General features: G+C 49.7%; 2 protein-coding genes and 1 long non-coding RNA gene across 3 annotated transcripts; 1 reads left to right on the top strand and 2 right to left on the bottom strand.

Annotated features, from left to right (window-relative positions):
* The first annotated feature begins 14,014 nt into the window (after positions 1-14,014).
* On the top strand, positions 14,015-20,314 carry LOC133054428 (uncharacterized). The gene is made up of 3 exons (XR_009692444.1): positions 14,015-14,421; positions 14,783-14,973; positions 20,175-20,314. It is a non-coding gene; the product is annotated as an uncharacterized LOC133054428 (long non-coding RNA).
* Positions 20,315-21,905: 1,591 nt separating this feature from the next.
* On the bottom strand, positions 21,906-63,000 carry LOC133054425 (uncharacterized). Its single transcript, XM_061139395.1, has 3 exons — positions 37,470-63,000; positions 28,946-36,724; positions 21,906-28,200 (listed from the first exon to the last, which is right to left on the bottom strand). Exon 1 carries the CDS (start codon positions 39,146-39,148, stop codon positions 37,688-37,690), a length of 1,461 nt encoding a protein of 486 aa, XP_060995378.1. The 5' UTR covers positions 39,149-63,000; the 3' UTR covers positions 21,906-28,200; positions 28,946-36,724; positions 37,470-37,687.
* LOC133054427 (protein NYNRIN-like) lies at positions 51,379-63,000 on the bottom strand. Its single transcript, XM_061139396.1, has one exon. The coding sequence runs from the start codon at positions 56,174-56,176 to the stop codon at positions 54,203-54,205; it is 1,974 nt and encodes a 657-aa protein (XP_060995379.1). The 5' UTR covers positions 56,177-63,000; the 3' UTR covers positions 51,379-54,202.
* Positions 63,001-70,628: the final 7,628 nt, after the last annotated feature.

Below are 70,628 nucleotides of genomic sequence, written 5' to 3'. Positions count from 1 at the left end.
AATATCTTTGTTCTCTCAGGGTAGGTGTTCTAAAAAAATGAAGTGTGTTATCAAGTCACTCTCTCCAACAGCACATGCAAAAAAAAAAAAAAAACAAAAAACCTTTTCTGAAATTTCAAGAGTTTCATCTCAACCATTTTCTCCAAAGTCTAAAGAATCTTGTGACTACATAGTGTTAAACTATTTTGTCCTTATTGATAGGTTTAAACGTATGGCTCGACCAGTCTTCCAAAATGTGTCCTAGGAGGTTATCAGAGGGAATCAAAGGAGCATTTCTCCTTTCTGATCAGACACACATAAACCAAATGCAAACCAGACCTCATTACCTGGTGGAAGTCTTATACCAGGGGAAAGACCAGAAAGCATAAAGCTCAGAGTGGCTGCTTCCAATTCCTGTCAAGTCTTTGCTAGACAAGCAGCCGAGGGTTTGGGGCGGACACGTGAGGCCCCTGTTAAAGCTCTGGTATTGGCAGAGCTGCCTGAGCCAACACTAGACTCTCCAAAGTACACTGAAGCCCACAACCACCTAGCCAAAGCACAAGGGGCCATCACACCTGAAAAGGGATGGTGGGAATTGCCAAGTGGCAAATTATTGGTGCCGGAGGAGCTGGCACCCACCCTGGTAAGCCAAACACACCAAGCGACCCATCTAGGCCATGATAAACTGGAAGAGCTCATTTGAAAATATTTCTTGGTTCCCCGCCTCTCTTCCCTATGCAGGACAAAATCTCAGAATTGCACTGCCTGCTCACAGGTCCATGCTGCCTCTCAGCACAGACAGAAACCTCCAGGGATTCAACTAAAAGGCACGCTGCCCTTTGAACACCCGGAAGTGGACTTCACTGAAATGAATCCTCACCGACACTACCGTTACCTGCTGGTCATGGTGTGTGCATTCTCAGGATGGGTAGAAGATTTTCCTACCCGGACTGGAAGAGCATCAAGAGTCGCCCGGTGCCTGCTTAGGAAGACAGTTCCCAGATTTGGATTTCCTACCAGCATTGGATCGGACCATGGCCCGTCTTTCAGAGCTGATTTAGTATAACCAGCGAGCAAAACTTGAAACATCAAGTGGAAATTACATACAGCATATAGGCCCCAGAGTTCTGAGATGGTGGAATGAACCAACTGGACACATACAGAGACGCTCTCCCAGTGGATCTCAGAGACTGACTGCTCCTGGGGGGACTTGTCTCCGACGACTCTGCTCAGACTCAGGATGACCCCGTGATCCCATGGCTCTTCTCCGGACAAAATTGTGCATGGGAGGTCGCCTCCCAGAATGAAACAGGTATCAACAAATTTGCCTCAGGTAAGGGGAGATGAGATTTCACAGCAGATGGAACAACTGGGCAAGGTCATAAATCAGGGAATGAAGTTTGTACAAGAAAGGGTGCCGTTCCCCCTTGGGGAGCAGATTCATGAATGTGTGCCCGGGGATCAGGAGTGTTCAAGCACTGGAAACATGACTCGTTGGCCCCACACTGGAAGGGTCCGTGTACTGTTGTTCTAACCAGCCCGACTGCAGTTGAAGTTGCAGATGTCACTCCCTGGATCCATCACATGAGATGATGTGCACATCAGAATAGAGCATATCACACAGACCTGGAGGACACCGAGGGGACAACCCAAAGGACCCCACTGATCCCCGGGAAACCAAGATCATCTTAAAGAAGAAAAAGAGAGGAAGCTCTACAGGCAACTGCTGCAACAAACACTTGCTGGTATCATCTTGAAACTAACCTCAGTTTCAATACAAAGAGGGACCTGTGCTGTCATTAAAGTTCAATGTTGTGTATATATTCCTGATTTGTCTGGCTATAGATCAGCCACCCTAGATGACATGAAAGGTCAGTTAAAAGTTATGTCTGGTGATAATCTTCCATTTTGAACTTCAGTCCTATTTTGGGTGAAGGGTGATTGGTGGAAAACTATATTTAGCATTGTTACAGTTGCCTTGATAGTTCTGCTTTGTGGACCCTTTATTTTATAAAGTATTATGAACTTTGTAACGCAAAGGTTGATGTCGTTCTCCCAAATTGGAGGTTGAAGAGCCAGGGTGCAATATATCCCTGTGAATGATGCTCATACTATGAGTTAGGAGCATCAAGCGCGGGGGGATGAAAGAGAAAACAGACAGAACTGGCTCCATTTGAAAGCAGGGCTCCATCTTGGGCCGGACTGTGGACTTTGAGCTCTATGCCCAGTATCTATGGAAACAACATGCCAACTGGAAAACCAGGCCCCCTGGAAGGAAGAGCCCCAGGGCTCGTACCTAGACTCTCTGTTGCTGGAAGAATACCCTAATTATCTGTGTAACCAAATAGAATCATAAATTCTATTATGCTTATTGGGGTATGACCACAGACCTATTGATAATTGTCCACTGTTAGCTACCTAGGCTTAAGGCATATGAATCATGGGTTAACTTTGATTGTGTCTTTCTTTTCCTTTGTTCAGACTAGTTTCAGGGAATTTGGGGAGCTGGGTTTGGGCACGTACACTTAGGGTATAACAGGTTTTCAGAAAAACTGGTCGGGGTACTTGGCTAAGAGGAGACTGCCTTGGGCCCGCTGGTGTAAAAAACTGCGCTCCACTATCTGAACTGTCCTTCCGAGTGAGTTTGTATCCCAGAACACGTGGCTATAACAGCACAAGTAACACAGGGACCGAAAAAGGGCTGTGACAGACAGAGGCCAGAGGAGGCACATCCCACAATAATTTGAGGCAGTCAACTTATGTCTGCAATAAACACCCCTAGGGCAAGGACTTAACCTGAGATGTGATGAGAAAAATCTGCAAAAATACAGTGACAACAATGGAAGTAAAGCTAGGGAAGTTCTAGTAACACAAAACATTGAAAAATAGAACATCGAAATCCTGGTGAAACTTATCTAACATAACAGTGAAAACTGCAACCTCTAACTGGGGATTTCCTGCTGCCCTTTAGAGCCCTTTGTTCTGCCCGTCGTCCGAGTCCCCGGTCGGGAAAGAAGACTCCTCGCAACAATGCAACTCGCAATAGGGGAATTTATTACTGACTCGAGCCAGGGCCTCCTGCCCTCACCAGGTGTGTGAGGACGAAAGGCCCCGAGCCCCAGTTCCCTCGGGTATTTATTAGGTCAAAACAAGCAGCAGGTAGTTGGTGCAATCGGATTGGTTACACAGTGGGTAGTTGGCATAAGTGGATTGGTTACACAGTTGCAAGGTAATTTTTGTTGGCCCAACGTGGGGCTTTCAGCTTTCCCCTGATAGGTTCCCTTTTCTCTGGCTAGGCATATGTTGATTGGCTGGCTCTAGGAGGCCTGATTATTATGTTACCCTGGGAAACCAGGCCACTCCTAATCTAGGCTGCCTGCCATGGCGTTAGCGGTGACAGCCTCACATTTCCCCCCCGTCTGTTGTTCAAGTAGAGGAATCTTCTTTACTCTGTGAAATTGACTGATATTGTTGTCTCAATACCATAATTTGGATGGTATTTAGGTGCTCCCTAATAAATGAGACCAGACGGTTTAAAATGCATGGACCAAAGGTCAGTAACAATATTAATACTATGAGTGGACCCAGGAGGGTGGAAATCAAAGTGGTCAACCAGGGGGAGCGCTGAAACCAAGATTTAAACCAGCCTTGTTGGGCTTCTCATTTTCTCTTTTACTGGGCTAGTCCCCCTCTTACTTTTTAGAGAGATTTTTGTACCACCCCTGAATGGTCGATATAGAAACAGCATTTTTTTCTCAGTGCTGCACATAATCTTCTTTGTTGCAGAAACAGCAAATCTAAACCTCTCCTATTGTGTAACATTACTTCAGCCAAGGAGCTCAAGGATTCTTGGAGGTGCGAAATGGACTGTTCCCTTGGTTTTGCAACCCCAAGCGGCGCAATAAAAAGAGTCAATTTCTCCACATTTTTCATTTTGGTTCTGATTCCTTTCCCCCCCCCAGGCAGACATAGACAGGCACCTGTTTGTAGTACTGTGGGCCTTTTTGCTCACAGTTACAGGTGAACAGACCGAAAGAGCCGTGGGCAAAGAACTTGGTCAGTTGGTGGGGACCAAACCCATTACCGTCAGCCACCAGCATGCACAAATCAAAGGTCAGTACTGGCCACCATGTCCCTTTGGGGCCACGTTGGAGCTCGAATTAAGCACTTCTCCAGTCTCAGGATAGTAGATCACCTAAGTCAGGTTAGCTGGCTGATGGGGGTTGTGGCTGGTTCCTCCTGGGCCGATGAAAACTGTTATCAGCAGGAGAGTTAAGAGGGCTCCCGTCGTACGAGTTTCAGTTTCAAAGGATTTGACGGGTGAGGTCTTGCCTCCCATTCTGCTTGCATCTTCTCTTGTTCTTCTGGGGTGGCTTGCCGCACGTGATTGCAGTGAACCTAGGGCCCGATCTCGTCAACTTTAACAGCAGTAGGAGTGGTAAGGAGAACAACATAAGGGCCTTTTTATCTAGGTTCTAATGCTTTAGATTGGTGTCGTTTTACCCAAACCCAATCACCCGGGCCAATATTATGTGAGGGGATGGTCCCCTTGCTTGGACCCTAGTGTATCTCTTGAATTAATTTCTAAACATGGCTATGTACCTTACTTAATGCCATCAGTGTTTGTTGAAATTGTCCCAAGGTAGAGGGTGTTAGGCATTTTTTTAAAAATATAAGACACACAGGAGGGGGTCTTCCATACAGAATCTCAAAAGGGTTAGGATTTAGCTTATAAGGGGTGTTACATGCTCAAAAGAGCGCGAAGGGAAGGAGGGTCACCCAGTCCCCGCCAGTCTCTATTACCAACTTTGTCAGAGTTTCTTTTAGGGTCCAATTCATTCTCTCAACCTGTCCTGAGCTCTGGGGATTATATTTACAGTGTAACTTCCATTTTGTCCCCAGAGCTTGGGCCAGCCCTTGTACAATCTGGCTCACAAAGGCAGGTCCGTTATCTGAGCCCATAGTCACTGGCAGCCCATACCTAGCCACTATCTCCTCTAAGATCTTTTTAGCAACCACTGTTGCTGTCTCTCCCTTAGTGGGGAAGGCTTTTACCCACCCTGAGAAGGTATCTACCAGAACCAACAGATAGCGATACCCGTACTTGCCTGGTCTTACCTCAGTGAAATCTATCTCCCAATGTTGCCCTGGCTTTTCCCCTCGGTACCTCGTTCCCGAGTGCTGCTTCTTCTCTGCCCTCATCAGCTGGCACGCTTCGCAGGCTTGAATTATCTCTCGTACAGTGGCATTTTGTCGAGGGAACCTCAGGCAGGCTGTCTGGAGAAGAGTCAAGGTCTTTTTTTCTCCCAAGTGTGTAGTTGTGTGCAGGTGTTCACATAGGTGACGACCCAGGATGGCAGGCAATATCAGGTTGTTGTTTTGATCTCAGTACCATCCATCTTTGTTATTCTTCTGGAGGGTGGTATCTTCGTTGATCCAAATGAGGTCGGGGAGGGAATAGTCGGGGGCTGGAGGCAGAGTCCCCATACCAGGAGGTGGAAGTCTCATGGCTAATATGGGGGCGGCGTAGTCTTGGCTGGCCGCTTTTAGTAGGGCCTGTCTGAGTGTCTGGAAAGCCTGTTTCATTGGCTCAGTCCAAGTCCAGTTTGGGGTCTCTTTACTTTCCTCATATAAGGGCCGGGCCTTCTCAGCAAACTCCATGATCCATAGTCTACAATATCCAACAGTCTCTAAAAACTCTCTCACCTGGCGGGGGGTCTTGGGCTCTGGTACCTGCAATATTGTTTCTTTTATGGCCTGAGTTAGCCACCTTTGCCCCTGCCTGATCTTATACCCCAAATAGGTGACCTCTTACCGGGACATTTGCACCTTTTTTGTGCTAGCATGATATCCCAAGGTGCCTAGAGTCTGTAAGAGGTCACCGGTGGCACGGCTGCATGCCTCCTCTGTGGTTCCAGCCAACATAAGGTCATCCACATATTGCAGCAGGTTGACCTCTGGGTGGTCAGTCCGATATTCATAGAGGTCTTCACTCAAAGCCTCATTAAACAAGGTAGGGGAATTTTTGAACCCTTGTGGGAGGTGGGTCTAAGTTAGTTGTACTACCGGTTGGCCTTTCCCCTCAGTCCACTCAAAGGCAAATATTTCTTGGCTCTGGGCCGCCAGGGGTAGGCTGAAAAAAAGCATCTTTCAAGTCCAACACAGTGTACCAAGTGTACTCAGGCAGCAGACTGCTCAGGAGGGTATACGGGTTGGGGAGAGTAGGGTGTATGTCACTCACCCACTTGTTGACTTCTCGTAGGTCCTGGACAGGTCTGTAATCCGTATTCCCCGGCTTCTTTACCGGTAGTAAGGGGGTGTTCCAAGGGGATTGGCACTGCTTGAGAACTCCGGCATCTATGAACCGTCGAATGTGGGGAGTGATCCCCCGCCGAGCCTCCTGGCTCATAGGATATTGCTTTACCCTCACAGGAGTCGCCTCGGCTTTTAGTTCGAGGACGACCGGATGTCTCTGTTTAGCTAGTCCCATTCCTGCTGTTTCTGCCCATGCCAACGGGTATTTGTGGACCCACGGTTGTATATCTGGTGCTATAACCTCTGAGGGCTTAGGCACAAAAAGTCTGTATTCATCTCTTAAAGCTAGAGACAAGACATGTATTGGCTGTCCAAGTCCATCCCTGACTGACATTCCCCCAGGGTCAAAATGGATCTGAGCATTAACTTTAGTCAACAAGTCCCGTCCAAGTAGAGGGGCTGGGCATTCTGGTATCACCAAAAACGAATGGGACACCTGATGGGTCCCCAAATTTACTTTCCATTCTGTGGTCCAACAATATTTTTTTGTCCCCGTGGCTCCCTGCACAAAGCTGGTTTTCTTAGACATTGGTCCCAGTTTTTGATTTAAAACAGAGTGTTGGGCGCCAGTGTCCACCATGAAGCCAACGGGTTTCCCCTCTACATGTATGGCTACCCAGGACTCGGGGAGGGGTGTCGAGTCTTGACTCCCCTAGTCACTGTCTTCCCCCGCATATAGAACTCGAGTTCCAGGGGAAATTCTCTCTCTGGGTTGTTCTTTTCTTCGGGTCCCTCTTAGGGCACTCGTTTTTCCAGTGCCCCTGTTCTTTGCAGTAGGCGCACTGATCTTTCTTTAGGTCCTGCCTTTTTGTTCTCTCTGTTTCTCCCGTCTGGGGGTCTTGAGGCTCTCTCAATTTTGTTCTGGCCTTCATCCCTTCATCCCCGCAAAAAGAATCTTGGTTAGCTCTCTCTGGTTCTTCCGGTTTTCTTTTGCCCTATGTTCCCTATGTTCTTTCCTGATCTTCTCAGCTAGTTCCTTTTCTTCCTGACGAAGTCGTTCCTCCCTTTCTTCGGGGTCTCCCTATTATTAAATACCTTTTCAGCTGCTTTCAGTAAGTCTTGTATTTTCTGCTCTCCTAACCCCTCTATCTTTTGTAATTTCCTCTTAATATCTGGGGCTGCCTGATTCATAAACACTAGTAGAACTGCAGCGCATGATTCCTCAGCCTGGGGGTCCATGGGTGTATATTGCCTAAAGGCTTTCATTAGCCTCTCTAGGAAGGCTGACGGGCTCTCAGTGGGCTCTTGCCTTACTAAATTTACCTTTGCCAAATTTGTCGGCTTCTTAGCTGCGGCCCGCAGGCCAGCCATTAGAGTCTGGCGGTACACTCGGAGACGCTCCCTACCTTCCACTCGCTCAAAATCCCAGTTAGGCTGCAACAGGGGAAACCCCTCCTCCACGAGATGAGGCTGGGCGGTTGGTCTCCCGTCGACCCCCGGGACCCGTTTCCGTGCCTCTGCCAGGATTCGCCTCCGTTCTTCCGTGGTGAAGAGCACCTGCAACAGCTGCTGGCAATCATCCCAGGTGGGGTTATGAGTGAACAAAATGGGAAAAGGGCCAGTATTGCTAGGTTTGCTCTCCGTCCGGGTTAGCTGGTCTCACCCGGACGGGGAGTGCCTGTACAGTAGATGAAGGTTCCCCATGATCCTGCTCACCCCTATTTCCTCTATTTTTTCTCCGGGGTCGGGATTCCCTTGTCCCTTCTGATTCATTGGGGGGAGGGGGGGCTCTTCCCCCCGGAGGAACCTGCAACGGAGGAGGGGCATATGGCGGGGGCCTAATTTCTGTCTCCAAGTCAATCAGGTTCCGGTCCGAGGATTCCTGCAAGACCGGTTTTGGGCCCTTATTCTTTTTAGCTTCCTCTGGGGCAGTGGGAGTTTTCATAACCAGGGCCTGTACATTAGGAGAATCAGGGAGTTTGTGAACAAAAGGTTTTAACCATTCAGGTGGATCTTTTACTAGATCTTGCCAGACCATAACATATGGGACTTGGCTCGGGTGGCCCCAGGGATCAGGAGCCATAACTTTTTCTTTTTCACTGCCCGAATAATAGAAGGTTGAAAAGTTTCTTCTGAAGGCCATCCAACCTGGAAGGCAGGCCACTCTGCAGAGCAAAAGGTTATTAATTTACTCTTTGTAACCAGTAGCGACAGATCATACGCTCTAGCCCTGACATCCGAGAAATGATCAGTCATGAGAGAGAGTGAGGTAGATTTTCTTGCCCCATAGCGAGAGTCAGAAGAAAGTCACCGAGAATTACCACCAATAAATCTTATCGGGAGTGGTGGCGGCCAGGAGGTTGGGCTTGTGGTATGCTTTGTGGAACTATTTGAGTGCCTTAGTCGTTGCACGGAAGTTTTCTTGCTGGGGGCGGGCACCCTAAGGGTTTCTAGCCCGTTCCATGACCCCCTTATCCTTTCACGGGAGTCTTCCAGTGGCAGGCGCCCTATCGGCTCTTAAGTGCCTGTCCCGTGCCCACACAGACGGGTTTTTATTTGGCCAGATTCTCGGTTTAGAATACGAGAAAAAAAGAAAGGAGTTTCACCCTCTCGGGCTCCCGTTACTGGGGCTGACTTGTTGGGAGGCCTTCAGAATCCGCCAGGGAGTAGCCCTGGCCGGGACTCGTCAGTTGCCCCGACAACTGTCTGCCTGTTCACTGAAACTCTCAGAAACAGAAATGAGGCTCCAAGGCTTTATAGGAAGAAGTAGACAACGACACACCAGAGAACAATGAGACAGGAGACAATGCCGGCAGTTACACAGAAAAACACACAGACAAACATACATCGGCCGATGACACAGATCCTCAGGAACAAGGGTCACCTTACCGTATGGCGTCCACTGTTCCCCAGATTCGGGCTTAGGAGAGGAGGTCTCCTTCCCTTCCCGCAGAGCTGGCTGCCTCCCAGCGCGCTCGCTGGCTGCGGCCTCACGCCAGCCGGAACGGCCAGTCCGTTCCCTCATGGAAAGCTTTCCCTAACGCCAGACACCTTCCCGCTTCACAGCAGGGCCCCGGCTTTACTCTGGTCTTTTTCTGCGCCAGACACCTTCCCGCTTCACAGCAGGGCCCCGGCTTTACTCTGGTCTTTTTCTGCGCCAGACACCTTCCCGCTTCACAGCATGGCCTTGGCTTTACTCTGGTCTTTTTCTGAGCCCGACACCTTCCCATTTCACAGCAGGGCCTCGGCTTTACTCTGGTCTTTTCCTGCGCCAGACACCTTCCCGCTTCACAGCAGGGCCTCGGCTTTACTCTGGTCTTTTTCTGCACCAGACACCTTCCCGCTTCACAGCAGGGCCTCGGCTTTACTCTGGTCTTTTTCTAAACCTGCCTGAGCACCGGTGCTATTCCCTATCTTTTTTTCCCCTTTGTTCCAAAAAGCGTTCTTCCCTGGTCAAGGGATCCCGGACGAGCCACCTAATGTTCTGCCCGTAGTCCGAGTCCCCGGTCGGGAAAGAAGACTCCTCGAAACAATGCAACTCGCAATAGGGGAATTTATTACTGACTCGAGCCAGGGCCTCCTGCCCTCACCATGTGTGTGAGGACGAAAGGCCCCGAGCCCCAGTTCTCTCGGGTATTTATTAGGTCAAAACAAGCAGCAGGTAGTTGGCGCAATCGGATTGGTTACACAGTGGGTAGTTGGCATAAGTGCATTGGTTACACAGTTGCAAGGTAATTTTTGTTGGCCCAACGTGGGGCTTTCAGCTTTCCCCTGATAGGTTCCCTTTTCTCTGGCTAGGCATATGTTAATTGGCTGGCTCTAAGAGGCCTGATTATTATGTTACCCTGGAAAACCAGGCCTACTCCTAATCTAGGCTGCCTGCCATGGTGTTAGCCGTGACAGCCTCACACCCTTTAGTGCCATTTTTGTATGTTACTTTTTGCTAAAGAATGGGCTGATTGCTGCTCCTTCAGCCAACATAAATTCAGGGCTCGGACTGAGTGGAGCAGATGCGCCCGGAAAAGCTGAAGTTCAGACAAGCTGAAGCTCAGAGAAGCTCACTTTCTCGGCATGGAGATATTTATTTCTTTTACCAAGACCAAGCTAATGAAAACTCTTCAAAATGAACTTGCTGATGTTCTTACTGAGAAATTAAGTGAATTTGTAAAAGATGAGTTACAGAGTTTACAGAATGTCTTCTACAGAATTATGGTATATCTAATGGAGCAGGCTCTGATGCTCCTCAGATGGCTGGTTAAACACCTAGTTAAATGTTTCATCGGATGGGCGCTAGAGAAGATGGGTTCCATGGCATGGAACCAGCTGGACCTGAGTTCTTTCCAGAAGAGGATCTTTTCTATATTTAAGGCGATGTGTGGTAACAAGCGATCTGAAGATTTTATGGTTTAATCTCTATTTATGAAAGAGTCTTTTGGGCCTAGACAAGAGAACAACAGTCTCAAAGGCCCCTTGCTGAATCATCTAACTTCGGAGAAAACGAAACAGAGCTTTAGTTGGGCCCTGATGATCCAGGCCGGTTGCATCTATCTGGGACTTATCGCCGCCTGTCGGGAAACCTTCCAACCCCTACACCCGTCCAGAAGACTTATCACCCCCTACCTACAAAAGAATACTACAAAAGAATTCTAACTACAAAAGAATACTACAAAAGAATTCTAGCTACAAAAGAATACTCAAAGAATCTCAACAAAAGAATACTCAAAATATCCTGCCTGATTAACGTGTGCCTTATCGCTTCCACAAACCACCCTATAAGTATGAAGCCTCCTGGATCCCTCTTCGTGCTCACCCTGGTCATTAGGCCGACTGTCAGCCCTCCTTGCCTGAATAAAGACAGCCTACTTCTGTTGAGGGCGGCTTTCCTTTTCTGCCTCGCCCGAACTGTACCTTACAATTTATCTAAGATTAAAGATATAAGTAAATGCAGTGCACTGGATGGTCTGTTTCTTTGGCGGGATCTGTCTGATGTCCAGCCCAGGGTTTCTACCATGGACCCTAGCCTGGGAGCGGGTCTCCAGCAGGAGAAAGTGCAGGGGTGGGGGTGGGAGTCGACAGGAGCCCTCTGTCGGGGGTGGAGGCCAGGGTGCTAGAGTGCACATCTGGCTCAGAGAAACGGGAAGGGGAGTGGACGTCCGCAGGCTCACGTTGTGGACTTGAGACCAGACAGGTTTGGAGAAAATCCAGCTCAGTAGCAGAACAATTAGAGAGGCTGCAGTGGCACTGGATGGTTTGAGAAGGTAATTTCTGAAATCAAATCACATCCCAATCAAGATGTATACCCGTGAAGCCCAGAGGAGAAATGGGCGCCTAGAGGATAAAGTGGGGGAATGAAAGGGGCAGAGAAACCTTCCACAGGCTTCCTGATGTGAACGTTTTAGGCCCAGGGCCACAGGAGGCCCAGATCTGGCCTGTCTTAATATATTGTTCCGGCTTTCCCCAGCGGTCCAGTGCTTAGGAGTCCAGCTGCCAATATCAGGGACAAGAGTTCCGTCCCTATTTCAGGAAGACCCCACACGAACAGTTGGGGCAAATGATGCACAAGATAGGAAAGCAGATCAAAAACCCAATCACCACCTGCCAGCTGGAGAACAAAAGCGGAAGCCTGGCTGTGATGCCTGCACACACCCCACCAAGGGTGTGGGGAGGGGGCCAACCTCGATCTCACCCCTCCAGCCCAACCCCAGACCCAGCCTGCACTTACCCCACTTAAGGGACCACATTCCCCCGCATGCCCTGACACCCTCCCCCATCCCGCTGGGTTTGGGTCGGGGAGTGGTCAGTCAACCTTTGGACAGGTGTCCACCAACTGCCCCCGGCCTGCCGGCGTCTGAAATAAAGCAAACTTTCCTTTCCACCAACCTAGCCGGTCCACTGGTTTGAGTGCGGAGCCGCCAGACCCACCACACTTCTTTCGGCAGCCGTGTGAGCTTACCAGATGACATCCGCCTTCAAGGAGATGCAGTGGAAGCACCTTTCATGTGCTAAGGACACAGACATCTCACACCTTCTAGTCCTTTCCTGGGGTTCTGAGGTAACCCAGTGCTCATTGACACATTTTCTTTCCAAGTTCGAGTCAAGAGACAGGCCCGTCAGTGCCCTCAGAGACTCCTGCAGTGAAGAAGCTTTGGGAAATGTATCTCCCGGCATCTGGAGTCTCTGCACGGCTTCTGATGGCCACAACGTGCCCAAGAATTCGGGTGCAACCACAGTAGCCTTAGCAAGCTTTCTCAGCTCTGTGAAGACACAAGTACCTCCAAATCTGATTCTCACACACATAGCCGAAATTCCCGCAGTCCAGACCCCCGGCTAATAGAGACCACCTCCAGAGCTCCAAACACACCCGGGTTATTCAAAAAGCGATACTCAGCTGAGGGCTTGGCCCCACACCACCGGGCACTTCCTGGCGCCTCTTCAGAAAACCACCAGCTCTCAGCTCTGCCCTAGACACGCCCCCTTCAAGAGGCCACAAGCTCTTCCAAACCTGGCGCTTCCCCTGGGTCCCTGCACCCTGCGCGGTGCCTCTCCTCATTAGCAGAGCCCTGAGTGACTTTCAACTTCTGTTTCTAATGACACTGGCCTCTCTGCAGAGCCAGTGAGGCACCGCTATGAGTTAAGACGCAGGCACAGCCTGAGCGAAAGCAACGAGATACTCATTATGTTTTGCAAGAAAGCGAGAATGACTTTATTTATGTGTTAAAGGAATTTCTTAAACTGATTTGTCTGCGTGCAATTAAACCTATTTTGAAGTTTTTAACAGGAAAGATTTCCGGTGCTATGAGAACCTGATTTCTCCTTTACATTGCACACAGATGTCCCATAGGTTGATGAAGCGATAAGTAGAAATCCAGTTTAAACAACGTTTGAAACGACTTGGAAATGATTTGTTGAATGATACTTGACGTCCTTGCCGCATCTCCCAAAAACGATCAAATGAACTATGAACGAGAATTGAAAATATTTGAAAACAGCATGACTTCTATATGGTTTGGTTATTTTTTTTTCCATCCCTTCCCAATCCAGTTTATGTAGACACATTTAGTTACATGTTAGGAGGGACAGTCCCCATACAAAAGTACTCAATAGCAAGTAGATATTTTCACCCTAAATTTTTACCCTTCTTTTCCTGTAGTTTCTTAGAAAATACTCCATTTGTAAATTTGAATTTGGCTGTCCATTTTGAGTCTTCTGGCTCCGCATTTTGAACACTTCCATTTTCTTTTTTCTGTAGAGCCTTGGAGGGTCTCTTTTCTCTTGTTTTTGCCTCTCAAATTCTTGTTTCTTCGCAGCACATGTAGCTTGCTCCTATTCTTCCTGTGCCTTTTGGTTTGACGGTTTCTTTGGATTGTTTAATAGAGTATATTCTCGTGCTACAATGGCCTTCTGAGAAAGCCAGTTCAGCGGGATTTTGGCGGTCTTCTGGCAAAGACTGCTCACCTTGTTCTAACCAGGACTGGTCAGCTTTTCTCAGCTGCCTGCTGAGTCTTTCCTCTCCAGCTAAGTAGAGATGGTGCAGGTGGTCAGGGTGTTAGGGGAAGCGCAATGATTCCACCCTGGCCAGGCACCTAGTAATCATTGCCATGAGTTGTTTCACGACAGGAGATTCTGGCAAGGAACAGGGAGCTAATGAGCCTCCACCAATCGGAAGAGTTTGGGAAAGGTCCAAAGGAGACACCATATGTCCGACCACCTCGCAGAATCCTTCTCTCTGGCACGCATCTGGGCTGAAGAAGGCCTGCACCACCGGAAGGACTCTGAGTCAGAATGATCGGCTAAAGACAACCCGGAAACTAATCCCATCGCCATAAAACCCGAGACTGCAGGCCATGTGACAGAGCTGTTCTCCTGGGTTCCCTCCCCCTTCGGGTTCCGTTCTCCACCGGGTGCCCTCTCCCAAAAAACTTCCCATTTTGTCAGCACATGTGTCTCCTCGGTCGATTCAGTTCCGAGTGTTAGACAAGACCCCAGTTTCGAGACCTGGAAGGAGTCGACTTTCCTGCAACTGGAGGAGGAAGCAGACAGAGGTGGGCTCCGTCTCGGGCCAGGCTGCGAACACTAGACTACACGCCTGGTCATCCTCCCAATGGACTCTGAACTTTGTGCCCGGTGTCTTAAGAAGTGGCATACCAATGGGAAACCAGACCCCCGGATAAAAGAGCCTCAGGACTGGTACGTGGACTCCCCATTGACTAAGAGAATATGCTAATTATCTCTGTAACAGAACAAACTCGTAAATCCCATTATGTTTATCGGGATATGACCACAGTCCGACTGATACATGTCAACTGTTTATCCAGTCTTGTGACACATGAATCATGGGTTAACTTTGATCATAGCTCTCTTTTACCTTGTCCAGACTAGTTTCAAGGAATCTGGGGAGGTGGGTTTGAGCAAGTATACTCAGGGTATATAAGGTTTTCACAAAAAGTGGTCGGGGTCTTGGCTGAGAGGAGTCTTTGCCTTGGGCCCGCTGGTGTAGTAATCTGCACTCCACTATCTGCATCGTCCTTCTGAGTGAGTTTGTTTCCAGGAAGCTGTGGCTACAACACAACACATGGCGTGTCTGGTGGGATCCTTCTTGGCTGCAACTGACAGCCTGACCACTCAGGGTACTCAGCGGCCAGCTTGCCTGCCAATGGACCAGACCCAGCAGCCTCAGCCGGGACCCGTTTGTCCCTGGTCTCCTCCTGACGCAGAGCACTGGCCAGAGTGCCCCGACCGGTAAGGAACAAGAGACTTTATTGACCTCTCTCCCCTTCCGTCTCTCTTTCTTCTCCTTACCCCTTCCTATCCTTCCTGCTTTTTCTAGTGCCCTGGTCCTGGATGCAGGAATCTCGTCGAAGGGCCTCAGCCTGAGCTGAGGATTGGAAATTGATCACCTCCTCTTGGCAGAGAACTCGAATTCTGGTTCTGTTCTGGTCTGACTTCTGGTAGGGCCGAGATCCAGTCCTCCTTCTCTGGAGGCCCAGGGTAAAGTCCCATAAGGCCTGGGTATCTGCAGGTGGCAGGAGACATCTGCAAGGCCACCCCTTTTGCCCCCCTCTCCCGCATCCTCCCCCTTCTTTCAACCTGGCTTCCTTTCCTCCCTTTGAAATCTCTGAAGACCTGAGATATTTTCCTTTACTCTGTTAGTACTTGGATCTGAAGTTCTGTGTCTCTATAGGAGGTTTTTTGAGAGACTCTACTTTTGTATTTAAGGGAGTGTCCGATGAGAACTGCCAGGTTTATATGTGTGTGTTTTAACACTGTGTTCTGTGTGGTCTTTTTGATGGCCATTTTGCTTTCTCTGGCCATCATTTGGCTTAGACCTGCCACCATTCTCTTAGAACCTGATTTTCTTTCCCTGTGCCTTGAGACCAGGGCTCTGGCTCTGTTCTCAGGAACACTTATCTAGACCATCTCTAACTCCTGAGACTGAACCATAGCTACTCTAGTTTGACATTTAATTGTAAAATTTTGAAAAACGGGAAAAAGCCTTTAAAAGTTTTATTTATTTCAATTGGCTTTTATAAATGAGTAAATTTTATATTGTAATATCTAATTCATGACTAAGCTTTGAAAATGAAGCTAGATCTTGGGTACTGTTTTATGGCCTAGTCCAGTAAACAGCACATTGAGTGGCCTGTCAACAAAATCTTTGCAAAACCTGAGAACGGACATTCTCAGCACCATGGGATCAAATGGTCATGAAATGGCCCCTAAGAATCATGGTCAGATTTATGAGCAAAAAGGGGCTCTACCAGCTGAAAACTGACACTTGCCATCTACGCCTACAAGGATTAAATCATGGCCACTGCAACTGCTGACTTTCAACTCCCCTCAAAGGAGTTCAGGGTGAAAATCAGAAATGAGGCACTCTGTGCTCTGGGGAAAACTGGCAGAACAGGCCTTCAGACAGTTAGGTCTTTTCAGGAGACGATTGTACGAGTTCCAATTCTTGCCTCTTCTCTCACCTAGAGAAACACTGAGAGTTTGATGTTGAAACTCCAATTAAAAATCTTAATTTGTCTATTTAAAAAATAATTATAATATACCAGGGACATACATGTAACCTTGTTCTCTATTTTTCACGTCTCCTGTAAATGTGTTAGCATACTTTCATAATTTAAAAATAAAAAAGAGAAAAAATGAATAAAGATTAACAATTTACAAAATCGGGGGAAAGATTGATATGCAGTGGGCCTCTCCCTCTAGTACTATCGCAGTTGGCAGCCCTTAGCACCTGGTAACTGAGAATGATCCTGTGCAGACAGGACCCAGGGGGACACGGTACTAAACAGGTGTCAGTTCAGATCATTTTTCCTTTTACCCTCTTCTGCTGAACTTCTAACAGTGGGAGCAAATTGCCGTCCTGGTCCTGTTTATTTATTTCAAGTATAGCTGATTTACAATGTTGGGTTTAATTTCTGCTACACTGCAGAGTGATTTATTGACATATCTCTATATTCTTTTTCATCTTTTTTTTCATTGTGGTTCATCTCACGGTAATGGGTGCTGTCCTCCAGGGCCTTGGTGCTTACCCCCCCTCTATATAGTAGTTTCCATCTGCCAGTCCCAAACTTCCAATCCTTCCCTCTCCTCACCACTTCCCCTTGGCAACCACAAGTTGTTCTCTATGTCTGTGAGTCTGTTTTTGCTTCAAAGATAAGTTTGTTTATGTCTTATTTTAGATTCCACATAGGAGTGATATATGGTATTTGTCTTTGTCTTTCTGATTTACCTCACTCAGTATGCTAAACCCTAGGGCTGTCCATGTTGCTTCAAATCACATTATTTCATTATTTTTAGGGGCCGAGTGATGCTCCATTATATAGACACACACACACACACACACACACACACACACACACACACACACACACCCCACACCTTCTGTATCCATGCATCTGTTGGTGGACATTTAGTAGCTTCCATGTCTTGGCTATTGTCAATAGTCTGGGCTGTTATGAACACTGGGGTCCATCTATCTTTTTGAATTACACATGTGTCTCAGTGTATGCCCAGAATTGGGATTGCAAGATACATGGCAAATATATTTTTAGATTTTTTGAGGAACCTTCATATTGCTTCCAAGTGGTTGCACCAGTTGACATCCCCCCACCTGTTCTCCACACCCCCTCCAGCATGGATTATTTGGACAAGAGTTTTCTTCCTGGCTCTGCCCTCGGCTGCCGTCAAAGTCCCCGTCCCCAGTGGCTGCAGCATAAAACCTGTGCCGGTCGTGCAGACGCTACACGGGTCACCCCCACCCCCAGGGCACTCGAGCCTCCCTTCCACCCATTTCCACCCTGGGTCTGGGCTCCTTGTCCTCCCAGAACCAGAACTGCTCCCTTCATTATCTTGGTGGGTTCACATCCTAATGATCCAGAGGCTGAACTCAGGTTCATATACCCCAATCAGCTTACCACATACCAGGGATTCTAATCCAAATGACGATCAGTTCCTGCCTGCCAGGAATTTAGGACTAGACAAAAGAAAAGAGACAGACTGTAAATCTTACCATGAGGAACTGTAGGTTTTTTTTTTTTTTTTTTCCTTTTGGCCACACTGTGCAGCTTGCAGGAACTCAGTTCCCCAAACAGCCATTGAGCCCAAGGCCTCAAAAGTGAAAGAGCAGAGCCTTAACTACTAGACATCCAGGGAATTTCAAATTCCTGTTGTGTGTCCTTTGAAATCTGCACAGTCTCTCAAGGAGTGTGCTTCTTACGGCTGCTGTTACCACCCAGCACACACAGAACACGGTCCTGATCTTTGAGGTCTGGAGGTGAGAGTCTGAAATGAACCCGAGAGGGCTCAGATCAAGGGTCAGAAGCCTGTACACCTTGAGACTTCAGGGACACCCAGGCTTAATGTGTTTCTCTCCCTTCCCTGCCAGCTGGGGACGTGCTGCATGTAGCCTACGCACGGGGGCTTTGAGCACACACCTCGGCCCCGGGTCGGCCGCACTTGGGGCTCTGGAGCCCTGCGCCAGGTGGTCCTGGCTGTTGGCTGCTCCCACGAGTGGGTGGGGGGCAACCAAAGAAGGGACTGTGGCTTGGCTGAGGGCAGTCTCTGCATCAGAGTGAGGGCCTCTGTGAGAGCACCGAGCAAGCTGGGCACAGGCACCACCCAGCGTGTCCCCAGCACGCACTGCACTGTCTAAATGCTCTTGGAGGGAAAAGGATCAGACGCTCTGGGAAACTATATGAGATCCTTTGGAGACAGAAGGGGCAGAGAGGTGTGATCAGAAAGGTTAGGGTTCTGACGTGGGGTGAGGTGAGCGACCGTAAGACAGCAAAGCACACTCAGGGTTAAACTGTCACTAAGAGAAGGGACACTCTCCAGACCCAGCCCAGGGGGAGGAGTGTGCAGACAAGAGCTCCATGTGTGACCACTTGAGAGTCTTGGAATTAAGGCCTTGGTATGGGAGCTCTGTGGGATGTGTGTATGTGTGTTTGTGTGTGAAATTGTGGTGTATATTTGTGTGTATGTATGTAGGTACCTGCCTATGTATATGTGTGGACATGGGTGTGTATATGTGTATTCATGTAATTATATGTATCTGTGTGCTTGTATATGTCTATGTGTTGTGTGTCTTTGAAAGGTATTAGGAACACACAGGTGCAAACGTCCTTGCACGCAGGAGTCCCAGGGACCCCTGAAGAAGAGGGGATAGACAAAGGGCACAGGAAACCAGGTGGAGAAGGAGATTGGAATCCCTTGGTTCTAGAAAGGCAGAGAATGAGCAGGGAGTGGCAGATGTCAGGACCCGAGAGGAGACAGAAGGCTTGAGTTGAGGGCTTGGACAGTTCAAAAAATGAAGGGACTTGAGGGATAGGGATGGGGGCAGAAAGTTTCCTGGATTAGAGCCCAGGGGAAATGGAGACGCCAATGGGGGGCAGCCTTGGGGTGGGGACTAGAGTGTGGGACAGGAGGGCAGGATCCAGGCTCCAGCTGGGGCCAGGCTGAGAAAGGCTGGATTGCTCTCAGAGGGGGTCTGCGGTGGGGCCGCCAGCATCTAGCGCAGCCCTTCAGGAAAGTGAATGTCCACCTGGGGACGCCAAACGTCCTTCACTGGAGTTTTGCGAAGCGCTGAGATTTGTGTGTCGGTGAAACTGAGACCACAGTGGAGGTGGAAAAGGATCCAGGACCCAGGGAAAGGAGGGGAGCTGAGCAGAAGAATCTAGAACACGGGACAGGGTGTGCAGGGAAGATATGGAGGATGAGGAAGAATGAGCTGGAAGAGCCTAGCAGGATCTAGAAAATCCAAGGAAGGGGGAGGAGTTTGGGGGGCAGGGAATGAAGAGAGGGTCATTGTCGCTGGGGATGGGAGAGGAAGGCTGGGTTAGGAAAAGCTCGAAGCAGGGCTCGAGCTTTTGGGCAGTTTCATACTTTTGGCAAAAAGAGGCCTTTGGTGTATCTAGCGCTGTTGGAACCGCCTCACGGGCCCCTTGGGAAGCACAGCGCTTGTTGGAGTCCACACCATCCACATGCGTCCCCTGCCAGGATGGTCCTTACACTCCGAGGGTTCCTCCATGGTGCAGAGCTTCTCCTTGTCTCTGTTCTGACGCTCTTCTCTCCTTGAAGACTGGCACCGGGGCCTTGTGCACCCCCGACTCCGCTCAGGGCCGCCCTGGCGCCTCTGGCCGCTCCGCTCAGATCAGGAACCGGCCTCCTGAGCGCCCAGGTCTGCACACAGCGCCGTCCCTGCTCCCCACACTGACCTCTCCTCAGGGCTCGCCTCCAGAATTTCCCCTTTGGCACCTCCCTGCTTTCGACCCCCTGGGGGCTCAGACACCCTCAGCCCTCCTGCTCCCGGGTCCCTGTAATTCCTTCAGCTTTGCTGCCAAAATTCAGTCTCTGTGTATGTACTAGGGCCGGATTAAATCTCGGAGACAGAGTTGTGAGTGAAATGGAAGCACATAGCTTTACTGTTTTGCCAGGTGCGGGGGTCGCAGCAGGATAACGCCCTCAAGACAGTGTCTTGGACATGGAAGCAACCTAGATGCCCATCAGCAGATGAATGGATAAGGAAGCTGTGGTACATATACACCATGGAATATTACTCAGCCCTTAAAAAGAATGCATTTGAATCAGTCCTAATGAGATGGATGAAACTGGAGCCCCTTATACAGAGTGAAGTAAGCCCGAAAGACAAAGAACATTACAGCATACTAACACATATATATGGAATTTAGAAAGATGGTAACGATAACCCTATATGCAAAACAGAAAAAGAGACACAGAAATACAGAACAGACTTTTGAACTCTGTGGGAGAATGTGAGGGTGGGATATTTCAAAAGAACAGCATGTATACTATCTATGGTGAAACAGATCACCAGCCCAGGTGGGATGCATGAGACAAGTGCTCGGGCCTGGTGCACTGGGAAGACCCAGAGGAATCGGGTGGAGAGGGAGGTGGGAGGGGGGATCGGGATGGGGAATACGTGTAAATCTATGGCTGATTCATATCAATGTATGACAAAACCCACTGAAATGTTGTGAAGTAATTAGCCTCCAACTAATAAAAAAAAAAAAAAGAAGAAGAGAAAAAAAAACAAGACTGTGTCCTGGGACTTCCTCGGCGGTTCAGTGGTTAAGAATCCACCTTGCAATGCCGGGCACAGGGGTATGATCTCCCGTCGGTAAACTGAGATCCCCCAGGGCAAGAGCAGCTCAGCCCGCACCCCACAGCTAGAGAGTCTGCCTGCTGCAAGCCAGGATGCTGCCAGATGCAGGGAATATCCTGCCTGTTACAAGGAAGACCCAAGGCAGCCAAATAAATAAATAAAATATATGTTTTTTAAAAGGCTGTGTGTCCTGTCTTGGAGAGGGTTTGAGGATTCTTACAGTGTTCAAGGAGGAGAGCCTGATCAACTCGAGGCGCTTTTCTGTTGGGTCTGTGATGAGGTCACGGAGAACAGCAGCATCACCCTTCTGCTTCCAGCCGGTCTCAGGTCTTCCTGTTTGTGGGCAGCATAGTTCACTTCTTCCCTCTGCCGGGGGGGTTTCTGATTCTGTAAAAGAGGTCAAAGGTCCTGGCTCCCAGCATTATGACTAGCCCTTGAGGACAAACTAATTCTGCATGAGTTTGTTCAGTAGCTAAGGTATTCTTATTTTGTCTTTCTTCACAGTTTTCTTTCTATATTTTCTGTGATTAAATTTATTCTTTGACTAAAGCTTTTTTTTTTTTTTTCCCAAAGAGAAGGCAGGTGGACCTGGGTGGAGATCTACAAAGGCTTCATAGGGTCCTGCTTGATTACAGTTCCTTCAGGAGTCATCCTCCCTACTTGGGGAATGGACACAGAGTTGGAAATCATCTCGAGTTTCAAGCTTAGCATCAATAGTCTGTATTAAGACAATATTATTTCTCTCTTTGATTGCCTTGTCATAAGCCCTGGACAGACATTTGAAAATTATGAGACATATTACCATGAGGATAATGATTAAAGTACACATTTGTCATATTTTTCGAAAGAGTCCTCCTAGTTTAGAGGACAAGAAGGAAGAAGCGTTGTGGAGGGTTTCCATTTGATATATATGTAGTATCCAATGGTCTTTGCTCTGAGGCTAGAATTTGAGCTGTCTTGTTCACAATTAGTGCTGCAACTCGAGAAAGCCCCCCTTGAACGGAAGAGTATGTGTGTTGATCAGAAAGACCACCTCCAAGAATAAATCAATAATAAAACAATTATATGTATAAAAAAAGTGTTTCAGACCAAATGCCAAAGACAAACAACAAATAGCCTCCTAAGCTCAGGAAATCCAGGCCAAAGTCCTGCCATTCGTTTTTGCCTTGCAGATTTCTCTCTTCTAGAAGTCCGCAAAATAGGAAGATTTCTGCTCCTGTCAGGAAACTGTCGTTTTTATTAACCTGATAAGGCCGCTCAGAACATAAGAATCATTAACCTCTGGAGGAACAAAGAAGAGAGAAAAGAAACATATTTGCATTTTACTCACAGAGGGAATTTACTCAATTGCTGTCAGTCATTAGTAGCTTGAGGGGAAGGGCTTTGTTTTATCTGGAAATCACAGATCAAACCCAATAAGATTTCAGCCAACAAAATCCATAAACTCTAAAACTATATTTACAAGTTGTTTCAGGAGCTCATCTTTTTTGTTAAACACTTTTATGATACCATCATGTTTTTTAAATTAGGATTTTAAAATTTCCTTTACCAGCTGAGCCACAAGGGAAGCCCCCTGGGTTGGGAAGATCCTCTGAGAAGGGAAGGGCTACACTCCAGTATTCTGGCCTAGAGAATTCCATGGACTGTATAATCCATGGGGTCACAAAGAGTCAGACACAACTGAGCAACTTTCACTTCACCTTAAATTTCCTACCCAGTTGCATGGTATAAAGTGAAATTGATCAGAGACCAGTGCTTCTCAAAATGGTCTTCCCTATATGAAGCACTTTTGCAAAACCGTCCGAGTACAAGAACTCTCTGTGAGTGACTTAAAGATATGGTGACACTCGTGAGCACAATGTAATGGGCTAAGAAACTTGATTACAGTAATGAGAATTATGTCTTGGTAACATCAGGACACACCAGGTTTGTCGGAATTCCTTAATTTTTAACACATCTGTATTAATAGCAACCGTCCGCAGGAGAACTCTAGAAGACTTACATTTAACAATGTTCCCCGTGGTATTTAACACACCAGGGATGCCAATCAGTCTAATATTTCCCTCTGAGCTGCCTCACAGTTCCTCCTGGACACTCAAAGTTAGCTAGAGAAAGAGACTTCCCATCTCTTCTCCAAGGCAGCTCATTATTCCAGGAAGTTTGTTTTCTTATTAGAGAGAGAAAGCCAAATTCCAGTCTTGGACCAGGTTACTATTAAAAATAAAGTTCTTTACCTAATTAAATTTAATTTAACCTTAATCAATCCTCCCTTTTTTAAAAACGTTAATCATTTTTTTTTGTATCCACATAATATGTCTCTTATTTTTCCCTATCCAAACCAGCAAAATTATCCTCTTGTTATATTTCAAGAAAAACTACTGTTATTTTCTATATCTTCTTTTGACAACAAACATATGTCCTACTTGCATTCCAGTCTCTTACCATTTTTAGTAACTGTAAATACACTGCATTTCTAAAATCCCTTAAAACTTAAAACCAAGAAACAAGCAATTGAATTGTATTTCTTTTTATGACATTAGATTCATAAAGTATATGACAGACATATTTCAGAGCATAATTTTTCTTTAGGTGGTACAAGATGTGTGTTTAATAAACACATTTAGTGTTTTCATTCATAAGAAGGTAAAGATAAACATGGATTTGTTCAGTAGTCAGTGTTTCAGTATTTTATCTCAAACTGATTTCAGTCTTCAGTACATTCTCATTATTTTACTGAATTTAGCAAAACCCTAAAGTTCTAAATTCCGACGAATTTGGAAAAACGAAATATAATTCTTTTAAAGAGTTTACCTAAAAACATCTCTACCATTTATCTCTATTATTTATGACAATATCATCATAGTTAATTTCCTTGCAGTTAAATTTTGTAACAGATAGGACTTTTTGACTCGCAGCAGAACTAGGTGCAGTGAGTGTTGATGACAATCTTAGTGACTCATGTCTCCATCAATTCACACGCGGTTAAACAACAAACTAACCTGAGGTCCATACCAAATATGGACTTAATATTGAACATTTCCCAGATCATGTGAACCTTAGAAATACTTTATTTGTAAGTGTTTACTTTTCTTTAAGTCAATTAAATGGAGCTCATTGAGAAATGAATCTCAGGAATGTTATCTAAAGACAAACACACAAACTGAGTCATACATATATTTACATAAGACTAGGTCTCATTTTTTCATCAGTCTTGTTTGACTGTTTTCCTTTCCACATTTTCTCACTTCTCTGATTAAATTTATTCTTCTTCTTTTTTTCCCCCCTAATCTCGCTGCAAGGCATGTGGGATATTCATACCCCAACCAAGTATTCAACCTTCACCCCTGAATTTGACTGGTGGAGTCTTAGCCACTAGACCGGGAGTGAAGTCCCTACATTTATTCTGTGGTGCAAGTTTTTTTACAGACAAAAGGCAGGCAGAGGACTTGGCTGGGGGGTTATTCTGGGAAAGCCTCAGAGGGTCCTGCTTGGTTACAATCTGTCCCTTCCCTGGTCTGCCCCTGGCTGGAGTTTCAGCTCCAGGAGAAGGAAGTCAGCACAGAATCGGGCAGACCACATGAGCCTTCAGATATCCTTTATATCCTTAGAGTGAAGGCTGTACTTTGTTAGGGGCTCAGTGATAAAGAAAATGCCTGCAACGCAGGACATGCAGGGAACACGCATCTGATCTCTGGGTGCATAAGATCCCCTGGAATAGGAAGTGGCACCCCACTCCAGTATTCTTGCTTGGGAAAGCCCATGAACATAGGAGCCTGGTGGACTAGTCACAAAGAGCAACTGAAAAGGCCCACAGGTCATCCATTGTCAGGAGGGTAGAGGTGGTGTGTTGCTGCTAACAGCACAAATTCTGTTTCTCAATTTTTGTTCATGTTAGACCAAACTGTTGTTGAGGAAGGAATAAAGGAAGGTAAGCTGGTGATCTGTGTCTTCTGAATACTATTATAATCTTAGGGATGTCTCCCCCAGTTCAATCAGTCTTGTTGGTTAGGCAGGCAGAGTTGGGATGTATAAATCAGAAGGAAACTGAAATCTTAGCCACAAACATCCCACAATGATGAGTCCTCTCACACAATAATGCATGATGCTGTCTTCTTAAGACTTCACAAAGATAGCATAGATACCGAACTGACACATGAATAGAAATTAAGCCATGATGACTTCAGCTAGTTGGTGACCAAACTTCCTAAAGACATATATAATCTTATTCCTTAAGCAACTCATGCCTAACTGGTTCCATGCCACCAAAGCCATCTGGTGTAGGACAGATAGCAGCAACCATTTGACTAGGTGTTTAAGCAACTCACTGAATGGCCTCCGGGCCAGCCTCAATTCATCCACTTGTAATTTATTTTCTACAAATGTCTATAACATCTCTGTGAGAAGGTCAGCAGCTATATATTCAAGAGTTTCTTTGAGCTTGTTCTTGGTTAAATAAATCAGTGTCTCCATGCTGAACAAGGGAGTGTTTCTGTTCCTTTTAGTCTAGGTCCTCAATTTACTTGCTCTGACAGACATATGGGAAGTCTCCATCTGGAAGAGGCTGTGTCTTGGCTACTCCTTCCTGTGCGGAGAGATACACTACTTCGTTGCTATCTATAGTAGTTTCTTGACTGTATATGAAGTGGATAAAAGAAAAAAATTTTATACTTTTATAATGCTTTTCTCTAATGGATTTAACAAAAACAATTGTAATATACACTACTTTCCTGACGAGTAGTGGATATAACAAAAAAGCAGCAGAAGGATATTTTGAAACTAGTGGTTTCTAGTGGGAGAGCAGGAGATTAAGTATGGTGGGGAGGAGGAGGTACAAAATCTGGGAGTAAGACAGGCTCTCCTGTCCATGGAATTTTCCAGGCAAGAATACTGGGATTGGGTTACCATTTCCTTCTGCAGGCGATCTTGCCTACTCAGGGATCCATCCCGTGTCTCCTGTGCGTCCTGCATTGGCAGGCAGATTCTTGAATACTAGTGCCACTTGAGATGCCCTAAGACAGCCTCAAGGATGGATCATACACACAGAGAATATAGGCAATATTTTGTAAGAGATATAAATGGAAAGAGCTTTTCAAAATTGTCAACAAAATGATTTTAGAATTTAAAACGAAGGAAGTTGAGTCTGGGTGTGAGCATAAAGGCTTCCTGGACTCGAGCCCAGGGGAAGTGAGGAAGGCCAGCTCTCCCTTTGTTCTTACTGGGCAGATATTGATTGGCTGGCTCCAGGTTACCTGATGGGGGTAGGGAATCTTACCATTTCGGGGGAAGCTAAAACTTAGGTCCAGGCCGCCCATCACGGTATTAACCATGGCAGCCTCACATTCCCCCCTGTCTTGTTGTTCCTGTGGAGGAAGCTTTCTCTTCATCCTGGGCTACCATCTGATAATGCGGCCTCAATACCATAATCTGAATGGTATTTAGATGTTCTTTAATAAATGACATTAGCCAGTTTGAAATACAAGGGCCAAATGTAAGTGTTAATAATAGCACTATAAGCGGGCCCAGGAGGGTGGAAACTAAGGTGGTCAGCCAGGGGGAGCGTTGAAACCAAGACTCAAACCATCCCTGTTGGGCCTCCCGTTCCCTCTTTTGTTGCGCCAGCCCTTCTCTTACTTTTGCCATAGATTCTCTTACCACTCCTGTATGGTCTGCATAGAAACAACATTCTTCTCCCAGAGCCGCGCAGACCCCACCGTGTTGGAGAAAAATCAAGTCTAATCCTCTCCTATTCTGCAAGACCACCTCAGACAAGGAAGTCAGAGACTTCTCTAAGTGGCTGATTGATTCTTCTATGCGAGTTATATCTTCATCTATGGCGGCTCGTAGGGAGGAAAACCCTTGGCCTTGCAGAGATAGTGAAGCTATTCCTGTCCCTGCTCCTGCCAGCCCAAGACTGAACAAGGCTGCCATGGTGATCGCACTGATTGGCTCTCTCTTTTGTCTTAGCAATTCCCGGTCCCAATGTGAGTACATAACCTCTTCAGAGTGGTATAAGATTTTTGGCATTACAGCAACCAGGACACAGAATTCTTGACTCTGGTTAAAAATCTTCACAATGTAAACATGGGGTTAGCCCAGTATGTGAACAAATCCACCAACCCCCAACCTCTGGCACAATCCAATGTTTGCCGTGTAAGCGTAGGTTACTAATAGTCCGGGCACAGAGGGAAGTTTTATCACGTGGCACTGTGCCCAAACAGAGTCCCTGTCCCCAGACTTCATTCATTGTGAGGCCAACCTTGCGTTCTTCCCATCGGCATGGGGGTGGGTTCTGGCCTGAAGATAAGTGGTAAGAGACATTGAGGCCCATGGCCTCATAGAAGGGTGGGTGAAGATTATAACAAAGCCAACAGGACTGGGTCGCATTAGGGTTGGTATGGTTTAAGACCGTAAAGGCTGCATTCACTAAGGCCCATAGGGGGTCCTGAATTGCTGAGCTAATGGTAACAGCCAGAGGGCCAGGGGTTTCTGTCAGTTTGCCTCTGAGGCTCGGGGTAGAGGAGATGTTAAATGTTCCCGGCAAGCTTGGTCTGAAGGTGGTTGGCTTGGGGGTCGCCTTATGCCCCTGTAATGCTTTGACCAGATTGGGACCTAAACTATGTACCTGCACCGGCTCAATAACCTGTTTAATGATTAAAAGCTCGCCTGGGTAGGGGCCGGGCCAATTTACGTGAAGCTGAAAACCCCAAGTCAGTCCTGAGGTCCAGCGGTTTTCTTTCTTCGCCCGTTCCTGGTTAAATTGTACTCGTACCTGAGGCCCCTGGTGTCTACGGTCCTTGAAGGTGAAGCTAACTAGATCTCTGTTTCCGACATCCCACCTCTGGGGTCCATCACAAGAGGTCACACAACTCCAGCTCCTGCAATAATAGCTTTCTATGCCACCACAGGTTTTCCAGTTATTTCTTACATAGCCCGGGCAAGCCCAAAACCCCAACCTATGGTTTTTTATCCCATCCCTATAGTACTTATCATAGAGACCGTCCTGCTTTGCGAAGAGGCTTGAGAGGTCGAAGTTCAGGTCAGGCCACCAGGTGTTTGGAGAGTGGATTCCTGAGGTCTCATTGAGCAGCTCATGAGTTTGCCCGTCGTTGAGTTTCCATGTGATCTTAGCAGGTTGATGGGGGTTATGACTGGTCGCTCCTGGGTCGATGAGAGCTGCCATCAGCAGGAGAATTAGGAGGCCTCCCGGCAGACGAGTTTCAGTTTCAAAGGATTTGACGGGTGAGGACTCGCTTCCATTCTGCTCGCGCTTTTTCCTGTTCTTCCGATGTGGCTTGCCGCACGTGATTGCAGTGAACCCAGGGTCCAATCCTGTCGACCTTGACAGCGGTAGGAGTGGTAAGAAGAACAACATAAGGGTGTTTCCATCTAGGTTCTAATACTTTAGATTGGTGTCGTTTTACCCAAACCCAATCACCTGGGCCAATATTATGTGAGGGGAGGGCCCTCTTGTTTTGGCCCTCATGTATCTCTCGAATCAATTTCCAAACATGGTTATGCATCTTACTTAATGCTATCAGAGTTTGCTGGAATTGTCCCAAATAGGGGGTCAGACATTTTCCTTCGAAAATAGGATACACAGGAGGGGGTCTTCCATACAGAATCTCAAAAGGAGTAAGATTCAGCTTATAACGGGTATTATGTGCCCGAAAGAGTGCAAAGGGGAGGAGCGTCACCCAGTCCCCGCCAGTCTCTATTGCCAACTTTGTCAAAGTTTCTTTTAGGGTCCGATTCATTCTCTCAACCTGTCCTGAGCTCTGGGGATTATATTCGCAATGTAACTTCCATTTCGTCCCCAGAGCTTGGGCCAGCCCTTGTACAATCTGGCTCACAAAGGCAGGTCCATTATCAGAGCCCATAGTCACTGGCAGCCCATACCTAGGCCCTATCTCCTCTAAGATCTTTTTAGCAACCACTATTGCTGTCTCTCCCTTAGTGGGGAAAGCTTCCACCCACCCCGAGAAGGTATCTACCAGAACCAACAGATAGCGGTACCCATAATTTCCTGGCCTTACCTCAGTGAAATCTATCTCCCAATGTTGCCCTGGCTTTTCCCCTCTGTACCTCGTTCCCGAGTGCTGCTTCTTCTCTGCCCTCATCAGCTGGCACGCTTCGCAGGCTTGAATTATCTCTCGTACAGTGGCATTTTGTCGAGGGACCCTCAGGCAGGCCGTCTGGAGAAGTGTTAGGGTCTTTTTTTCTCCCAAGTGTGTAGTTGTGTGCAGGTGTTCACACAGGTGACGACCCAGGGTGGCAGGCAAGATCAGGTTGTTGATTTGGTCTCGGTACCATCCATCTTGGTCATCTTTCTGGAGGGTGGTATCCTTGTTGATCCAGGCGAGATCAGGGAGGGAATATTCGGGAACTGGTGGCAAGGTCCCCATACAAGGAGGTGGAAGTCCCACGGCTAATATGAGGGCAGCATAGTCCCGGCTAGCCGCTTCTCGAGCGGCCGCATCAGCAGCACGATTGCCCCGCGCCTTAGGGTCTTCTCCTTTCTGGTGACCGGGGACATGTACTATAGCTACTGCCTGGGGTAGTTGGACAGCTTCCAAGATCCTGCGAATCTCAGGCAGATTTTTGACCTCTTTTCCCTCAGCTGTCCGAAATCCCCTTTCTTGGTATATGGGACCTTGCATATGGGCAGTGCTGAAAGCATATCGGCTGTCAGTAAAAATGGTGACTCTCTTCCCTTTGGCTTGCTCCAGAGCCTGTGTTAGGGCAATCAATTCTGCTTTTTGTGCAGAAGTGTTTGGGGGTAGTGTCTCAGCCCATATCGTCTGCCCTGAATCATCAACTATGGCGGCTCCCGCCTTCCTTTGCCCATCTTTTACATAACTGCTCCCATCGGTGAACCATACTAGCTCCCTGTTGCTTAGGGGTACATCAGTTAAGTCTTTTCGTGCTGCCAGGGCCTCAGCCAGTATCTCACCGCAATCATGGAGAGGGCTGTCCTTCTCTGGGTTGGGTAGGAGCGTGGCCGGATTTAGGAAGCAAGGGGTCTGAAAATGCACCCGTGGGGCATCGAGCAGCAAGGCCTGGTAGTGTGTCAAGCGGGCATTGGAGATCCACTTACCCGGCGGCTGCTTTAAAACCCCTTCTACGGCGTGGGGGGTGTAAACCGAGAGTTGCTGTCCATACGTCAACTTGTCAGCGTCGCGGACGAGGAGGGCTGTAGCTGCAATGATGCGAAGGCAAGGGGGCCACCCAGCGGCCACCGGGTCTAATCGCTTCGAAAGGTATGCTACCGGCCGCTTCCATGGTCCCCATTGTTGAGTCAAGACCCCCTTTCCTATTCCTTGCTTTTCATCTACAAACAGCTGGAATGGCTTATTTGGGTTAGGCAGGGCAAGGGCTGGGGCTTCTAGTAGGGCCCGTCTGAGTGTCTGGAAAGCCTGTTTCATTGGCTCAGTCCAAGTCCAGTTTGGGGTCTCTTTACTTCCCTCATATAAGGGCCGGGCCTTCTCAGCAAACCCCATAATCCACAGTCTGCAATATCCAACAGTCTCCAGAAACTCTCTCACCTGGCGGGGGTTTTTGGGCTCTGGTATCTGCAATATTGTTTCTTTCATGGCCTGGGTTAGCCACCTTTGCCCCTGCCTGATCTTATACCCCAAATAGGTGACCTCTTGCCGGGCTATTTGTGCCTTCTTTGCGCTAGCGCGATACCCCGAGATGCCTAGGGTCTGTAATAGGTCCCCAGTGGCACGGCTGCAAGCTTCCTCTGTGGTTCCAGCCAACATAAGGTCATCTACATATTGTAGCAGAATGACCTCTGGGTGGCAAGCCCGATATTCTTAGAGGTCCTCACTCAGAGCCTCATTAACCAAGGTAGGGGAGTTCTTGAACCCCTGTGGGAGGCGGGTCCAAGTTAATTGTACTACCGGTTGGCCCTCCCCCTCAGTCCACTCAAAGGCAAATATCTCCTGGCCCCGAACTGCCAGGGGTAGGCTGAAAAAGGCATCCTTCAAGTCCAGCACAGTGTACCAAGTGTACTCAGGCAGTAAACTGCTCAGGAGGGTATACGGGTTAGGGACAGTTGGGTGTATGTCACTCACCCGTTTGTTGACTTCTCGCAGGTCTTGGACAGGTCTGTAATCTGTCCACCCTGGCTTCTTCACCAGCAGTAAGGGGGTGTGGGGATTGGCATCGCCTGAGAATTCCGGCCTCCATGAGCCGTCGAATGTGGGGAGTGATCCCCCGCCGAGCTTCTTGGCTCATAGGGTACTGTCTCACCCTCACAGGAACTGCCTCGGCCTTTAGCTCGATGACGACCGGATGTCTCTGTTTGGCTAGTCCCATTCCTGCTGTTTCTGCCCAGGCCAATGGATATTTATGGACCCACGGTTGTACATCTAGTGCTATGGTCTCTGAGGGCTTAGGCGCAAAAAGTCTGTATTCATCTCTTAAGGCTAGGGACAAGACATGTATCGGTTGTCCAAGTCCATCCGTGACTGACAGTCCCCCGGGGTCAAAATGGATCTGAGCATTAACTTTAGTCAACAAGTCTCTTCCAAGTAGAGGGGCTGGGCATTCTGGTATCACCAAAAACGAATGGGACACCTGGTGGGTCCCCAGATTTACTTTCCATTCTGTGGTCCAACAATATCTTTTTGTCCCCGTGGCTCCTTGCACTAAGCTGGTTTTCTTAGACATTGGTCCCAGTTTTTTATTTAGAACAGAGTGTTGGGCGCCAGTATCTACCATGAAGCCAACGGGTTTCCCCTCCACATGTATGGCTACCCAGGACTCGGGGAGGGGTGCCGAGTCTCGACTCCCCTAGTCACTGTCTTCCCCCGCATATAGAACTCGAGTTCCAGGGGGGATTTTCTCTCTCTGGGTCATTCCTCTCCTTGAGTCCCTCTTAGGGCACTCGTTTTTCCAGTGCCCCTGTTCTTTGCAGTAGGCGCACTGATCCTTCTTTAGGGCCTGCCTTTTTGGTTTTTCTTTTTCTCCCGTCCGGGGGTCTCGAGGTTCCCTCAATTCTGTTCCGGCCTTTATCCCCGCAAAAAGAATCTGGGCTAGCTCCTTCTGGTTCTTCCGGTTTTCCCTCGCCCTATGTTCCCTATCTTCTTTCCTGATCTTCTCCGCTAATTCCCTTTCCTCCCGCCGAATTCGCTCTTCCCTTTCTTCTGGGGTCTCCCTATTATTAAATACCTTTTCAGCTACTTTCAGTAAATCCTGTATTGTCTGTTCTCCCAATCCCTCTACCTTTTGTAATTTCTTCCTAATATCTGGGGCTGCCTGATTCACGAACGCTAACAGAACTGCAGCGCGTGACTCCTCAGCCTGGGGGTCCATAGGTGTATATTGCCTGAAAGCTTCCATCAGCCTCTCTAGGAAGGCTGCCGGGCTTTCAGTGGGCTCTTGCCTTACTAAATTTACCTTTGCCAGATTTGTCGGCTTTCTTGCTGCAGCCCGCAGGCCAGCCATTAGAGTCTGGCGGTACACTCGGAGATGCTCCCTACCTTCCACCCGCTCAAAATCCCAGTTAGGCCGCAACAGGGGAAACCCCTCGTCCACAAGATGAGGCTGGGCGGTTGGCCTCCCGTCGACCCCTGGGACCCGTTTCCGCGCCTCTGCCAGAATTCGCTCCCGTTCTTCCGTGGTGAAGAGCACCTGCAACAGCTGCTGACAATCATCCCAGGTGGGATTATGAGTGAACAAAATGGAATCTAAGAGGTCAATGAGGCCTTGGGGTTTCTCTGAGAAAGGAGGGTTTTGGGTCTTCCAATTGTACAGGTCACTCGTGGAAAAGGGCCAGTACTGATAGGTTCGCTCTCCGTCCGGGTTAGTTGGTCCCACTCGGACGGGGAGCGCCTGAACAGTGGATGAAGGTAACTCTGGGGCCCCAGGGTCTTGCTTACCCCTATCTCCCTTAGTTTTCCCCCGGGTCCCCAATGCCAGCCCCCCCCCCCTCACAGTCGGTTCCCGTTGGCCCTCTTAATCCTCTCGGTTCACCTGTGGGAGCTTCTCTCCTCGGAGGGGATTGGAAGGAGGGCACATATGGCGGAGGCCTTATCTCCGTTTCTAGATCTATCAGGTTTGGATAAGATGATTCCTGAAGGACTGGTTTTGGGTCCTCTTTCTTTTTGGTTTCCTCCGGGGGGTCTCCATCACCAGGACCTGTGAATTGGAGGAACTAGGAAGTTTGTGAACAAAAGGTTTTAACCATTTAGGCGGATTTTCCACTAGATCCTGCCAGACCATGACATAGGGGACCTGACTCGGATGGCCCCAGGGATCAGGAGCCATAATCTTCTCCTTCACAGCCTGTATGATGGACGGTTGAAAGGTGCCTTCCGGAGGCCATCCAACCTGAAAGGCGGGCCACTCTGCAGAACAAAAAGTTATTAATTTACTTTTCTTGACTAGCAAAGACAAGTTATGGGCCCTGGCCCTGACATCCGAAAAATGGTCAGTCATGAGAGAAAGTGGGGTAGATTCTCCCTGCCCCATGGTCAAAGAATAAACGGCAAGGAAGAGAGAGAGGAAGTCACTGAGAACGACCACCAAAAATCCTACCGGGAGTGGTGGCGGCCAAGAGGTTGGGCTTATGGTATGCTTTTGGAACTGTTTATGTGCCGGCGTCATTGCACGGAAGTTTTCTTGCTGGGGGCGGGCACCCTAGGGGTTTCTAGTCCGTTCCGTGACCCCCTTATCCTCTCACGGGAGTCTTCAAGTGGCAGGTGCCCTAATGGCCTTTAAGTGCCTGGCCCGTGCCTACAAGAAGAATTTTAGGCCACGTCCTCAGTTAGGGATGTTAAAGGAGAGTTTCACCCGGTCGGGCTCTAGTTACTGAGGCTTACTTATTGCAGGGCCTTCAGAGTCCGCCAGAGTGTAGCCCTGGCCAGGACTCATCAAATGCCCCCACAACCGTTCGCCTGTTCACTGAAACTCCCGAAAAGAAAAGGAGTTGAGGGCAGATCAGAGAAGAAGAGAAGGAGAAAAAGTCAGAAGTGAGAAAGAACGATGCACCAGAAGAGAACGAGTCTAGAGATAATGCCGGCACACACAAAAACACGGAGAGCCAAAGACAAACACACGGACAAACAAACGTCGGCCGACGACACAGCGCTGGGTTTTCGGGCCCCCTGAATTTTCTTGCCTCCCGGTAGCAGATTCACCTTACAGAATGGCGTCCGCTTTTCACCAGACTCGGGGTCGGTAGAGGAACTTTCCTTCCCGCGGAGTCGGCTGCCTCCCAGCGCATCCGCTGGCCTCGGCCTCTCGCCGGCTGGCCCCCCTTTATAGAAAGCCTTCCTTCTGTGCCAGATACCTCCCTGCTTCCCAGCAGGGCCTTGGATTTACTCTGGACTTTCCTGAGCACCGGTGTTATTATTTATCCTTCCCCTTTGTCCTGTAAGCGTTCCCTTCTCCCTGTCAAGGGATCCCGGACGATCCCCAAATGTTATGCCCGATGTCCGAATCCCCGAGCGGGAAGAGAGAGAAGGCTTCCAAGACAATGCAACTCGCAAAAAAGGGAAGTTTATTACTGTCTCGAGCCAGGGCTTTCTGCCACAAACATCACAGTGGTGCAGGGTCAGAAAGCGCCGAGCTCAAGCTTGTTACACAAATTTATAAGATATGCAAAAGCGGTTAGTAGCTGGCTTAAGCGGATTGGTTACATGCTTGCAAAGCAATTCTATTGGTACAGACTTTCGCGGGCTTTTTTCAAACCTGGGCGTTCACGGGCTTTTCAGCTCTCCCTTTGTTCTTACTGGGCGCATATTGATTGGCTGGCTCCAGGTTACCTGATGGGGGTAGGGAATCTTACCATTTCGGGGGAAGCTAAAACTTAGGTCCAGGCCGCCCGTCACGGTATTAACCCTGGCAGCCTCACATTCCCCCCTGTCTTGTTGTTCCTGTAGAGGAATCTTTCTCTTCATCCTGGGCTACCATCTGATATTGCTGCCTCAATACCATAATCTGAATGGTATTTAGACGTTCTTTAATAAATGACATTAGCCGGTTTAAAATACAAGGGCCAAATGTAAGTGTTAATAATAGCACTATAAGCGGGCCCAGGAGGGTGGAAACTAAGGTGTTCAGCCAGGGGGAGCGTTGAAACCAAGACTCAAACCATCCCTGTTGGGCCTCCCGTTCCCTCTTTCGTTGCGCCAGCCCTTCTCTTACTTTTGCCATAGATTCTCTTACCACTCCTGTATGGTCTGCATAGAAACAACATTCTTCTCCCAGAGCCGCGCAGACCCCACCGTGTTGGAGAAAAATCAAGTCTAATCCTCTCCTATTCTGCAAGACCACCTCAGACACGGAAGTCAGAGACTTCTCTAAGTGGCTGATTGATTCTTCTATGCGAGTTATATCTTCATCTATGGCGGCTCGTAGGGAGGAAAACCCTTGGCCTTGCAGAGATAGTGAAGCTATACCTGTCCCTGCTCCTGCCAGCCCAAGACTGAACAAGGCTGCCATGGTGATCGCACTGATTGGCTCTCTCTTTTGTCTTAGCAATTCCCGGTCCCAATGTGAGTACATAACCTCTTCAGAGTGGTATAAGATTTTTGGCATTACAGCAACCAGGACACAGAATTCTTGACTCTGGTTAAAAATCTTCACAATGTAAACATGGGGTTAGCCCAGTATGTGAACAAATCCACCAACCCCCAACCTCTGGCACAATCCAATGTTTGCCGTGTAAGCGTAGGTTACTAATAGTCCGGGCACAGAGGGAAGTTTTATCACGTGGCACTGTGCCCAAACAGAGTCCCTGTCCCCAGACTTCATTCATTGTGAGGCCAACCTTGCGTTCTTCCCATCGGCATGGGGGTGGGTTCTGGCCTGAAGATAAGTGGTAAGAGACATTGAGGCCTATGGCCTCATAGAAGGGTGGGTGAAGATTATAACAAAGCCAACAGGACTGGGTCGCATTAGGGTTGGTATGGTTTAAGACCGTAAAGGCTGCATTCACTAAGGCCCATAGGGGGTCCTGAATTGCTGAGCTAATGGTAACAGCCAGAGGGCCAGGGGTTTCTGTCAGTTTGCCTCTGAGGCTCGGGGTAGAGGAGATGTTAAATGTTCCCGGCAAGCTTGGTCTGAAGGTGGTTGGCTTGGGGGTCGCCTTATGCCCCTGTAATGCTTTGACCAGATTGGGACCTAAACTATGTACCTGCACCGGCTCAATAACCTGTTTAATGATTAAAAGCTCGCCTGGGTAGGGGCCGGGCCAATTTACGTGAAGCTGAAAACCCCAAGTCAGTCCTGAGGTCCAGCGGTTTTCTTTCTTCGCCCGTTCCTGGTTAAATTGTACTCGTACCTGAGGCCCCTGGTGTCTACGGTCCTTGAAGGTGAAGCTAACTAGATCTCTGTTTCCGACATCCCACGTCTGGGGTCCATCACAAGAGGTCAAACAACTCCAGCTCCTGCAATAATAGCTTTCTATGCCACCACAGGTTTTCCAGTTATTTCTTACATAGCCCGGGCAAGCCCAAAACCCCAACCTATGGTTTTTTATCCCATCCCTATAGGACTTATCATAGAGACCGTCCTGCTTTGCGAAGAGGCTTGAGAGGTCGAAGTTCAGGTCCGGCCACCAGGTGTTTGGAGGGTGGATTCCTGAGGTCTCATTGAGCAGCTCATGAGTTTGCCCGTCGTTGAGTTTCCATGTGATCTTAGCAGGTTGATGGGGGTTATGACTGGTCGCTCCTGGGTCGATGAGAGCTGCCATCAGCAGGAGAATTAGGAGGCCTCCCGGCGGACGAGTTTCAGTTTCAAAGGATTTGACGGGTGAGGACTCGCCTTCCATTCTGCTCGCGCTTTTTCCTGTTCTTCCGATGTGGCTTGCCGCACGTGATTGCAGTGAACCCAGGGTCCAATCCTGTCGACCTTGACAGCGGTAGGAGTGGTAAGAAGAACAACATAAGGGCGTTTCCATCTAGGTTCTAATACTTTAGATTGGTGTCGTTTTACCCAAACCCAATCACCTGGGCCAATATTATGTGAGGGGAGGGCCCTCTTGTTTTGGCCCTCATGTATCTCTCGAATCAATTTCCAAACATGGTTATGCATCTTACTTAATGCTATCAGAGTTTGCTGGAATTGTCCCAAATAGGGGGTCAGACATTTTCCTTCGAAAATAGGATACACAGGAGGGGGTCTTCCATACAGAATCTCAAAAGGAGTAAGATTCAGCTTATAACGGGTGTTATGTGCCCGAAAGAGTGCAAAGGGGAGGAGGGTCACCCAGTCCCCGCCAGTCTCTATTGCCAACTTTGTCAAAGTTTCTTTTAGGGTCCGATTCATTCTCTCAACCTGTCCTGAGCTCTGGGGATTATATTCGCAATGTAACTTCCATTTCGTCCCCAGAGCTTGGGCCAGCCCTTGTACAATCTGGCTCACAAAGGCAGGTCCATTATCAGAGCCCATAGTCACTGGCAGCCCATACCTAGGCCCTATCTCCTCTAAGATCTTTTTAGCAACCACTATTGCTGTCTCTCCCTTAGTGGGGAAAGCTTCCACCCACCCCGAGAAGGTATCTACCAGAACCAACAGATAGCGGTACCCGTACTTGCCTGGCCTTACCTCAGTGAAATCTATCTCCCAATGTTGCCCTGGCTTTTCCCCTCGGTACCTCGTTCCCGAGTGCTGCTTCTTCTCTGCCCTCATCAGCTGGCACGCTTCGCAGGCTTGAATTATCTCTCGTACAGTGGCATTTTGTCGAGGGAACCTCAGGCAGGCCGTCTGGAGAAGTGTTAGGGTCTTTTTTTCTCCCAAGTGTGTAGTTGTGTGCAGGTGTTCACACAGGTGACGACCCAGGGTGGCAGGCAAGATCAGGTTGTTGATTTGGTCTCAGTACCATCCATCTTGGTCATCTTTCTGGAGGGTGGTATCCTTGTTGATCCAGGCGAGATCAGGGAGGGAATATTCGGGAACTGGTGGCAAGGTCCCCATACAAGGAGGTGGAAGTCCCACGGCTAATATGAGGGCAGCATAGTCCCGGCTAGCCGCTTCTCGAGCGGCCGCATCAGCAGCACGATTGCCCCGCGCCTTAGGGTCTTCTCCTTTCTGGTGACCGGGGACATGTACTATAGCTACTGCCTGGGGTAGTTGGACAGCTTCCAAGATCCTGCGAATCTCAGGCAGATTTTTGACCTCTTTTCCCTCAGCTGTCCGAAATCCCCTTTCTTGGTATATGGGACCTTGCATATGGGCAGTGCTGAAAGCATATCGGCTGTCAGTAAAAATGGTGACTCTCTTCCCTTTGGCTTGCTCCAGAGCCTGTGTTAGGGCAATCAATTCTGCTTTTTGTGCAGAAGTGTTTGGGGGTAGTGTCTCAGCCCATATCGTCTGCCCTGAATCATCAACTATGGCGGCTCCCGCCTTCCTTTGCCCATCTTTTACATAACTGCTCCCATCGGTGAACCATACTAGCTCCCTGTTGCTTAGGGGTACATCAGTTAAGTCTTTTCGTGCCGCCAGGGCCTCAGCCAGTATCTCACTGCAATCGTGGAGAGGGCTGTCCTTCTCTGGGTTGGGTAAGAGCGTGGCCGGATTTAGGAAGCAAGGGGTCTGAAAACGCACCCATGGGGCATCGAGCAGCAAGGCCTGGTAGTGTGTCAAGCGGGCACTGGAGATCCACTTACCCGGCGGCTGCTTTAAAACCCCTTCTACGGCGTGGGGGGTGTAAACCGAGAGTTGCTGTCCATACGTCAACTTGTCAGCGTCGCGGACGAGGAGGGCTGTAGCTGCAATGATGCGAAGGCAAGGGGGCCACCCAGCGGCCACCGGGTCTAATCGCTTCGAAAGGTATGCTACCGGCCGCTTCCATGGTCCCCATTGTTGAGTCAAGACCCCCTTTCCTATTCCTTGCTTTTCATCTACAAACAGCTGGAATGGCTTATTTGGGTTAGGCAGGGCAAGGGCTGGGGCTTCTAGTAGGGCCCGTCTGAGTGTCTGGAAAGCCTGTTTCATTGGCTCAGTCCAAGTCCAGTTTGGGGTCTCTTTACTTCCCTCATATAAGGGCTGGGCCTTCTCAGCAAACCCCATAATCCACAGTCTGCAATATCCAACAGTCCCCAGAAACTCTCTCACCTGGCGGGGGTTTTTGGGCTCTGGTATCTGCAATATTGTTTCTTTCATGGCCTGGGTTAGCCACCTTTGCCCCTGCCTGATCTTATACCCCAAATAGGTGACCTCTTGCCGGGCTATTTGTGCCTTCTTTGCGCTAGCGCGATACCCCGAGATGCCTAGGGTCTGTAATAGGTCCCCAGTGGCACGGCTGCAAGCTTCCTCTGTGGTTCCAGCCAACATAAGGTCATCTACATATTGTAGCAGAATGACCTCTGGGTGGCAAGCCCGATATTCTTAGAGGTCCTCACTCAGAGCCTCATTAACCAAGGTAGGGGAGTTCTTGAACCCCTGTGGGAGGCGGGTCCAAGTTAATTGTACTACCGGTTGGCCCTCCCCCTCAGTCCACTCAAAGGCAAATATCTCCTGGCCCCGAACTGCCAGGGGTAGGCTGAAAAAGGCATCCTTCAAGTCCAGCACAGTGTACCAAGTGTACTCAGGCAGTAAACTGCTCAGGAGGGTATACGGGTTAGGGACAGTTGGGTGTATGTCACTCACCCGTTTGTTGACTTCTCGCAGGTCTTGGACAGGTCTGTAATCTTTCCCCCCTGGCTTCTTCACCGGCAGTAAGGGGGTGTGGGGATTGGCATCGCCTGAGAATTCCGGCCTCCATGAGCCGTCGAATGTGGGGAGTGATCCCCCGCCGAGCTTCTTGGCTCATAGGGTACTGTCTCACCCTCACAGGAACTGCCTCGGCCTTTAGCTCGATGACGACCGGATGTCTCTGTTTGGCTAGTCCCATTCCTGCTGTTTCTGCCCAGGCCAATGGATATTTATGGACCCACGGTTGTACATCTAGTGCTATGGTCTCTGAGGGCTTAGGCGCAAAAAGTCTGTATTCATCTCTTAAGGCTAGGGACAAGACATGTATCGGTTGTCCAAGTCCATCCGTGACTGACATTCCCCCGGGGTCAAAATGGATCTGAGCATTAACTTTAGTCAACAAGTCTCTTCCAAGTAGAGGGGCTGGGCATTCTGGTATCACCAAAAACGAATGGGACACCTGGTGGGTCCCCAGATTTACTTTCCATTCTGTGGTCCAACAATATCTTTTTGTCCCCATGGCTCCTTGCACTAAGCTGGTTTTCTTAGACATTGGTCCCAGTTTTTTATTTAAAACAGAGTGTTGGGCGCCAGTATCTACCATGAAGCCAACGGGTTTCCCCTCCACATGTATGGCTACCCAGGACTCGGGGAGGGGTGCCGAGTCTCGACTCCCCTAGTCACTGTCTTACCCCGCATATAGAACTCGAGTTCCAGGGGGGATTTTCTCTCTCTGGGTCATTCCTCTCCTTGAGTCCCTCTTAGGGCACTCGTTTTTCCAGTGCCCCTGTTCTTTGCAGTAGGCGCACTGATCCTTCTTTAGGGCCTGCCTTTTTGGTTTTTCTTTTTCTCCCGTCCGGGGGTCTCGAGGTTCCCTCAATTCTGTTCCGGCCTTTATCCCCGCAAAAAGAATCTGGGCTAGCTCCTTCTGGTTCTTCTGGTTTTCCCTCGCCCTATGTTCCCTATCTTCTTTCCTGATCTTCTCCGCTAATTCCCTTTCCTCCCGCCGAATTCGCTCTTCCCTTTCTTCTGGGGTTTCCCTATTATTAAATACCTTTTCAGCTACTTTCAGTAAATCCTGTATTGTCTGTTCTCCCAATCCCTCTACCTTTTGTAATTTCTTCCTAATATCTGGGGCTGCCTGATTCACGAACGCTAACAGAACTGCAGCGCGTGACTCCTCAGCCTGGGGGTCCATAGGTGTATATTGCCTGAAAGCTTCCATCAGCCTCTCTAGGAAGGCTGCCGGGCTTTCAGTGGGCTCTTGCCTTACTAAATTTACCTTTGCCAGATTTGTCGGCTTTCTTGCTGCAGCCCGCAGGCCAGCCATTAGAGTCTGGCGGTACACTCGGAGACGCTCCCTACCTTCCACCCGCTCAAAATCCCAGTTAGGCCGCAACAGGGGAAACCCCTCGTCCACAAGATGAGGCTGGGCGGTTGGCCTCCCGTCGACCCCTGGGGCCCGTTTCCGCGCCTCTGCCAGAATTCGCTCCCGTTCTTCCGTGGTGAAGAGCACCTGCAACAGCTGCTGACAATCATCCCAGGTGGGATTATGAGTGAACAAAATGGAATCTAAGAGGTCAATGAGGCCTTGGGGTTTCTCTGAGAAAGGAGGGTTTTGGGTCTTCCAATTGTACAGGTCACTCGTGGAAAAGGGCCAGTACTGATAGGTTCGCTCTCCGTCCGGGTTAGTTGGTCCCACTCGGACGGGGAGCGCCTGAACAGTGGATGAAGGTAACTCTGGGGCCCCAGGGTCTTGCTTACCCCTATCTCCCTTAGTTTTCCCCCGGGTCCCCAATGCCAGCCCCCCCTCACGGTCGGTTCCCGTTGGCCCTCTTAATCCTCTCGGTTCACCTGTGGGAGCTTCTCTCCTCGGAGGGGATTGCAAGGAGGGCACATATGGCAGAGGCCTTATCTCCGTTTCTAGATCTATCAGGTTTGGATAAGATGATTCCTGAAGGACTGGTTTTGGGTCCTCTTTCTTTTTGGTTTCCTCCGGGGGGTCTCCATCACCAGGACCTGTGAATTGGAGGAACTAGGAAGTTTGTGAACAAAAGGTTTTAACCATTTAGGCGGATTTTCCACTAGATCCTGCCAGACCATGACATAGGGGACCTGACTCGGATGGCCCCAGGGATCAGGAGCCATAATCTTCTCCTTCACAGCCTGTATGATGGACGGTTGAAAGGTGCCTTCCGGAGGCCATCCAACCTGAAAGGCGGGCCACTGCAGAACAAAAAGTTATTAATTTACTTTTCTTGACTAGCAAAGACAAGTTATGGGCCCTGGCCCTGACATCCGAAAAATGGTCAGTCATGAGAGAAAGTGGGGTAGATTCTCCCTGCCCCATGGTCAAAGAATAAACGGTAAGGAAGAGAGAGAGGAAGTCACTGAGAACGACCACCAAAAATCCTACCGGGAGTGGTGGCGGCCAAGAGGTTGGGCTTATGGTATGCTTTTGGAACTGTTTATGTGCCGGCGTCGTTGCACGGAAGTTTTCTTGCTGGGGGCGGGCACCCTAGGGGTTTCTAGTCCGTTCCGTGACCCCCTTATCCTCTCACGGGAGTCTTCAAGTGGCAGGTGCCCTAATGGCCTTTAAGTGCCTGACCCGTGCCCACAAGAAGAATTTTAGGCCACGTCCTCAGTTAGGGATGTTAAAGGAGAGTTTCACCCGGTCGGGCTCTAGTTACTGAGGCTTACTTATTGTAGGGCCTTCAGAGTCCGCCAGAGTGTAGCCCTGGCCAGGACTCATCAAATGCCCCCACAACCGTTCGCCTGTTCACTGAAACTCCCGAAAAGAAAAGGAGTTGAGGGCAGATCAGAGAAGAAGAGAAGGAGAAAAAGTCAGAAGTGAGAAAGAACGATGCACCAGAAGAGAACGAGACTAGAGACAATGCCGGCACACACAAAAACACGGAGAGCCAAAGACAAACACACGGACAAACAAACGTCGGCCGACGACACAGCGCTGGGTTTTCGGGCCCCCTGAATTTTCTTGCCTCCCGGTAGCAGATTCACCTTACAGAATGGCGTCCGCTTTTCACCAGACTCGGGGTCGGTAGAGGAACTTTCCTTCCCGCGGAGTCGGCTGCCTCCCAGCGCATCCGCTGGCCTCATGCCGGCTGGCCCCCCTTTATAGAAAGCCTTCCTTCTGTGCCAGATACCTCCCTGCTTCCCAGCAGGGCCTTGGATTTACTCTGGACTTTCCTGAGCACCGGTGTTATTATTTATCCTTCCCCTTTGTCCTGTAAGCGTTCCCTTCTCCCGGTCAAGGGATCCCAGACGAGCCCCCAAACGTTATGCCCGATGTCCGAATCCGAGCGGGAAGAGAGAGAAGGCTTCCAAGACAATGCAACTCGCAAAAAAGGGAAGTTTATTACTGTCTCGAGCCAGGGCTTTCTGCCACAAACATCACAGTGGTGCAGGGTCAGAAAGCGCTGAGCTCAAGCTTGTTACACAAATTTATAAGATATGCAAAAGCGGTTAGTAGCTGGCTTAAGCGGATTGGTTACATGTTTGCAAGGCAATTCTATTGGTACAGATTTTCGCGGGCTTTTTTCAAACCTGGGCGTTCACGGGCTTTTCAGCTCTCCCTTTGTTCTTACTGGGCGCATATTGATTGGCTGGCTCCAGGTTACCTGATGGGGGTAGGGAATCTTACCATTTCGGGGGAAGCTAAAACTTAGGTCCAGGCCGCCCGTCACGGTATTAACCCTGGCAGCCTCACATTCCCCCCTGTCTTGTTGTTCCTGTAGAGGAATCTTTCTCTTCATCCTGGGCTACCATCTGATATTGCTGCCTCAATACCATAATCTGAATGGTATTTAGACGTTCTTTAATAAATGACATTAGCCGGTTTAAAATACAAGGGCCAAATGTAAGTGTTAATAATAGCACTATAAGCGGGCCCAGGAGGGTGGAAACTAAGGTGGTCAGCCAGGGGGAGCGTTGAAACCAAGACTCAAACCATCCCTGTTGGGCCTCCCGTTCCCTCTTTCATTGCGCCAGCCCTTCTCTTACTTTTGCCATAGATTCTCTTACCACTCCTGTGTGGTCTGCATAGAAACAACATTCTTCTCCCAGAACCGCGCAGACCCCACCGTGTTGGAGAAAAATCAAGTCTAATCCTCTCCTATTCTGCAAGACCACCTCAGACAAGGAAGTCAGAGACTTCTCTAAGTGGCTGATTGATTCTTCTATGCGAGTTATATCTTCATCTATGGCGGCTCGTAGGGAGGAAAACCCTTGGCCTTGCAGAGATAGTGAAGCTATTCCTGTCCCTGCTCCTGCCAGCCCAAGACTGAACAAGGCTGCCATGGTGATTGCACTGATTGGCTCTCTCTTTTGTCTTAGCAATTCCCGGTCCCAGTGTGAGTACATAACCTCTTCAGAGTGGTATAAGATTTTTGGCATTACAGCAACCAGGACACAGAATTCTTGACTCTGGTTAAAAATCTTCACAATGTAAACATGGGGTTAGCCCAGTATGTGAACAAATCCACCAACCCCCAACCTCTGGCACAATCCAATGTTTGCCGTGTAAGCGTAGGTTACTAATAGTCCGGGCACAGAGGGAAGTTTTATCACGTGGCACTGTGCCCAAACAGAGTCCCTGTCCCCAGACTTCATTCATTGTGAGGCCAACCTTGCGTTCTTCCCATCGGCATGGGGGTGGGTTCTGGCCTGAAGATAAGTGGTAAGAGACATTGAGGCCTATGGCCTCATAGAAGGGTGGGTGAAGATTATAACAAAGCCAACAGGACTGGGTCGCATTAGGGTTGGTATGGTTTAAGACCGTAAAGGCTGCATTCACTAAGGCCCATAGGGGGTCCTGAATTGCTGAGCTAATGGTAACAGCCAGAGGGCCAGGGGTTTCTGTCAGTTTGCCTCTGAGGCTCGGGGTAGAGGAGATGTTAAATGTTCCCGGCAAGCTTGGTCTGAAGGTGGTTGGCTTGGGGGTCGCCTTATGCCCCTGTAATGCTTTGACCAGATTGGGACCTAAACTATGTACCTGCACCGGCTCAATAACCTGTTTAATGATTAAAAGCTCGCCTGGGTAGGGGCCGGGCCAATTTACGTGAAGCTGAAAACCCCAAGTCAGTCCTGAGGTCCAGCGGTTTTCTTTCTTCGCCCGTTCCTGGTTAAATTGTACTCGTACCTGAGGCCCCTGGTGTCTACGGTCCTTGAAGGTGAAGCTAACTAGATCTCTGTTTCCGACATCCCACCTCTGGGGTCCATCACAAGAGGTCACACAACTCCAGCTCCTGCAATAATAGCTTTCTATGCCACCACAGGTTTTCCAGTTATTTCTTACATAGCCCGGGCAAGCCCAAAACCCCAACCTATGGTTTTTTATCCCATCCCTATAGGACTTATCATAGAGACCGTCCTGCTTTGCGAAGAGGCTTGAGAGGTCGAAGTTCAGGTCTGGCCACCAGGTGTTTGGAGGGTGGATTCCTGAGGTCTCATTGAGCAGCTCATGAGTTTGCCCGTCGTTGAGTTTCCATGTGATCTTAGCAGGTTGATGGGGGTTATGACTGGTCACTCCTGGGTCGATGAGAGCTGCCATCAGCAGGAGAATTAGGAGGCCTCCCGGCGGACGAGTTTCAGTTTCAAAGGATTTGACGGGTGAGGACTCGCCTTCCATTCTGCTCGCGCTTTTTCCTGTTCTTCCGATGTGGCTTGCCGCACGTGATTGCAGTGAACCCAGGGTCCAATCCTGTCGACCTTGACAGCGGTAGGAGTGGTAAGAAGAACAACATAAGGGCGTTTCCATCTAGGTTCTAATACTTTAGATTGGTGTCGTTTTACCCAAACCCAATCACCTGGGCCAATATTATGTGAGGGGAGGGCCCTCTTGTTTTGGCCCTCATGTATCTCTCGAATCAATTTCCAAACATGGTTATGCATCTTACTTAATGCTATCAGAGTTTGCTGGAATTGTCCCAAAGTAGGGGGTGGCAGACATTTTCCTTCGAAAATAGGATACACAGGAGGGGGTCTTCCATACAGAATCTCAAAAGGAGTAAGATTCAGCTTATAAGGGGTGTTACGTGCCCGAAAGAGTGCAAAGGGGAGGAGGGTCACCCAGTCCCCGCCAGTCTCTATTGCCAACTTTGTCAAAGTTTCTTTTAGGGTCCGATTCATTCTCTCAACCTGTCCTGAGCTCTGGGGATTATATTAGCAATGTAACTTCCATTTCATCCCCAGAGCTTGGGCCAGCCCTTGTACAATCTGGCTCACAAAGGCAGGTCCATTATCAGAGCCCATAGTCACTGGCAGCCCATACCTAGGCCCTATCTCCTCTAAGATCTTTTTAGCAACCACTATTGCTGTCTCTCCCTTAGTGGGGAAAGCTTCCACCCACCCCGAGAAGGTATCTACCAGAACCAACAGATAGCGGTACCCGTACTTGCCTGGCCTTACCTCAGTGAAATCTATCTCCCAATGTTGCCCTGGCTTTTCCGCTCGGTACCTCGTTCCCGAGTGCTGCTTCTTCTCTGCCCTCATCAGCTGGCACGCTTTGCAGGCTTGAATTATCTCTCGTACAGTGGCATTTTGTCGAGGGAACCTCAGGCAGGCCGTCTGGAGAAGTGTTAGGGTCTTTTTTTCTCCCAAGTGTGTAGTTGTGTGCAGGTGTTCACACAGGTGACGACCCAGGGTGGCAGGCAAGATCAGGTTGTTGATTTGGTCTCGGTACCATCCATCTTGGTCATCTTTCTGGAGGGTGGTATCCTTGTTGATCCAGGCGAGATCAGGGAGGGAATATTCGGGAACTGGTGGCAAGGTCCCCAAACAAGGAGGTGGAAGTCCCACGGCTAATATGAGGGCAGCATAGTCCCGGCTAGCCGCTTCTCGAGCGGCCGCATCAGCAGCACGATTGCCCCGCGCCTTAGGGTCTTCTCCTTTCTGGTGACCGGGGACATGTACTATAGCTACTGCCTGGGGTAGTTGGACAGCTTCCAAGATCCTGCGAATCTCAGGCAGATTTTTGACCTCTTTTCCCTCAGCTGTCCGAAATCCCCTTTCTTGGTATATGGGACCTTGCATATGGGCAGTGCTGAAAGCATATCGGCTGTCAGTAAAAATGGTGACTCTCTTCCCTTTGGCTTGCTCCAGAGCCTGTGTTAGGGCAATCAATTCTGCTTTTTGTGCAGAAGTGTTTGGGGGTAGTGTCTCAGCCCATATCGTCTGCCCTGAATCATCAACTATGGCGGCTCCCGCCTTCCTTTGCCCATCTTTTACATAACTGCTCCCATCGGTGAACCATACTAGCTCCCTGTTGCTTAGGGGTACATCAGTTAAGTCTTTTCGTGCCGCCAGGGCCTCAGCCAGTATCTCACTGCAATCGTGGAGAGGGCTGTCCTTCTCTGGGTTGGGTAAGAGCGTGGCCGGATTTAGGAAGCAAGGGGTCTGAAAACGCACCCATGGGGCATCGAGCAGCAAGGCCTGGTAGTGTGTCAAGCGGGCATTGGAGATCCACTTACCCGGCGGCTGCTTTAAAACCCCTTCTACGGCGTGGGGGGTGTAAACCGAGAGTTGCTGTCCATACGTCAACTTGTCAGCGTCGCGGACGAGGAGGGCTGTAGCTGCAATGATGCGAAGGCAAGGGGGCCACCCAGCGGCCACCGGGTCTAATCGCTTCGAAAGGTATGCTACCGGCCGCTTCCATGGTCCCCATTGTTGAGTCAAGACCCCCTTTCCTATTCCTTGCTTTTCATCTACAAACAGCTGGAATGGCTTATTTGGGTTAGGCAGGGCAAGGGCTGGGGCTTCTAGTAGGGCCCGTCTGAGTGTCTGGAAAGCCTGTTTCATTGGCTCAGTCCAAGTCCAGTTTGGGGTCTCTTTACTTCCCTCATATAAGGGCCGGGCCTTCTCAGCAAACCCCATAATCCACAGTCTGCAATATCCAACAGTCCCCAGAAACTCTCTCACCTGGCGGGGGTTTTTGGGCTCTGGTATCTGCAATATTGTTTCTTTCATGGCCTGGGTTAGCCACCTTTGCCCCTGCCTGATCTTATACCCCAAATAGGTGACCTCTTGCCGGGCTATTTGTGCCTTCTTTGCGCTAGCGCGATACCCCGAGATGCCTAGGGTCTGTAATAGGTCCCCAGTGGCACGGCTGCAAGCTTCCTCTGTGGTTCCAGCCAACATAAGGTCATCTACATATTGTAGCAGAATGACCTCTGGGTGGCAAGCCCGATATTCTTAGAGGTCCTCACTCAGAGCCTCATTAAACAAGGTAGGGGAGTTCTTGAACCCCTGTGGGAGGCGGGTCCAAGTTAATTGTACTACCGGTTGGCCCTCCCCCTCAGTCCACTCAAAGGCAAATATCTCCTGGCTCCGAACTGCCAGGGGTAGGCTGAAAAAGGCATCCTTCAAGTCCAGCACAGTGTACCAAGTGTACTCAGGCAGTAAACTGCTCAGGAGGGTATACGGGTTAGGGACAGTTGGGTGTATGTCACTCACCCGTTTGTTGACTTCTCGCAGGTCTTGGACAGGTCTGTAATCTGTCCCCCCTGGCTTCTTCACCGGCAGTAAGGGGGTGTGGGGATTGGCATCGCCTGAGAATTCCGGCCTCCATGAGCCGTCGAATGTGGGGAGTGATCCCCCGCCGAGCTTCTTGGCTCATAGGGTACTGTCTCACCCTCACAGGAACTGCCTCGGCCTTTAGCTCGATGACGACCGGATGTCTCTGTTTGGCTAGTCCCATTCCTGCTGTTTCTGCCCAGGCCAATGGATATTTATGGACCCACGGTTGTACATCTAGTGCTATGGTCTCTGAGGGCTTAGGCGCAAAAAGTCTGTATTCATCTCTTAAGGCTAGGGACAAGACATGTATCGGTTGTCCAAGTCCATCCGTGACTGACATTCCCCCGGGGTCAAAATGGATCTGAGCATTAACTTTAGTCAACAAGTCTCTTCCAAGTAGAGGGGCTGGGCATTCTGGTATCACCAAAAACGAATGGGACACCTGGTGGGTCCCCAGATTTACTTTCCATTCTGTGGTCCAACAATATCTTTTTGTCCCCATGGCTCCTTGCACTAAGCTGGTTTTCTTAGACATTGGTCCCAGTTTTTTATTTAAAACAGAGTGTTGGGCGCCAGTATCTACCATGAAGCCAACGGGTTTCCCCTCCACATGTATGGCTACCCAGGACTCGGGGAGGGGTGCCGAGTCTCGACTCCCCTAGTCACTGTCTTCCCCCGCATATAGAACTCGAGTTCCAGGGGGGATTTTCTCTCTCTGGGTCATTCCTCTCCTTGAGTCCCTCTTAGGGCACTCGTTTTTCCAGTGCCCCTGTTCTTTGCAGTAGGCGCACTGATCCTTCTTTAGGGCCTGCCTTTTTGGTTTTTCTTTTTCTCCCGTCCGGGGGTCTCGAGGTTCCCTCAATTCTGTTCCGGCCTTTATCCCCGCAAAAAGAATCTGGGCTAGCTCCTTCTGGTTCTTCCGGTTTTCCCTCGCCCTATGTTCCCTATCTTCTTTCCTGATCTTCTCCGCTAATTCCCTTTCCTCCCGCCGAATTCGCTCTTCCCTTTCTTCTGGGGTTTCCCTATTATTAAATACCTTTTCAGCTACTTTCAGTAAATCCTGTATTGTCTGTTCTCCCAATCCCTCTACCTTTTGTAATTTCTTCCTAATATCTGGGGCTGCCTGATTCACGAACGCTAACAGAACTGCAGCGCGTGACTCCTCAGCCTGGGGGTCCATAGGTGTATATTGCCTGAAAGCTTCCATCAGCCTCTCTAGGAAGGCTGCCGGGCTTTCAGTGGGCTCTTGCCTTACTAAATTTACCTTTGCCAGATTTGTCGGCTTTCTTGCTGCAGCCCGCAGGCCAGCCATTAGAGTCTGGCGGTACACTCGGAGACGCTCCCTACCTTCCACCCGCTCAAAATCCCAGTTAGGCCGCAACAGGGGAAACCCCTCGTCCACAAGATGAGGCTGGGCGGTTGGCCTCCCGTCGACCCCTGGGGCCCGTTTCCGCGCCTCTGCCAGAATTCGCTCCCGTTCTTCCGTGGTGAAGAGCACCTGCAACAGCTGCTGACAATCATCCCAGGTGGGATTATGAGTGAACAAAATGGAATCTAAGAGGTCAATGAGGCCTTGGGGTTTCTCTGAGAAAGGAGGGTTTTGGGTCTTCCAATTGTACAGGTCACTCGTGGAAAAGGGCCAGTACTGATAGGTTCGCTCTCCGTCCGGGTTAGTTGGTCCCACTCGGACGGGGAGCGCCTGAACAGTGGATGAAGGTAACTCTGGGGCCCCAGGGTCTTGCTTACCCCTATCTCCCTTAGTTTTCCCCCGGGTCCCCAATGCCAGCCCCCCCTCACGGTCGGTTCCCGTTGGCCCTCTTAATCCTCTCGGTTCACCTGTGGGAGCTTCTCTCCTCGGAGGGGATTGCAAGGAGGGCACATATGGCAGAGGCCTTATCTCCGTTTCTAGATCTATCAGGTTTGGATAAGATGATTCCTGAAGGACTGGTTTTGGGTCCTCTTTCTTTTTGGTTTCCTCCGGGGGGTCTCCATCACCAGGACCTGTGAATTGGAGGAACTAGGAAGTTTGTGAACAAAAGGTTTTAACCATTTAGGCGGATTTTCCACTAGATCCTGCCAGACCATGACATAGGGGACCTGACTCGGATGGCCCCAGGGATCAGGAGCCATAATCTTCTCCTTCACAGCCTGTATGATGGACGGTTGAAAGGTGCCTTCCGGAGGCCATCCAACCTGAAAGGCGGGCCACTGCAGAACAAAAAGTTATTAATTTACTTTTCTTGACTAGCAAAGACAAGTTATGGGCCCTGGCCCTGACATCCGAAAAATGGTCAGTCATGAGAGAAAGTGGGGTAGATTCTCCCTGCCCCATGGTCAAAGAATAAACGGTAAGGAAGAGAGAGAGGAAGTCACTGAGAACGACCACCAAAAATCCTACCGGGAGTGGTGGCGGCCAAGAGGTTGGGCTTATGGTATGCTTTTGGAACTGTTTATGTGCCGGCGTCGTTGCACGGAAGTTTTCTTGCTGGGGGCGGGCACCCTAGGGGTTTCTAGTCCGTTCCGTGACCCCCTTATCCTCTCACGGGAGTCTTCAAGTGGCAGGTGCCCTAATGGCCTTTAAGTGCCTGACCCGTGCCCACAAGAAGAATTTTAGGCCACGTCCTCAGTTAGGGATGTTAAAGGAGAGTTTCACCCGGTCGGGCTCTAGTTACTGAGGCTTACTTATTGTAGGGCCTTCAGAGTCCGCCAGAGTGTAGCCCTGGCCAGGACTCATCAAATGCCCCCACAACCGTTCGCCTGTTCACTGAAACTCCCGAAAAGAAAAGGAGTTGAGGGCAGATCAGAGAAGAAGAGAAGGAGAAAAAGTCAGAAGTGAGAAAGAACGATGCACCAGAAGAGAACGAGACTAGAGACAATGCCGGCACACACAAAAACACGGAGAGCCAAAGACAAACACACGGACAAACAAACGTCGGCCGACGACACAGCGCTGGGTTTTCGGGCCCCCTGAATTTTCTTGCCTCCCGGTAGCAGATTCACCTTACAGAATGGCGTCCGCTTTTCACCAGACTCGGGGTCGGTAGAGGAACTTTCCTTCCCGCGGAGTCAGCTGCCTCCCAGCGCATCCGCTGGCCTCATGCCGGCTGGCCCCCCTTTATAGAAAGCCTTCCTTCTGTGCCAGATACCTCCCTGCTTCCCAGCAGGGCCTTGGATTTACTCTGGACTTTCCTGAGCACCGGTGTTATTATTTATCCTTCCCCTTTGTCCTGTAAGCGTTCCCTTCTCCCGGTCAAGGGATCCCAGACGAGCCCCCAAACGTTATGCCCGATGTCCGAATCCGAGCGGGAAGAGAGAGAAGGCTTCCAAGACAATGCAACTCGCAAAAAAGGGAAGTTTATTACTGTCTCGAGCCAGGGCTTTCTGCCACAAACATCACAGTGGTGCAGGGTCAGAAAGCGCTGAGCTCAAGCTTGTTACACAAATTTATAAGATATGCAAAAGCGGTTAGTAGCTGGCTTAAGCGGATTGGTTACATGTTTGCAAGGCAATTCTATTGGTACAGATTTTCGCGGGCTTTTTTCAAACCTGGGCGTTCACGGGCTTTTCAGCTCTCCCTTTGTTCTTACTGGGCGCATATTGATTGGCTGGCTCCAGGTTACCTGATGGGGGTAGGGAATCTTACCATTTCGGGGGAAGCTAAAACTTAGGTCCAGGCCGCCCGTCACGGTATTAACCCTGGCAGCCTCACATTCCCCCCTGTCTTGTTGTTCCTGTAGAGGAATCTTTCTCTTCATCCTGGGCTACCATCTGATATTGCTGCCTCAATACCATAATCTGAATGGTATTTAGACGTTCTTTAATAAATGACATTAGCCGGTTTAAAATACAAGGGCCAAATGTAAGTGTTAATAATAGCACTATAAGCGGGCCCAGGAGGGTGGAAACTAAGGTGTTCAGCCAGGGGGAGCGTTGAAACCAAGACTCAAACCATCCCTGTTGGGCCTCCCGTTCCCTCTTTCATTGCGCCAGCCCTTCTCTTACTTTTGCCATAGATTCTCTTACCACTCCTGTGTGGTCTGCATAGAAACAACATTCTTCTCCCAGAACCGCGCAGACCCCACCGTGTTGGAGAAAAATCAAGTCTAATCCTCTCCTATTCTGCAAGACCACCTCAGACAAGGAAGTCAGAGACTTCTCTAAGTGGCTGATTGATTCTTCTATGCGAGTTATATCTTCATCTATGGCGGCTCGTAGGGAGGAAAACCCTTGGCCTTGCAGAGATAGTGAAGCTATTCCTGTCCCTGCTCCTGCCAGCCCAAGACTGAACAAGGCTGCCATGGTGATTGCACTGATTGGCTCTCTCTTTTGTCTTAGCAATTCCCGGTCCCAGTGTGAGTACATAACCTCTTCAGAGTGGTATAAGATTTTTGGCATTACAGCAACCAGGACACAGAATTCTTGACTCTGGTTAAAAATCTTCACAATGTAAACATGGGGTTAGCCCAGTATGTGAACAAATCCACCAACCCCCAACCTCTGGCACAATCCAATGTTTGCCGTGTAAGCGTAGGTTACTAATAGTCCGGGCACAGAGGGAAGTTTTATCACGTGGCACTGTGCCCAAACAGAGTCCCTGTCCCCAGACTTCATTCATTGTGAGGCCAACCTTGCGTTCTTCCCATCGGCATGGGGGTGGGTTCTGGCCTGAAGATAAGTGGTAAGAGACATTGAGGCCTATGGCCTCATAGAAGGGTGGGTGAAGATTATAACAAAGCCAACAGGACTGGGTCGCATTAGGGTTGGTATGGTTTAAGACCGTAAAGGCTGCATTCACTAAGGCCCATAGGGGGTCCTGAATTGCTGAGCTAATGGTAACAGCCAGAGGGCCAGGGGTTTCTGTCAGTTTGCCTCTGAGGCTCGGGGTAGAGGAGATGTTAAATGTTCCCGGCAAGCTTGGTCTGAAGGTGGTTGGCTTGGGGGTCGCCTTATGCCCCTGTAATGCTTTGACCAGATTGGGACCTAAACTATGTACCTGCACCGGCTCAATAACCTGTTTAATGATTAAAAGCTCGCCTGGGTAGGGGCCGGGCCAATTTACGTGAAGCTGAAAACCCCAAGTCAGTCCTGAGGTCCAGCGGTTTTCTTTCTTCGCCCGTTCCTGGTTAAATTGTACTCGTACCTGAGGCCCCTGGTGTCTACGGTCCTTGAAGGTGAAGCTAACTAGATCTCTGTTTCCGACATCCCACCTCTGGGGTCCATCACAAGAGGTCACACAACTCCAGCTCCTGCAATAATAGCTTTCTATGCCACCACAGGTTTTCCAGTTATTTCTTACATAGCCCGGGCAAGCCCAAAACCCCAACCTATGGTTTTTTATCCCATCCCTATAGGACTTATCATAGAGACCGTCCTGCTTTGCGAAGAGGCTTGAGAGGTCGAAGTTCAGGTCTGGCCACCAGGTGTTTGGAGGGTGGATTCCTGAGGTCTCATTGAGCAGCTCATGAGTTTGCCCGTCGTTGAGTTTCCATGTGATCTTAGCAGGTTGATGGGGGTTATGACTGGTCACTCCTGGGTCGATGAGAGCTGCCATCAGCAGGAGAATTAGGAGGCCTCCCGGCGGACGAGTTTCAGTTTCAAAGGATTTGACGGGTGAGGACTCGCCTTCCATTCTGCTCGCGCTTTTTCCTGTTCTTCCGATGTGGCTTGCCGCACGTGATTGCAGTGAACCCAGGGTCCAATCCTGTCGACCTTGACAGCGGTAGGAGTGGTAAGAAGAACAACATAAGGGCGTTTCCATCTAGGTTCTAATACTTTAGATTGGTGTCGTTTTACCCAAACCCAATCACCTGGGCCAATATTATGTGAGGGGAGGGCCCTCTTGTTTTGGCCCTCATGTATCTCTCGAATCAATTTCCAAACATGGTTATGCATCTTACTTAATGCTATCAGAGTTTGCTGGAATTGTCCCAAAGTAGGGGGTGGCAGACATTTTCCTTCGAAAATAGGATACACAGGAGGGGGTCTTCCATACAGAATCTCAAAAGGAGTAAGATTCAGCTTATAAGGGGTGTTACGTGCCCGAAAGAGTGCAAAGGGGAGGAGGGTCACCCAGTCCCCGCCAGTCTCTATTGCCAACTTTGTCAAAGTTTCTTTTAGGGTCCGATTCATTCTCTCAACCTGTCCTGAGCTCTGGGGATTATATTAGCAATGTAACTTCCATTTCATCCCCAGAGCTTGGGCCAGCCCTTGTACAATCTGGCTCACAAAGGCAGGTCCATTATCAGAGCCCATAGTCACTGGCAGCCCATACCTAGGCCCTATCTCCTCTAAGATCTTTTTAGCAACCACTATTGCTGTCTCTCCCTTAGTGGGGAAAGCTTCCACCCACCCCGAGAAGGTATCTACCAGAACCAACAGATAGCGGTACCCGTACTTGCCTGGCCTTACCTCAGTGAAATCTATCTCCCAATGTTGCCCTGGCTTTTCCGCTCGGTACCTCGTTCCCGAGTGCTGCTTCTTCTCTGCCCTCATCAGCTGGCACGCTTTGCAGGCTTGAATTATCTCTCGTACAGTGGCATTTTGTCGAGGGAACCTCAGGCAGGCCGTCTGGAGAAGTGTTAGGGTCTTTTTTTCTCCCAAGTGTGTAGTTGTGTGCAGGTGTTCACACAGGTGACGACCCAGGGTGGCAGGCAAGATCAGGTTGTTGATTTGGTCTCGGTACCATCCATCTTGGTCATCTTTCTGGAGGGTGGTATCCTTGTTGATCCAGGCGAGATCAGGGAGGGAATATTCGGGAACTGGTGGCAAGGTCCCCAAACAAGGAGGTGGAAGTCCCACGGCTAATATGAGGGCAGCATAGTCCCGGCTAGCCGCTTCTCGAGCGGCCGCATCAGCAGCACGATTGCCCCGCGCCTTAGGGTCTTCTCCTTTCTGGTGACCGGGGACATGTACTATAGCTACTGCCTGGGGTAGTTGGACAGCTTCCAAGATCCTGCGAATCTCAGGCAGATTTTTGACCTCTTTTCCCTCAGCTGTCCGAAATCCCCTTTCTTGGTATATGGGACCTTGCATATGGGCAGTGCTGAAAGCATATCGGCTGTCAGTAAAAATGGTGACTCTCTTCCCTTTGGCTTGCTCCAGAGCCTGTGTTAGGGCAATCAATTCTGCTTTTTGTGCAGAAGTGTTTGGGGGTAGTGTCTCAGCCCATATCGTCTGCCCTGAATCATCAACTATGGCGGCTCCCGCCTTCCTTTGCCCATCTTTTACATAACTGCTCCCATCGGTGAACCATACTAGCTCCCTGTTGCTTAGGGGTACATCAGTTAAGTCTTTTCGTGCCGCCAGGGCCTCAGCCAGTATCTCACTGCAATCGTGGAGAGGGCTGTCCTTCTCTGGGTTGGGTAAGAGCGTGGCCGGATTTAGGAAGCAAGGGGTCTGAAAACGCACCCATGGGGCATCGAGCAGCAAGGCCTGGTAGTGTGTCAAGCGGGCATTGGAGATCCACTTACCCGGCGGCTGCTTTAAAACCCCTTCTACGGCGTGGGGGGTGTAAACCGAGAGTTGCTGTCCATACGTCAACTTGTCAGCGTCGCGGACGAGGAGGGCTGTAGCTGCAATGATGCGAAGGCAAGGGGGCCACCCAGCGGCCACCGGGTCTAATCGCTTCGAAAGGTATGCTACCGGCCGCTTCCATGGTCCCCATTGTTGAGTCAAGACCCCCTTTCCTATTCCTTGCTTTTCATCTACAAACAGCTGGAATGGCTTATTTGGGTTAGGCAGGGCAAGGGCTGGGGCTTCTAGTAGGGCCCGTCTGAGTGTCTGGAAAGCCTGTTTCATTGGCTCAGTCCAAGTCCAGTTTGGGGTCTCTTTACTTCCCTCATATAAGGGCCGGGCCTTCTCAGCAAACCCCATAATCCACAGTCTGCAATATCCAACAGTCCCCAGAAACTCTCTCACCTGGCGGGGGTTTTTGGGCTCTGGTATCTGCAATATTGTTTCTTTCATGGCCTGGGTTAGCCACCTTTGCCCCTGCCTGATCTTATACCCCAAATAGGTGACCTCTTGCCGGGCTATTTGTGCCTTCTTTGCGCTAGCGCGATACCCCGAGATGCCTAGGGTCTGTAATAGGTCCCCAGTGGCACGGCTGCAAGCTTCCTCTGTGGTTCCAGCCAACATAAGGTCATCTACATATTGTAGCAGAATGACCTCTGGGTGGCAAGCCCGATATTCTTAGAGGTCCTCACTCAGAGCCTCATTAAACAAGGTAGGGGAGTTCTTGAACCCCTGTGGGAGGCGGGTCCAAGTTAATTGTACTACCGGTTGGCCCTCCCCCTCAGTCCACTCAAAGGCAAATATCTCCTGGCTCCGAACTGCCAGGGGTAGGCTGAAAAAGGCATCCTTCAAGTCCAGCACAGTGTACCAAGTGTACTCAGGCAGTAAACTGCTCAGGAGGGTATACGGGTTAGGGACAGTTGGGTGTATGTCACTCACCCGTTTGTTGACTTCTCGCAGGTCTTGGACAGGTCTGTAATCTGTCCCCCCTGGCTTCTTCACCGGCAGTAAGGGGGTGTGGGGATTGGCATCGCCTGAGAATTCCGGCCTCCATGAGCCGTCGAATGTGGGGAGTGATCCCCCGCCGAGCTTCTTGGCTCATAGGGTACTGTCTCACCCTCACAGGAACTGCCTCGGCCTTTAGCTCGATGACGACCGGATGTCTCTGTTTGGCTAGTCCCATTCCTGCTGTTTCTGCCCAGGCCAATGGATATTTATGGACCCACGGTTGTACATCTAGTGCTATGGTCTCTGAGGGCTTAGGCGCAAAAAGTCTGTATTCATCTCTTAAGGCTAGGGACAAGACATGTATCGGTTGTCCAAGTCCATCCGTGACTGACATTCCCCCGGGGTCAAAATGGATCTGAGCATTAACTTTAGTCAACAAGTCTCTTCCAAGTAGAGGGGCTGGGCATTCTGGTATCACCAAAAACGAATGGGACACCTGGTGGGTCCCCAGATTTACTTTCCATTCTGTGGTCCAACAATATCTTTTTGTCCCCATGGCTCCTTGCACTAAGCTGGTTTTCTTAGACATTGGTCCCAGTTTTTTATTTAAAACAGAGTGTTGGGCGCCAGTATCTACCATGAAGCCAACGGGTTTCCCCTCCACATGTATGGCTACCCAGGACTCGGGGAGGGGTGCCGAGTCTCGACTCCCCTAGTCACTGTCTTCCCCCGCATATAGAACTCGAGTTCCAGGGGGGATTTTCTCTCTCTGGGTCATTCCTCTCCTTGAGTCCCTCTTAGGGCACTCGTTTTTCCAGTGCCCCTGTTCTTTGCAGTAGGCGCACTGATCCTTCTTTAGGGCCTGCCTTTTTGGTTTTTCTTTTTCTCCCGTCCGGGGGTCTCGAGGTTCCCTCAATTCTGTTCCGGCCTTTATCCCCGCAAAAAGAATCTGGGCTAGCTCCTTCTGGTTCTTCCGGTTTTCCCTCGCCCTATGTTCCCTATCTTCTTTCCTGATCTTCTCCGCTAATTCCCTTTCCTCCCGCCGAATTCGCTCTTCCCTTTCTTCTGGGGTTTCCCTATTATTAAATACCTTTTCAGCTACTTTCAGTAAATCCTGTATTGTCTGTTCTCCCAATCCCTCTACCTTTTGTAATTTCTTCCTAATATCTGGGGCTGCCTGATTCACGAACGCTAACAGAACTGCAGCGCGTGACTCCTCAGCCTGGGGGTCCATAGGTGTATATTGCCTGAAAGCTTCCATCAGCCTCTCTAGGAAGGCTGCCGGGCTTTCAGTGGGCTCTTGCCTTACTAAATTTACCTTTGCCAGATTTGTCGGCTTTCTTGCTGCAGCCCGCAGGCCAGCCATTAGAGTCTGGCGGTACACTCGGAGACGCTCCCTACCTTCCACCCGCTCAAAATCCCAGTTAGGCCGCAACAGGGGAAACCCCTCGTCCACAAGATGAGGCTGGGCGGTTGGCCTCCTGTCGACCCCTGGGGCCCGTTTCCGCGCCTCTGCCAGAATTCGCTCCCGTTCTTCCGTGGTGAAGAGCACCTGCAACAGCTGCTGACAATCATCCCAGGTGGGATTATGAGTGAACAAAATGGAATCTAAGAGGTCAATGAGGCCTTGGGGTTTCTCTGAGAAAGGAGGGTTTTGGGTCTTCCAATTGTACAGGTCACTCGTGGAAAAGGGCCAGTACTGATAGGTTCGCTCTCCGTCCGGGTTAGTTGGTCCCACTCGGACGGGGAGCGCCTGAACAGTGGATGAAGGTAACTCTGGGGCCCCAGGGTCTTGCTTACCCCTATCTCCCTTAGTTTTCCCCCGGGTCCCCAATGCCAGCCCCCCCTCACGGTCGGTTCCCGTTGGCCCTCTTAATCCTCTCGGTTCACCTGTGGGAGCTTCTCTCCTCGGAGGGGATTGCAAGGAGGGCACATATGGCAGAGGCCTTATCTCCGTTTCTAGATCTATCAGGTTTGGATAAGATGATTCCTGAAGGACTGGTTTTGGGTCCTCTTTCTTTTTGGTTTCCTCCGGGGGGTCTCCATCACCAGGACCTGTGAATTGGAGGAACTAGGAAGTTTGTGAACAAAAGGTTTTAACCATTTAGGCGGATTTTCCACTAGATCCTGCCAGACCATGACATAGGGGACCTGACTCGGATGGCCCCAGGGATCAGGAGCCATAATCTTCTCCTTCACAGCCTGTATGATGGACGGTTGAAAGGTGCCTTCCGGAGGCCATCCAACCTGAAAGGCGGGCCACTGCAGAACAAAAAGTTATTAATTTACTTTTCTTGACTAGCAAAGACAAGTTATGGGCCCTGGCCCTGACATCCGAAAAATGGTCAGTCATGAGAGAAAGTGGGGTAGATTCTCCCTGCCCCATGGTCAAAGAATAAACGGTAAGGAAGAGAGAGAGGAAGTCACTGAGAACGACCACCAAAAATCCTACCGGGAGTGGTGGCGGCCAAGAGGTTGGGCTTATGGTATGCTTTTGGAACTGTTTATGTGCCGGCGTCGTTGCACGGAAGTTTTCTTGCTGGGGGCGGGCACCCTAGGGGTTTCTAGTCCGTTCCGTGACCCCCTTATCCTCTCACGGGAGTCTTCAAGTGGCAGGTGCCCTAATGGCCTTTAAGTGCCTGACCCGTGCCCACAAGAAGAATTTTAGGCCACGTCCTCAGTTAGGGATGTTAAAGGAGAGTTTCACCCGGTCGGGCTCTAGTTACTGAGGCTTACTTATTGTAGGGCCTTCAGAGTCCGCCAGAGTGTAGCCCTGGCCAGGACTCATCAAATGCCCCCACAACCGTTCGCCTGTTCACTGAAACTCCCGAAAAGAAAAGGAGTTGAGGGCAGATCAGAGAAGAAGAGAAGGAGAAAAAGTCAGAAGTGAGAAAGAACGATGCACCAGAAGAGAACGAGACTAGAGACAATGCCGGCACACACAAAAACACGGAGAGCCAAAGACAAACACACGGACAAACAAACGTCGGCCGACGACACAGCGCTGGGTTTTCGGGCCCCCTGAATTTTCTTGCCTCCCGGTAGCAGATTCACCTTACAGAATGGCGTCCGCTTTTCACCAGACTCGGGGTCGGTAGAGGAACTTTCCTTCCCGCGGAGTCGGCTGCCTCCCAGCGCATCCGCTGGCCTCATGCCGGCTGGCCCCCCTTTATAGAAAGCCTTCCTTCTGTGCCAGATACCTCCCTGCTTCCCAGCAGGGCCTTGGATTTACTCTGGACTTTCCTGAGCACCGGTGTTATTATTTATCCTTCCCCTTTGTCCTGTAAGCGTTCCCTTCTCCCGGTCAAGGGATCCCAGACGAGCCCCCAAACGTTATGCCCGATGTCCGAATCCGAGCGGGAAGAGAGAGAAGGCTTCCAAGACAATGCAACTCGCAAAAAAGGGAAGTTTATTACTGTCTCGAGCCAGGGCTTTCTGCCACAAACATCACAGTGGTGCAGGGTCAGAAAGCGCTGAGCTCAAGCTTGTTACACAAATTTATAAGATATGCAAAAGCGGTTAGTAGCTGGCTTAAGCGGATTGGTTACATGTTTGCAAGGCAATTCTATTGGTACAGATTTTCGCGGGCTTTTTTCAAACCTGGGCGTTCACGGGCTTTTCAGCTCTCCCTTTGTTCTTACTGGGCGCATATTGATTGGCTGGCTCCAGGTTACCTGATGGGGGTAGGGAATCTTACCATTTCGGGGGAAGCTAAAACTTAGGTCCAGGCCGCCCGTCACGGTATTAACCCTGGCAGCCTCACATTCCCCCCTGTCTTGTTGTTCCTGTAGAGGAATCTTTCTCTTCATCCTGGGCTACCATCTGATATTGCTGCCTCAATACCATAATCTGAATGGTATTTAGACGTTCTTTAATAAATGACATTAGCCGGTTTAAAATACAAGGGCCAAATGTAAGTGTTAATAATAGCACTATAAGCGGGCCCAGGAGGGTGGAAACTAAGGTGGTCAGCCAGGGGGAGCGTTGAAACCAAGACTCAAACCATCCCTGTTGGGCCTCCCGTTCCCTCTTTCATTGCGCCAGCCCTTCTCTTACTTTTGCCATAGATTCTCTTACCACTCCTGTGTGGTCTGCATAGAAACAACATTCTTCTCCCAGAACCGCGCAGACCCCACCGTGTTGGAGAAAAATCAAGTCTAATCCTCTCCTATTCTGCAAGACCACCTCAGACAAGGAAGTCAGAGACTTCTCTAAGTGGCTGATTGATTCTTCTATGCGAGTTATATCTTCATCTATGGCGGCTCGTAGGGAGGAAAACCCTTGGCCTTGCAGAGATAGTGAAGCTATTCCTGTCCCTGCTCCTGCCAGCCCAAGACTGAACAAGGCTGCCATGGTGATTGCACTGATTGGCTCTCTCTTTTGTCTTAGCAATTCCCGGTCCCAGTGTGAGTACATAACCTCTTCAGAGTGGTATAAGATTTTTGGCATTACAGCAACCAGGACACAGAATTCTTGACTCTGGTTAAAAATCTTCACAATGTAAACATGGGGTTAGCCCAGTATGTGAACAAATCCACCAACCCCCAACCTCTGGCACAATCCAATGTTTGCCGTGTAAGCGTAGGTTACTAATAGTCCGGGCACAGAGGGAAGTTTTATCACGTGGCACTGTGCCCAAACAGAGTCCCTGTCCCCAGACTTCATTCATTGTGAGGCCAACCTTGCGTTCTTCCCATCGGCATGGGGGTGGGTTCTGGCCTGAAGATAAGTGGTAAGAGACATTGAGGCCTATGGCCTCATAGAAGGGTGGGTGAAGATTATAACAAAGCCAACAGGACTGGGTCGCATTAGGGTTGGTATGGTTTAAGACCGTAAAGGCTGCATTCACTAAGGCCCATAGGGGGTCCTGAATTGCTGAGCTAATGGTAACAGCCAGAGGGCCAGGGGTTTCTGTCAGTTTGCCTCTGAGGCTCGGGGTAGAGGAGATGTTAAATGTTCCCGGCAAGCTTGGTCTGAAGGTGGTTGGCTTGGGGGTCGCCTTATGCCCCTGTAATGCTTTGACCAGATTGGGACCTAAACTATGTACCTGCACCGGCTCAATAACCTGTTTAATGATTAAAAGCTCGCCTGGGTAGGGGCCGGGCCAATTTACGTGAAGCTGAAAACCCCAAGTCAGTCCTGAGGTCCAGCGGTTTTCTTTCTTCGCCCGTTCCTGGTTAAATTGTACTCGTACCTGAGGCCCCTGGTGTCTACGGTCCTTGAAGGTGAAGCTAACTAGATCTCTGTTTCCGACATCCCACCTCTGGGGTCCATCACAAGAGGTCACACAACTCCAGCTCCTGCAATAATAGCTTTCTATGCCATCACAGGTTTTCCAGTTATTTCTTACATAGCCCGGGCAAGCCCAAAACCCCAACCTATGGTTTTTTATCCCATCCCTATAGGACTTATCATAGAGACCGTCCTGCTTTGCGAAGAGGCTTGAGAGGTCGAAGTTCAGGTCTGGCCACCAGGTGTTTGGAGGGTGGATTCCTGAGGTCTCATTGAGCAGCTCATGAGTTTGCCCGTCGTTGAGTTTCCATGTGATCTTAGCAGGTTGATGGGGGTTATGACTGGTCACTCCTGGGTCGATGAGAGCTGCCATCAGCAGGAAAATTAGGAGGCCTCCCGGCGGACGAGTTTCAGTTTCAAAGAATTTGACGGGTGAGGACTCGCCTTCCATTCTGCTCGCGCTTTTTCCTGTTCTTCCGATGTGGCTTGCCGCACGTGATTGCAGTGAACCCAGGGTCCAATCCTGTCGACCTTGACAGCGGTAGGAGTGGTAAGAAGAACAACATAAGGGCGTTTCCATCTAGGTTCTAATACTTTAGATTGGTGTCGTTTTACCCAAACCCAATCACCTGGGCCAATATTATGTGAGGGGAGGGCCCTCTTGTTTTGGCCCTCATGTATCTCTCGAATCAATTTCCAAACATGGTTATGCATCTTACTTAATGCTATCAGAGTTTGCTGGAATTGTCCCAAAGTAGGGGGTGGCAGACATTTTCCTTCGAAAATAGGATACACAGGAGGGGGTCTTCCATACAGAATCTCAAAAGGAGTAAGATTCAGCTTATAAGGGGTGTTACGTGCCCGAAAGAGTGCAAAGGGGAGGAGGGTCACCCAGTCCCCGCCAGTCTCTATTGCCAACTTTGTCAAAGTTTCTTTTAGGGTCCGATTCATTCTCTCAACCTGTCCTGAGCTCTGGGGATTATATTCGCAGTGTAACTTCCATTTCGTCCCCAGAGCTTGGGCCAGCCCTTGTACAATCTGGCTCACAAAGGCAGGTCCATTATCAGAGCCCATAGTCACTGGCAGCCCATACCTAGGCCCTATCTCCTCTAAGATCTTTTTAGCAACCACTATTGCTGTCTCTCCCTTAGTGGGGAAAGCTTCCACCCACCCCGAGAAGGTATCTACCAGAACCAACAGATAGCGGTACCCGTACTTGCCTGGCCTTACCTCAGTGAAATCTATCTCCCAATCTTGCCCTGGCTTTTCCCCTCGGTACCTCGTTCCCGAGTGCTGCTTCTTCTCTGCCCTCATCAGCTGGCACGCTTCGCAGGCTTGAATTATCTCTCGTACAGTGGCATTTTGTCGAGGGAACCTCAGGCAGGCCGTCTGGAGAAGTGTTAGGGTCTTTTTTTCTCCCAAGTGTGTAGTTGTGTGCAGGTGTTCACACAGGTGACGACCCAGGGTGGCAGGCAAGATCAGGTTGTTGATTTGGTCTCGGTACCATCCATCTTGGTCATCTTTCTGGAGGGTGGTATCCTTGTTGATCCAGGCGAGATCAGGGAGGGAATATTCGGGAACTGGTGGCAAGGTCCCCATACAAGGAGGTGGAAGTCCCACGGCTAATATGAGGGCAGCATAGTCCCGGCTAGCCGCTTCTCGAGCGGCCGCATCAGCAGCACGATTGCCCCGCGCCTTAGGGTCTTCTCCTATCTGGTGACCGGGGACATGTACTATAGCTAGGTTCACTGTCCCGAAAACAATCAAGATGATGTTGGTCAGACCACTGATGACCGATCTGCAGGTGACTCTCAACCACCTGCCTGGGCTGTTTCTGCATAGAGCGGCCCCCTCACACTGTTGTCCCTGTTTTATCAGGCGAGTGCCATCAGTATATAGGACCCAATTAGGGTCTGGAACCCTGAGTCCTTCTTTAAAACAAACCCCAGATACCTTACCTCCTCTTTGTAGATCTGTGCCTTCTTCTTCGACACCCGGTAACCTTCCATCAATAGCTGGAGCAGTGCATTTGTCCCTTTCCAGCATTTTTCCTTGGTCTCAGGCAGCCAGCAGCAGGTCATCCCCCTATTGTAGGAGCTGACATCCATACTCTTCCGGATGGAATGAGTCCTGATCAGAAGCCAAGGCTTCTCCAAAGATGGCTGGGAAGTTTTTAAACCCTTGTGGGGGAGTCCAGATGAGCTGTTGTTTGGTGCTCCCCACTGGATCTTCCCATTCAAAGGCAAAGATGGGCTGTGACGCTGGGGCGAGGCGTATGCAGAAGAAGGCATCCTTGAGATCTAGGCAAGTGTAAACTTTAGTCCTCGGTGGGAGGAGGCTAAGTAAGGTATAGGGGTTTGGAACAGTGGGATGTAAAGTCACAGTAGCCTGGTTGACTAGCCTGAGATCTTGTACAGGCCTATAGTCCTGTCCTCCTTCCCTGTTGACTGGCAGGATTGGCGTATTCCAAGCCGACTGGCACTCTACCAGAATGCCTGCTTGTTTCAATCTATTGATGTGGGGCAATATGCCGGTTCAGGCCTCCATCCATAGCGGGTACTGGCGCCCTCTAACCGGGATGGTGCCTGGTTTGAGTTCTATTATCACTGGGGCATGATGTTTAGCCAGCCTGGGGGGGACGGGGGGTTGTCTTCCACCCAGACCTCAGGGAATAATTGAGTTAGCTGCCTCATGTTCTTCTGACCCACCCGGTTCTGCCTTCAGAGGCTCATGCAACCTCCACTCATCTTGGGTTGGTATTGAGAGAGAGGGCAAATAAGTCATAGAGTCCGTCCAGAAGGTGGGTCTCTCCTCAGGGGAGAAAGTCACTTGTGCTCCTAGTTTGGAGAGCAAGTCTCTTCCCAACAGGGGTACTGGGCACTCAGGAATGCAGAGGAGTTCATGAATCACTTGGTGCCCCCCCCACCCCCCAATCTGACATTTTCTGGGCTGGCAAAATGATTTAATCATCTCTTCTCCCGATACCCCAGTTACAGCGGTAGTCTTGTGGACAGAGGTGCCACAGGTTTTGTTACTACCGACAGTTCTCCTGTATCCACCACGAAGTCAGTGTTTTGGTCCCCCACTTTTACGGTTACCATGGGCTCTCAGGGACCTGATATCTCTGAGCCCTGGCAGCCCTAGTTAATTTCCAGGTCAGCAAGCCCCACAACTGCGGGAGCTTCTTCTTCTTCCAGTGGCCAAAAGCTCGGCACCGGGCACACTGGTTTGGCTGTAATGGGCCCAGGGCCTCCCTTTGGACCGGCTGAAGGACTGTCCTGTCCCTGGGGCAGATGAGGTTTTCTGGAGGGCCCGAGATAGACTTTCCCAGAGCAGCAACTTGCACTGTAAGGCTCTTGTTTGTTCTCTTTCGTTCCCTCCAGCTCTCCGGCAGGGCGTGGTCTCTGCTTAATTCCAACGTCTCCCTCCCCGTCTTGTCAGTACTCACCAGGAGAGGCGGGTATAGCTTGGGCGGTTCGGGTGGAGCCGGATCCTGGAAGTGTTGGCCAGAGGCTTCTGTCACCGGGATCGGAGCCTGCCCAAACGGCGGCTCTATGAACTCCGGGAAAGCTGGCAGAGGAGCAGTGGCTGTTGCAGAAACTTCACCTGGCCCTGGATCGGGCATTAAGGCGGCCTCCGGTCCTGGTGAAGCACTGGGAGGCAGGCGTGTCATTATCCAGCATGGGGGAGGGGTCAGGTCATCCCCGTCCAAATCCTGTAGAATTTCCTTTTTTATCATAAGTCAATTTTTGTGCCATTAATATTTTTCCCTTTCCCTTCTGGATACAGAACCTTGTCCAAGTAGGAGGGTCTCAAGCTAACCCTAGCCATGAGTCAATAGATGGATATAGATCCAAGTGTCCTGGCTCTCCTGTGACTGCTGTATAGATTGCTTCCACTATTTTTAAGTTCACGGTGTTCTCTGGTGGCCATCCTGCTCCCATAGGGGGCCATTCGACCTCACAGAGTAAGTGGAGGCAGTTAGGCTTCATCTCCACCCCATAGTCTCCTCCTAATCCCTTCTTTAAATTTTTAATCATGCACTCCAATACAGTTGCCTTAGATTCACTTTCCCCCATCTTGCTTACCTTCTCGGACCTTCTTCTACTTTTCCTTTTCGTTCTGTCTACGAAGTTCTCAGTACCCTATGTACTTCTGATATTTCCACTCAGTGACACTTAAATTGCCATTTTGCCTCCTTAACTGGGGTGAGAAGAGCCTTACCTGCCAGATCCCAGAGGGAGAAGGGGGATCAGCGTGTCTTCACCTGCCAGTCAGCATAGCTGAACCAGAACATCACATGGTCCGAGACTGTTTCTCCCTTAAAGTCCATTCTGCCTTGGTGGGCTTGATCAGGTGCGGATGAAAACACAGATGGGTTAAATATCTCATGTCCCAGGCCATCTCCAGAAAAGCCAATTCATACTCACTTCTGTTTCCCCCTCCTTCTAGCCCAACAATTCCAAGGGGGTCAAGAATTTCACAGCAGACAGGACACCTCCTGGGGGAGGGCAGAATACGAGCATACAAGGACCAGTTTCCTATCCTAAGAATCCCCTGGCGATAGCTTGGTAATAATTTTCCCTGAGACAGCGTGGACACACCTCCTAAATGACCTTCACAAATTTCCTTCCTAAACCCTAGCACGCTCGTCGACCTGTGTACCAAGCAATCGCCGCCTGCCTATTCCAGGCTCCTGTGGGTCCCCGCTCCTTCTAGTCCCTCCCAGAGGGGTGATCAGGCCCCCTCTTCCACCCTACTCGGTGAGTTCCTCCTCACCTGAGCGCTCAGTTCCCCTGCTGCCGTCCACTAACTGCTGACGTGAAAGGTCCGGGCGTTGAGAAGCAGAATCCTTCCAGAGGGGCGAGGCGCCTTCCCCCCTCTAGGAGGTTCAAGCTACAAAGCCTCGGGGTGGCCTCAAGTGAGACCTGTCTCCTCAAAGTGAGGAGTTTCCCGGCCAATGCACCAAATGTTATAGCCACGCTTTCCGGGAAGCAAACTCTCTCAGAAGGACAATGCAGATAGTGGAGTGCAGTTTATTACACTGGCGGGCCCAAGGCAGAGTCTCCTCTTAGCCAAGGACCCCGACCAGCATTTGTGAAAATCTTTTATACCCCATGTGCACGCGTCCAAACCCACTACCCCAATTCCCTTGAGACTTACATAAACAAAGGAAGGGTAAATACAATTACAATAACCCCATCATTCACGTGTTATGTGTTCAAACAGTCAATAATCAATAAGCCCGCAGTTACATTCCAAATAGTTAATAACCGATAAGCCTGTGCTTACATTCTGATAGATAGTGTCCAGAGGCAGGGGTGATTAGTGTCTGTTTTCTCTTCTTCAACATTCCCCTGCCCAGAGGGGGGTCTTATCCTTCCATTGTTGTTCCCACAGGCGCTAAGCACAGAGTTCAGAGTCCACTGGAGAGGTGGCCACGCACGATCAGCACAGACAGGCCTGAGATGGAGTCCAGGCCCTATGAATTCCTTCTTCAGCTCAGTTTGGTGACAAAAATAAATAAATAAATAAATGCTCAGTTTGGTGACAAAAAAAAAAAAAAAAAAAAGTGCTCAGTTTTGTGACCAAAAAAAAAAAGTGCTCAGTTTTGTGACCAAAAAAAAAGTGCTCAGTTTTCTGACAAAAAAAAAAAAAAAAATGCTCAGTTTCATGACAAAAAAAAAAAAAAAAACAAAGTGCTCAGTTTTATAAAAAAAAAATATGCTCAGTTTGGTCTCCGGCTATCAGAGACCACCTCCAGAGCTCCAAACACACCCGGGGTATTCAAAAACCGATATTGAGCAGGCGGCTTGGCCCCACCCCACTCGCCACTTCCTGCCGCCTCTTCTGAAAACAACCAGCTCTCAGCTCTGCCTTAGACACGCCCCCTTCAAGAGGCCACAAGCTCTTTAAAACCTGGCGCGTCCCCTTGGGTCTCTGCACCCTGCGCGGTGCCTCTCCTCACTAGGTGACTTTCAACTTCTCTTTGTAAGGACACTGGACTCTCTGCAGAGCCACTGAGGCACCTCTATGAATTAAGACGCAGGCACAGCCTGACCAAAAGCAACGAGATGTCCAGTATGTGTTGCGACTTAGCGAGAAGGACTTCCTTCATGCAAGACCTACTCCTGCGACTTCTAAGCCACATTGTGTGGGCTTATCTCGAGGGCAAGATGATGCCCTTTCTGCCAAATGAATTACCGTACCAAAATGTGATAAAGGAATTTATTAAACTGATTTGTCTGCATGCAATGCAATCTATTTTGAGCTTTCTAACAGGAAAGATTGCTGGTGCTATGAGAACCTGGTTTCTCGTTTCCATCGCACCCAAGATGTCGTATTGCTTTCAGAAAGAACCTGATGAAGCAATAGGTAGAAATCCGGTTTAAACGACGTTTGAAGCGACTTGGAAAGGTTTTGTTGAATGATCCTTGACGTCCTTGTCGCATCTCCAGGAAACCGATCCACTGAACTCTGAACGGAGAATTGAAACTATTTGAAAACGGTACGACTTCTACACATTTTTTTCCTTTTTTTCCCCCCCTATTCTATCCCTTCGCAGGCCAGTTTATGCTGACAAATCTAGTTATATGTTAGGACGGACAGTCCCTATACAAAAGGACTCAAAGGCAAGTAGATATTTGTACCGTAAATTTTTCCCGTTAATTCTTCTCCTGTATTTTCTTAGAAAATACTCCATTTGTGATTTCGAATTTGTCTGGCCACTGTGAGTGTTTTGGCTCCACATTTTGAGCACTTGAATTTTCTTTTTTTGGAGAGCCTTGGAGCCTCTCCTCTCTCCTTTTTTGCCTCTCAAGTTGCTGTTTCTTTGCAGCGCAGCAGGCGTGTCTTGCTCATATGCTTCCTGTGCCTCTTGTTTGTCGTTCTCTTCTTCTTTGGATCGTTTCACAGAGTATATTCAACTGCTACAGTGTCCTTCTGGTGGAAGCCGTTCAGGGCTACAGTGTCCTTCAGACAAAGCCTGGTCAGTGGGACCCTGGCGGTCTTCTGGCAAAGACTGCTCACCTTGTTCTAACCAGGAACGGTCAGCTTTTCTCAGCTGCCTGCTGAGTCTTTCCTCTGCAGCTAAGTGGAGATGGTGCAGGTGATCAGGGTGTTAGGGGAAGCGCACTGATCCCACCCTGGCCAGGCACCTAGTAACCATTGCCATGAGTTGTTTTACAACAGGAGGTGCTGGCAAGGAACACGGGACTAATGAGCCTCCACCAACAGGAAGAGTTTGGGAAAGGTCCAAAGGAGACGCCACATGTCCGACCACCTCCCAGAATCCTTCTCTCTGGCATCCATCTGGGCTGAAGAAGGCCTGCACCACCGGAAGGACTCTGAGTCAGGATGATCGGCTAAAGACAACCCGGAAACTAATGCCATCACCATAAAACCCAAGACTGCAGGCCGTGTGACAGAGCTGTTCTCCTGGGTTCCCTTCCACTACGGCTCTGCACCCGGGTGCCCTCTCCCAAGAAGATCTGCTGCTTTGTCGGCACGTGTGTCTCCTGGGACACTTCATTTCTGAGTGGTAGACAAGAGCCCAGGTTCGGGCCTTGGAAGGTGCCCTCCTTCGTGCACCTGGGATACAGATCTGTGCACTGGGATTTGCCTGACGTGTGAGCCTTCTTTTCCCTCCAAAGCAATATCTTGTAAGTTTGCTGAATCTTTAGTTTTCTTTGAAATGGGAAGCCTCGTGCCTCACGAATGCTCCACGTGAAGGGCTGCAGATGGTTACATCGCCACGTTCTCCGCTTCACGTCCTTATTTCTGAATCCAACCCATGAGACTCCTTCTCCTCACATCCCCAAACACCCTGTCCATGCCCCACTCCCCCGACCCGTGGTGACCTCCATCTACAACACGAAGAAGAAACAAAAAATCAAATCTGATACCGGACTAAAATAAAGATATAAGTACATGCGGTGCAGTGGATGGTCTGTTTCTTTGGCGGGATCTGCCTGATGTCCAGCCCAGGGTCTCTACCGTGGGCCCTAGCCTGGGAGCGGGTCTCCAGCAGGAGAAAGCTCAGGGGTGGGGGTGGGAGTCGACAGGAGCCCTCTGTCGGGGGTGGAGGCCAGGCGCCTGGAGTGCACATCTGGTTCAGAGAAACGGGAAGGGGAGTGGAGGTCCTCAGGCTCACATTGTGGACTTGAGACCAGACAGGTCTGGAGACAATCCTGCTCAGTAGCTGAATATTCAGAGAGGCTGCGGTGGCACTGCATGGTTTGAGAAGGCCATTTCTGAAACCAAATCACATCCCAATCAGGAAGTATACCAGTGGAGCCCAGAGGAGAAATGGGTGCCTAGAGGATGAAGTGAGGGGGATGAAAGGGGCAGAGAAACCTTCCGCAGGCTTCCTGATGTGAACGTTTTAGGCCCAGGGCCACAGGAGGCCCAGATCTGGCCTTTCTGTATATATTGTACCGGCTTTCCCCAGCGGTCCAGTGCTTAGGAGTCCACCCGCCAATTCCAGGGACAAGAGTTCAGTCCCTCTTTCAGGAAGACCCCACATGAACAGTTGGGGCCAATGATGCACAAGATAGGAAAGCAGATCAAAAACCCAATCACCACGTCCCAGCTGGAGAACAAAAGTGGGAGCCTGGCTGTGATGCCTGCACACACCCCACCAAGGGTGTGGGGAGGGGGCAGACCTCGATCTCACCCCTCCAGCCCAACCCCTGACCCAGCCTGCACTCGCCCCACTTCAGGGACCACAGTCCCCTGCATGCCCTGACACCCTCCCCCCACCCTCCTGGGGTGCAAACCAGGGGAACTTGTCACTTGTTTGGCTCCCTTCCTCCTGCACCCAGAGCCGCAATAAAGCCTTGCCTGAACTTCCTGTCTGGCCTCTCGTCAAGCAATCGAACCGACCCTGGACCTGAAG

The sequence above is a fragment of the Dama dama genome, chromosome 4 (assembly GCF_033118175.1).
Source record: "Dama dama isolate Ldn47 chromosome 4, ASM3311817v1, whole genome shotgun sequence".
In the NCBI taxonomy this organism is placed as follows: Eukaryota; Metazoa; Chordata; class Mammalia; order Artiodactyla; family Cervidae; genus Dama; species Dama dama.
Note: the sequence above shows the minus strand (reverse complement) of the source record. Positions and strands in the feature narration are given on the sequence as shown.

Coding starts and splice junctions, on each gene's coding strand:
- LOC133054425 (XM_061139395.1), bottom strand. CDS start 39,148: ATGTTGGCTGGAACCACAGAGGAAGCTTGCAGCCGTGCCACTGGGGAC.
- LOC133054427 (XM_061139396.1), bottom strand. CDS start 56,176: ATGTTGGCTGGAACCACAGAGGAAGCTTGCAGCCGTGCCACTGGGGAC.